Raw genomic sequence first — 72,089 nt, 5'->3', positions numbered from 1 at the left:
ACCTCACATTAACCCAGACACATATGAAGGAGAATTCTTCCAAGAGACACGTCTTTCCAAAAAGCGTTTCAAGAACCGCTATACTTCACCCCAAAACATTGAAGTAGACAGCGACAGTGAATCCGACATCACCCCAGAGGAGGAACAAGAAGAGCCGGAACAAGAAGAGGTTACTGTTGCGGATGACCTGTCATTGCTTGACCGATTACGTCAAGGTGGCCTTCCACATGTTGATGCCACTGAACCCTATGAGCCCGTCATTGATTATAGTGATGATGATGATTATGCATTTATTGATGATACTGATCGAGATTATTAGTAGTGTCAGGTATTAAATTTTTTAATGTTGTACTTGATGATGATACACTTAAGTGATACACATATTATTATTCATCTCGGTCTTTTTTTATGTTGTACTAATTTCGTTTACTGTTTGTCATGGCAGGTGTTGAAAGATGGTGGGCGCTGGTCGGGAGCGCGCCAAGGCCCCTTCTTCGTCGGCGCGTGGTCTGAGGTCTTCGATTCCAGACGCACCTCTCCGCCGAGCGTTGCTGGACAGTATGTCCACACCGCCGGGCCCTTCTTCGTCGACCGCGGTGCCCAGCAGGGGACGAGGTAGGAAGAGAGGAGGTGGGGCACGTGGTCGCGGGAGAGGAGGTAGGGTGACTGCTACGGCGCCTTCCTCGCCGCCACCCCCAGCTGTTTCACCCGAGCACGTGACTGCTAGGGTGGACTCGTCCGAGGAGGAGGCTACACGGACTCCGGTCCACGAGCCTCCAGTCCACGGGTCTTGGGCCCACGAGCCTCGGGTCGACTGGCCTTCGGCCCACGAGACCCCGGAGGAGCACACGTCCGGATGGGGTACCTGGCCGGATCAGCCCGAGGAGCCGAGCGGCCATGCTGATGATGGCGGGGAGCCGACTGATCTTGAGGAGGAGGGTGGCACCGTCTACCAGCGTGGTGCTACACGGCTCCCGTCCGTGCCGGCGACCCGCGAGCAGAGGTGGTTGATCTTCCCTGATGGGGAGAGGTACGTAAGTGCATTTAATATTTTTGTACCTTCTGCATTCACGTTTCTTCAAATAACTAATGCGTTGGCCTTGTCATGCTGCAGGGGTTGGGACCACCATCATAGTGTCCGCCGGCGCAACTCCGTCCTTGGAGTTCTTTGCCGGCAAAACTTCCCGGGGTTTGTCACGTTGCCTGGTGAGGGTCGGCTTCCAGAGCTTGGGTTGAGCTGGGAGCACTACGTGGCTGCCCCGGCCCCGCCGGATGTCATTATCGACGGTGTCGTGTGCGACACGAGGGCAGACATGGTGATCAGGACGTTCTGGGTAATTTCTCCTTTACACATTTCAAAATCTTCAACTAGCTAGTTATTAATTGTACTAATCAATATTGTCTCATTTGATTGCAGACATTCTACAGGTGTGAGGAGGGATACGAGGAGGACGCGGCAAATGTTATCCAGAACGTCTGCAAGCGCCTACTCCAGAACTTACGGCACGAGGCTCGGGTGCAGGCTGTTCGAGACTACTACGCCTTGCGTGGTATCAAGAAGACCAAGCCGGCGTGCCGCCATAAGTTCCTGAGTAAGGAGCAGTACATGAAGGTAATTCTTAAGGCCTTCTACTTAAGTTCCTTCATTTAGTAATTCTTAGCCGTAGCGCTCAAGTTTCTATTTGCTAACTTAGGCGCCTCCGAGATGGTGTGCGGATCGGATGGATTGTTGGGAGGTGTTGGTCGATGAGTGGTGCTCAAAAGAATGGCTAGCCCTCCACAACGAGGCCAAGGACAAACGTGCCCAAATGGAAGGTGTGCCACACCATCAAGGCAGCTCCAACTTATATCAGTTCGGGCGCAACTGGGTATGTGGTTTGCTTCATGATTCATGCCATTCATTCATCATGCTAGCTTGAGCCCTTTAATTACTAATTTTCATTGTTTCTCTCTTTCAGGCACGCTACAATAAGGCGGATAAGGTGCCAGAGGTGTACGACCTGTATGCCATGGCCCACACTGGCTCTTTCAAGAAAGTCAAGGCTTTCTCTCAGTCTGACCTCGATGATGCAAACAACTTCACCAACATCTCCTCCCACAACAAGCTCGTGAGATATAGAGATGAGGGGAAGGCGAGGAAAGGGGAGGACTTTAACCCGAGCCAGGGTCCCATTGATCCAGAGCTGGTGATGATATCTGGTGGCGGGAGGTCCCATGGCTCCATAGCCATTGGAGATGGACTTATCCGTTGTCCTAGCACTCTCCCGGAGATCAAGGCGCGCCAGTCAAGCTCCGCTCCTGAGATAAGGCCTCGTGAACGGCCAGTGCAACTCGCCATCAAGGTTAGTGATACATACTCAGTTATCTTTCTCCATTACATTGTGTGCGCTTCCATCAATGATTACAAATGGTCATGTGAGTGGTGTTGCAGGCTGCTATATAGACTGAGAGAGATAGAACGGAGAAACTTCTGGCGGAGGCAGCGGAGAGGCAGCGGGAGATGGAGGAGAGGACGAGAAAGATGATGGAGGAGGAGAGGGCACGGAATGACATGCAGGCAAGGGCCATGTACGAGCTCCTTGTGGTAAGTTTCTTCTGCAGATTACTTGCTAGTCTTAACATTTGAGTCTCATTACTAACTAGTATGACTCTGTTCTGAAAACCAAATGTGCGGTCTGTGTGCGAGAAGTCCGGTCAGCCCGCTCCGCCGATGCCAGTGATTGCTCCTGGGAGCACGGTGAGTTTAATGTGAATGGACATTACTTGCTAGTCTTAACATTTGAGTGTCGTAATGCTAACGAGACATTGGAAATGATCTTTGGTGCAGCTTAACTCCAGAAACGCATCGCACGATCCTTCTCCAGGTAGCGGCACTAGCCACCCCGCTCCTACACCTCCCTGATCACGGTAAGTTTCTCTAGTGTTTTGCTTAACAAATGCATAAAGACCTAGACTTAGCTTTATTTCCTCCAATATGCTTACCATAATGACCTAGAGTTAGCTTTTTTTCCTCCAAAATGACTTAATAAGCTTACTGACCTCATAAACCATCCATTTTACCTAAGTTAGCTCTAAAACGATATGTACTTAGCTAACTTATGTCAAAAATTGCATAATTAGCTCATAAACGAGCCATTTCACCTAGGTTAAATCATAAACAACCCATTTCACCTAGGTTAGCTCATAAACGACCCATTTCACCTAGGTTAGCTCATAAACGATCCATTTCACCTAGGTTAGCTCATAAACGATCCATTTCACATAACTTAGCTCATAAACGACCCATTTCACCTAGGTTAACTCATAAACGACCCATTTCACCTAGGTTAGCTCATAAACGACCCATTTCACCTAGGTTAGCTCATAAACGATCCATTTCACCTAGGTTAGCTCATAAACGATCCATTTCACCTAACTTAGCTCATAAACGATCCATTTCACCTAAGATAGCTCATAAACGATCCATTTCACCTAGGTTAGCTAATAAACGATCCATTTCACCTAAGTTAGCTCATAAACGATCCATTTCAGCTAATTTAGCTCATAAATGATCCAGTTCACCTAAGTTAGCTAATAAATGGCATATACTTCTTCTTCTAGTCTTCTTCTTCTTCTTCTATTCTTTTTCTTCTAGTCTAATTCTTCTTCTAGTCTTCTTTTTCTAACTTTCTTATTTGTCATTTTGCAGGTTTCGTTCACTTCACGGAAGCCAGCTTTCTATGATGGATTGCTTGTTTTTTCCTTTGATGCACTTCTTGTATTCTGCTCGCTTGCTATGATGAGACTAGATTGCTATGATGAAACTTTGCATATTGTAATATGTATGGATCGATGGAACTATGTGCAACCTACTATGTATGTATGGATATATATGTGCTGATATTTATTATGTTGGATATATATGTGCTGGCTCCTGTGATATATTTCCTGTGATAATTGTTGGATATAAGAAAAACAGAATAAAAATAGGCAGTGCAGGCTCTTTGCCGTCCGCGGCGGACGGCAAAGACACCTTTGCCATCGGTGGCAGACGGCAAAGGGGGGCACGTGGCGCCCACCTGTGCTTCCTGAGAGATGGGCCATTTGGCAAATTTGCCTACCGTGGCAGACGGCAAAGCTAAGCTGATGGCAAAGACTTTGCCTTTGCCGTCCGCCGTGGCAGACGGCAAAAAAAAGCGGGCGCTGACGCATTGCTGACGTCAACTGGCGGACGGCAAAGAGGCCCTCAAATTTGCCGTCCGCTGGCGGACGGCAAAGGCCGCCGTTAGCCGCCTAACGGACTAACGCTGGCGGACGTCCAGTATTTTTGCCGTCCCTCCTCTTTGCCGTCCGCCGCTGTAGGCAAAGGACTCTTTGCCGTCCGCCATAAAAAGCAGACGGCAAAGGACCTGTTTACCGTAGCCTACTTTGCCGGAGCCTTTTGCCGTCCGCGGCTGACGGCAAAGGCCTTTGCCGTCCGCCGTTCGAGCCTTTGCCGTCCGCCGTGGCAGACGGCAAAATAACTGTTTCCTGTAGTGATAAAGTGTGACAAGCTTTCCCAGATATGTGCTCAAGAAAACTACTACCTGTTTTTCTAAATACTGAACGTTTGGGTACTTTAAATTGAACTGCAAAAACGTCTTATATTAAGGAATAGAGGGTGTAGAGTTCACTCAAATTATCCCGGTAAAGCTAGTCACACCTTTGTTAAAATTAATGTTCGTTATGTTATCGGAGGAGGTCTGTATGTTTGTCTCTAATGCCTGTCGACTACATACCTGACATCATGATGTAATGTTAAGTCATTTCCTTTTGTACAGTGTCACTGAATTGTCAAGGTGGTGATGGCATTTTATTTTAGTTGAACTGCACAAAATATGCTTAAAAGAAGAGGAAAGGTCAGGAATCGATCATTCTTTCAGAAAGAACTATATATGCCTTTCTGACATCAGCCGTTGTTGCCTTATTTATTCCTTCAAACAGGTGGTTAGAAATAGTCTTGCTACCTTTTCCCATTAAGAAATTGGAATGCTTATATTTGTGAGTCTATGCTTCAACTAGTGCCACTTTTATAGTAATCACACTTTCAATATCTATGCAAACAGGGATGCTTGATTTTAGTGGAACTGCACAAAAAGTCCAACTGGTTCAACATTAGGAGCATGTTTTCTTCCAAACCTTTATATCCAATTGGTGGCACTATGAGCTATTCATTACGAAGGTACATGGTTTGCTACTATCTTGCTACTCTTTTTGTACTGTCATTAGATAGTAATACTAGTGGTTTGCATGTGAATTTATTGGTAGGGTGGACCTACAATTGAGGTGCAGGACAGGATTCAATGATTGGATGCTCAATTTCGGTTGTATCGATTTCACCTCTTCCATCACTGCGAACATGGATATCCTTGGTGTCGTGGGTCACGGCAGATGTCCTAGATAAAGGACTTAGTCGTGGAGCCATCGCTACGGGTTAGCTTAAAGGGGTTAAAGCGGACAAGGGACGCAAGAGAGTTTTATACTAGTTCGGCCCCTTACGATGAAGGTAAAAGCCTACGTCTAGTTGTGATGGAATTGATGGGGTTTCGATGACCAGGGAGCGAATACGCTTTGCCTGAGTCTCGAGGTGTTGTCTTTCGTCCCTGAACCGCCGCCGGGTCGTCCCCTTATATACATGGGTTGACGCCCGTCCGTTTACAGACTCCGAGGCCGGCTCATAATCATGTCCGGCTCGGTCTCTGCTACCTCTATCTTACAACACAAGTTTACATATCAATGCCGGTTTGTGTCTACGGGCCTTAAACCGGCTTTGGGCCCTGGGCCTTCATGAAGCGTCACCGCCTGTCTTCATAGGCTTCAGATACAGATGAACTACTTATGGGATTAACCCGGCCTCTCCTGGCCGGTTTACGCCCAGAGGTAATATCCCCAACATTAGGCCCCAGATTGACTTGAACTGGTTCATGTCAATCCTCAATACTTAAGAAATTTGCTTCTTCAACATCTTCATATAATCTTGTAAACCGTCGTGATGTCATCTTCTAGGATCACGATAAACCGCCGTGACGTCACCTGCTATTTAAAACTCTGTATAATCCACCTTCATTAATGAGCCTCCAACAATCGAGGCGACAGCTCCGCCTACAAAAAAATCGGCTCCTCGATTTTTGCGCCTGTCGTTTATCTCCCTTATAAATAGCGCCTGGGGGTCTTTCCATTTTCCCCCTCGTACCTCTTCGCATCATCGTCATCCTCGCGACGCCCGAGCCTTCGACCTCAGCCGCCGCCGTCGACCTTCGACTGCTGCACCAACCTTGGCCGCTGCATCGACCTGAACGTACCAGAGCTCCTCCGCGCGCCGCTGCTGCTTGACAGCCTCCGTAAGTCTCCCCTTCTCTTACCATAGATCTGCACTTAGGGTTTCTGTCGTTCATCAGTGTTCTTCGCCCGAACCTTCTTTATCCTTACTTATATCCATGGATTAATTCCAAGAACCACATAGATCTCGTGCGGTGGTAGTTTTAGCACCTGTTTGATATCCAACTCATCTCGTTTAAGTAGAAAATCCCATCTGAATCTTCAACAACTGCTCCGGTACCAATATTTTAGGTCTGAATATATTTTCATTTTCTGACATGCGGTAGATCCAAAATTACAATGCCAACTTGTGAAACATGTTTTCTCTTCACTTATACATCCTTAACACCAGATTGGGCGGTTTAACTTTATATACCAAATGATGACCCAGTAGATACCATTAGTCCCCTGTTGAACCGCCAATGCATTACACTGTTTCCATTGTCAGACTCCGGTTTACGAATAACCAAATCCGGTTTGTCAATATGCTTGTATCCTCATACCGTTGTATAGTTGTCCACTGTAATTCTTAAACCGGCAATAATCATGTTTCAGATTTCCCTTCTCATGGCCAAGCAAGTCTATGAATGCAATTGGGCTCCCTCTCGAGTAATCGAGGAGCAGTTAAGCAACCTTGTAAAAACGGGCGCTTTAGCTAAGAAAGATGTCATCCACTGGAGGGTCCCTGGCCCGGAAAATCCTCCTACACCCAAGGATGGAGAGGTAGTCGTATTCGCTGATCATCTCGGACGAGGTTTTAGCCCTCCCGGTTCAAAAAAGTTCCGGGATGTACTGGCCAATTTTCAGCTGCGCCCTCAAGACATCGGTCCCAATTCTGTGACTAACATCTGCCACTTCCAAGTCTTTTGTGAGGTTTATCTGCAAGAGGAACCTTCAGTCGAACTGTTTAGGGATTTCTTTCACTTAAACCGTCGCACAGAATTCTCAGATGGACCCAATACGGAATTGGGCGGAATGGCGGTTCAAAAAAGGAAGGAAGTCACCTTCCCTCATCCCAAACTCCACAGTCACCCCAAAGAGTGGAACCAGACTTGGTTTTACTGCATGGATACATCTCCATCTGATGAGAACCCCCTACCGGGTTATCGCCCTGAACGCCTTAGCAACACACACCCTTTTCCTCAAAGGTTGACAGCAAGAGAAAGGGCCAACTATGCTCCCCAATTATCAAAGCTCAGAGCCTACATGGCGAACGGTTTGACAGGAGTGGATCTTGCTTGTTGCTGGATAAGCTGGAGTATTCTGCCCTTAAGACGGCGCCCCGGTTTGATGTGTGAGTACACGGGGAGTTTGAAGGATGCTCAGCGGCATATTGACATTCAGCTCACAGATGCAGAAGTCACTGAAGCTGTAAAAAAGATATTGAATGAACCGGAGGCTGTCTGTGCCCAAACCGGACTACTCCCTTTCTGCACCTTCAACAAACCGCCAGCTGTAAGAATCATATAATCTTTTTATTTGACGTTGCTTCTGTCCAAATATTCTCTGAAAGTGTGATTATTTTCTGACAGGGTGACGATCCGTTCTGGAACAAGAAACCGTCACAAGACAAACCGGCGAAGCCGCAAGACAAACCGGTCAAGCCAGTTCGTCCAAAGACTAAGGTTATTAAAAAACCTGCCAAGAGAAGGACTATTGCATCCTCCGATCCACCAGCTGATGATGATGTGGGTAATCCAGAACCAGAGGTAGAACTTGACTCTCTTGGTTAATTTTTCGTACATCTCATTGACAATGATTATTATCAGGACGACGCTGAAGGTAGTCATGCTGAGGACGTAGAGGTAATCATTCTTTCTTCCGATTCAGATCCTCTGCCAACATCAAAAATCCGTCAAACAAACCAAAAAGTAAAATTTTCTCACCCTCTTGCTTATTTGGACTCAAACTTTCTTTTGAAGACGCAGCAGCACGAGGCGCCGTACAACCCGGCACAACGGCCAGGTAGTTACCTCCGCCGGTTTACCGAACAGTCCGGTTTGGAAACACCGATCAGAGGTCTCTTATCCCATTGATACTTCATGCCCAAAAGCAGGTTGTTTTTGCCATCCTATTAACCCATCTGATTCAAATTATCAGGGTACTTCTCACTCATCCTCTGGCGAATCATCGGCCACACAGCTTCCACCCCTTAAAACAGTTCCTGGGTGAGCTATGCACATGTCTTTATTCTTGATGTGTTATCTTTACATACTGTACTGATCCTTATGTCTATCTTTTCTCGGCGCCAAGCCAAGACCCAGCAAGAAGGCTCGGTTAAACAAACCGGCTGATGATAATGTAGCTGCTGAACCGGAAGCAACTCCAGATCCGGAAGAAACCGAAGCTGACGACATGCTTAATGATCCGCCGCCTCAAGACCATGACTTCCTTGCCGAACAAGTGCAAGTTGACACTACCAGCCATGCAGGCCGGCCAACCAGCCCTGTCCGAACTGATGACAAATCGGCCAACCCGGTTAAAGGTACTGATAAACTGCCAACTCCATCAAAGGCTGCTGATGACCAAGATGATGACGTTATGATTACTGGCACTGGCCACACCACTCCTGGCAACCCTGTCGCTTTGTCAAAGCATACCGCCAAGGAGGAGCTTTCTGCTATCGGCAAAGGCAAGTGGAATGCCGATTTATCAAGCTACGCCAATCTCAATGCTCAAGACATTCACTCTGGCTTCTTGAACCGTCTGTATACCAGCCGTGATTATGAAGCTAGTTTGGTAAACTTGATGAAGGAGCGATATGAGGTAACTACTATTTTTCTCTTTTGTCCAATTGCAGTTTATCAACTCCTAGTAGCCCCCAAGTGACGGTTTATGATTCCAATCTAAACCGGGACTTTTGTCATAACTTAACCTTGCATGTTTAGCCTCTAGGGACCGTATTACCTTTTTAAGATGAACCGGTTCCTTAAAATTTGCCATACTGCTCTTTCACCGGTATAGCCCCCAAGGGCTGGTTTAATTTTATAAAGATGAACCGGGACTGTAGAAGAATTCCAATACCAATAGTTTTTGAGCAAACACACATTAGCCCCCAAGTGCCAAGATTAATACTTGTATTGTGCTTGGGACTTATAGAAATGTCTGATAAGGAGCAAATATGCATTAGCCCCCAAGTATCAAGGGGATAACTTGTTATGTACTTGGTACTTGAACTATGTACTGTCAACTCATTATGTATCTGTCTCTTTATAGGCTGAGCTGAGCAAGAAGGAAAGCCAAACCGCTGATCTGCAAGAGAACATCAAGTCCCAACAGGCCGAAACTTCCAAAGCAAAAAATGAACTGACGAGCGCCTTAGCCGCTATGGAAAAGCTAAAAGAGAGCTTTGCCAAGGAACGGGCAGATTGGAACACCGAGAAATCCGCTTTGCGGAAAAGAGCTGAGGACGTAGAAGCAGCTCTCAAACCGGTGGTAGACGAGCTGACTGGTGTAAAGCGGCAAGTACATGCGATGATCGCTGCTGTGTTTGGTAAGCATCTTTTCGTTAATACTTTCAACATATCTTCCCATGCGTTGCCGGTTTACTAATGTTTGCAATGATGCAGGAACTCGCATTAGTCATCTGGGCTCTGATGTTCAGAAGAAGTTGAAGGCTGCCTACACGCTGATAGAACAACTGTATACCGGTGCTCAACGAATTATCTGCACCGCTTCTCACAATAAGCCGCCCCCGACTTCAATCAAGGATACCTTAGACAGGCTATCTATGCTGCCTGCCTGGGTAGAAGAGCTAAAGAGGTCTGCTGCAAGGGCTGGCGCTCTGACCGCTCTAACCCGGGCAAAGGCGTGGGTGCCTGATCTTGATCCAGTGGATGTGGCTAAAGGCTTCCCAAGCTTAAAAGAAGATGGATCAGAATTTGGCCAGGAGGATCTCCGCGCCATAAACCGGGAAGTACGTCCACTGGCTTTGTCAATTGGCTGAAGAGGTTGATCTCTCACACTATCAGGCAAGCTATGATGAAAAGAACAGACGGGTTGCAGCGCCAATTCCAGAAGCGCAAAATCTGATCCCTCCAATCCGTAAGCACACTTATGCCCCTGATATTGAACCGTCAACCCTTATAAGCGATGAAGCTGTGTTCCAAGCTTTAACTCGGATCGACTGGACAACTGTTGACTTCCAGCCACTGGGTAGAGATGAAGAAGATGAACCGGTGCAAGATGATCCACAGCCGTCGGGTCAAGCTGACAAGCAATCGTAATCCGGGGGCCGGTTTAGTCTTTCACTTGCTGCAATGCTTACTGAGAAACAATTATTCTTTTGGGCACTGAAACGACTTGTAATAGGCTAGTTAAAACACTTTGTCTGTTATGCCTTCGTGCATATTTATCTGCAACTGATGCGTGTTAATCCGCCATGCTTAAGATATGATGCTCATAATCCATAGCTATTTACTCAAGCTGTTCCTGTAGATAAGAAGCTTAAAGCGCCCTGCGGTTTACCACCGGGCGGGTCACGATACCCAAATACATATATGACCAAGGTTTATAACCAAGGTTGTAAAAGATAATCAAGTATGGAAATATATGATACCTGTGACCTTTAGACATAGTGTTGGCTAACCAACCTTGTAATGAGGGTAATAGCCCTAATCCGGAGTAAAAGTAACTCCTGTTATATGATGCCGGTTTACAATAAAACCATTCCGGGTTGTGATAAACACCAGTTTATTCCATACTTGGTGACTATGAGTCAAAACCAGACCGGGCTGATAGTCTCCGGATTATAACTTGATCATGTACTGACAACTTGTAGTTGACAGCCTAACCGGGTTGAAAAACGCCGGTTTGAAAATGTCACAAATGTTATGAAAACGAAGAGAACTCAGCAAAAGGCAAATAAAAACCGTTGTAGTCGAGGCTTTTCACGGGCTGCCAGGCCCCAAATTTGATCAAGAGGTGTAGCTATGGTTCGGGTTCGACCAAGGCCCCCAAGTGATGCGGTGGCATTACGCCGATCAAGAGGTGTAGCTATGGTTCGGGTTCGACCAAGCCCCCAAGTGATGTTGTGGGATTACGCCGATCAAGAGGTGTAGCTATGGTTCGGGTTCGACCAAGCCCCCAAGTGATGCTGTGGCGTTACGCCGATCAAGAGGTGTAGCTATGGTTCGGATACGACCAAGCCCCCAAGTGATGTTGTGGCATTACGTTGATCAAGAGGTGTAGCTATGGTTCAGATACGACCAAGCCCCCAAGTGACCTAATATTAAGCTTTGAGAAACTAAATCAAGGGGTAAACCGGACGCCGCTTTGTAAGCTCCATGTAACCACACATGATATAAGAAAACAACAGATACCCCGCTTTAGCTGATGTTCCGGTTTATTATATTGATCATAATATATACAATGTCATAATATGTACATAAGCAGAGCCTGTAGCTCAAGTATAGTAGGGCCTAAGATGAGCAATATTCCACGGCCGGTTGGTCTCCTCCTCCGATTTACGTGAGTCTTTGCGCTCTCGAACATCAATTAGGTAATACGACCCGTTGTGTAGATTCTTGCTGGCCACAAAGGGTCCTTCCCAAGGGGGGATAGCTTGTGCATATCCGTCTGATCCTGGATGAGCCGAAGCACCAAATCACCTTCTTGAAAGGTTATGGTTCTAACCCGGCGGCTATGATAACGACAGAGATCTTGCTGATAAATCGCCGAACGGGCTGCCGCCATGTCATGCTCCTCATCTAACAGGTCAAGAGCTTCCTGTCGTGCCTTCTCGTTGTCAGCTTCAACGTATGCCGCTACATGAGGTGAGTCATGACGGATGTCACTAGGAAGAACCGCTTCCACTCCATAAACCATGAAGAACGGTGTATATCATGTCGATCTGTTGGGTGTGGTATTGATGCTCCATAACACCGAAGGTAGCTCCTCAACCCAACAACCCGGCGTCCGTTGCAAAGGAACCATAAGCCGGGGTTTGATGCCTCTCAAGATCTCTTGATTGGCCCTCTCCGCTTGACCATTGGACTGAGGATGAGCCACTGATGACACGTCAAGCCGGATGTGCTCACGTTGACAAAACTCCTTCATGGCACCCTTAGACAGATTGGTACCATTGTCTGTTATAATGCTGTGTGGAAAGCCAAACCGGAAGATCACCTTTTTAATGAATTGAACCGCTGTGGCTGCATCACACTTACTAACTGGCTCTGCCTCCATCCACTTCGTGAACTTATCAACCGCCACCAAAAGGTGGGTCTTCTTGTCCTTGGACCTCTTGAAAGGCCCAACCATATCTAGCCCCCAAGTTGCAAACGGCCAGGTGATTGGAATCATCCTCAATTCTTGAGCTGGTACATGAGCGCACCTTGAGAATTTCTCACAACCATGACATCTTTTGACCAAGTCCTCGGCATCAGCATGAGCTGTCAACCAATAGAAACCGTGACGAAACGCCTTGGCCACCAAAGATTTTGAACCGGCATGGTGACCACAATCTCCCTCGTGGATCTCACGCAAAATTTCATGGCCTTCCTTAGGAGACACACAGCGTTGAAACACCCCTGTCACACTGCAATGATGTAACTCTCCATTGATAATAGTCATGGACTTGGACCGCCGGGTTATCTGCCTGGCCAAAGTTTCATCCTCTGGTAACTCGCCCCGGTTTATATATGCCATATATGGAACCGTCCAGTCCGGGATAACATGAAGAGCCGCCACCAACTGGGCCTCCGGATCAGGAACAGCCAAATCCTCTTCACCAGGGAGCTTGACGGACGGATTATACAAAACATCCAGGAAGACATTAGGTGGAACCGGTTTACGTTGGGAACCCAGGCGGCTTAAAGCGTCCGCCGCTTCATTCTTCCGCCGGTCCACATGATCCACCTGATAACCCTTAAAGTGACCTGCAACAATATCCACCTCACGATGATATGCTGCCATTAGTGGGTCCTTGGAATCCCACGTGCCGGACACTTGTTGAGCCACCAGATCCGAGTCACCAAAGCACTTAACTCGGCTTAGGTTCATCTCCTTAGCCATCCGAAGACCATGGAGTAAAGCCTCGTATTCAGCTGCATTGTTAGTGCAAGGGAACATTAAACGGAGAACATAACAAAGCTTATCACCTCGTGGGGAAGTTAATACGACTCCAGCCCCCGAGCCCTCCAATTGCATGGACCCATCAAAATGAATAGTCCAATAAGTGTGATCCGGCTTCTCCTCTCGCGCTTGTAATTCTGTCCAATCATTAATGAAATCCACAAGTGCCTGAGATTTGATCGCCGTTCGGGGTATGTATTTCAACCCGTGAGGCCCGAGCTTGATAGCCCACTTAGCAATTCGACCAGTTGCTTCCTTGTTCTGGATGATATCCCCCAAAGGAGCATAGCTGACCACCGTGATGGGATGACCTTGGAAATACTGCTTAAGCTTCCGGCTTGCCATGAAAACCCCATACACCAATTTTTGCCAATCCGGGTACCTCTGCTTGGACTCAATAAGTACCTCACTGATATAGTAAACCGGCCGCTGAACCGGATATTCCTTTCCTGCCTCCTTGCGCTCCACCACAATAGCCACACTAACGGCCCGAGCATTAGCTGCCACATATAGCAACAATGGTTCTTTGTCCACTGGAGCAGCGAGAATCGGCGGATTAACCAGCTACCGCTTTAAGTCCTCAAATGCTTCATTAGCAGCGTCACTCCAGACGAAGTTATCCGTTTTCTTCAGCATCTGATATAAAGGGATGGCCTTCTTGCCAAGGTGACTGACAAACCGGATCAATGCGGCAATCCGGCCTGCCAGGCGTTGAACATCATTGATACACTTCGGTTTAGCCAAGGAGGTGATGGCTTTGATTTTTTTTCCGGATTAGCTTCAATGCCCCTATTAGACACCAAAAAACCCAAGAGCTTGCCTGCACGTACACCAAAGATGCACTTGGCCGGATTAAGCATCATTTTATAAACCTGCGGGTTATCAAAGGTTTCCTTCAAGTCATCAATCAATGTCTCCTTTTCCTTGATTTTACCACAATATCATCCACATAGGCGTGAACATTGCGGCCGATCTGTTCATGCAGACAATTCTGCACACACCTTTGATAAGTCGCCTGGGCACTCTTGAGCCCAAAGGGCATGGATACATAGCAGAAGGCTCCAAAGGGAGTTATGAAAGTTGTCTTCTCCTGGTCCTTAACTGCCATTTTGATCTAATGATAACCAGAATATGCATCCAAAAAACTTAAACGCTCACAACCCGTCGTAGCATCAATAATTTGATCAATACGGGGAAGGGCAAAAGGATCTGCTGGACAAGCTTTGTTGAGATCTGTGTAGTCCACACACATACGCCAAGTGCCATTCTTCTTGAGAACCAGCACCGGATTAGCCAACCACTCAGGATGGAATACTTCAATGATAAATCCAGCCGCCAAGAGCCTGGCTACTTCTTCTCCAATAGCTTTGCGTCTTTCTTCATTGAACCGGCGAAGAAACTGCTTCACTGATTTATACTTGGGATAAACATTGAGAGTGTGCTCAGCGAGTTCTCTCGGTACACCTGCATGTCAGAAGGCTTCCACGCAAAGATGTCCCGATTCTCACGGATGAACTCGATGAGCACGCTTTCCTATTTCGGATCCAAGTTAGCGCTGATGCTAAACTGCTTGGACGAATCGCCAGGCACGAAGTCAATAAGCTTAGTCTCATTAGCCGATTTAAACTTCAGGGCCGGATCATGCTCTGTAGTTGGTTTCTTCAATGAAGTCATATCTGCCGGATCAACATTATCCTTGTAATACTTCAACTCTTCAGTTGCACAAACCGACTCAGCATAAGCCGCATCACCTTCTTCACACTCCAGAGCAATCTTGCGGCTTCCATGCATAGTTATAGTTCCCTTGTGACCCGGCATCTTGAGCTGTAGATAAACATAACAAGGTCGTGCCATAAATTTAGCATAAGCTGGCCGTCCAAATAGGGCATGATACGGGCTGCTGATTTTCACCACTTCAAAGGTCAAGGTTTCTGATCTTGAGTCGTGCTCATCTCCAAAAGCCACCTCTAGAGCTATTTTACCAACAGGATATGCCGACTTACCAGGCACCACACCATGGAACACCATATTGGACGGTTTAAGATTTTTATCTGTTAGCCCCATGCGACGGAAAGTTTCATAATAAAGGGTATTGATACTACTCCCTCCATCCATGAGTACCTTAGTGAACTTATAACCTCCCACCTGAGGTGCCACCACCAGAGCTAGATGACCCGGATTGTCAACCCGGGGTGGATGATCTTCTCTACTCCACATAATCGGCTGCTCGGACCAGCGTAAATAACGGGGCACCGCCGGTTCAACGGCATTCACTGCTCTTACGAAGCTTCTGATCGCGCTTGTCCAAGCTAGTGGTGAAGACATGATACTATCTGCTATTCAACTGCTTCGGGTTGCTCTGGTAACCCGACTGCTGCTGCTGCTGATTGCCCTGATGATTATAGCCACCTTGATTGCCCTGGTTACTTTGATTGTTATGTCCACCCTGACTACCGTGGAAGACTGAACTGGAATTTCCTCCACCATAACCCGGCCCATGAAATCCGGGGCCCGAACTGCCTCCTGGTCCATGATCATACCGGAAAGAATCAGAATTTTTGAACTCTTGCATGATGTAACAATCTTTCCAGAGGTGCGTGGACGGGTTCTCCTTCGTCCCATGCTTTGGACAGGGTTGGTTCAACAGATAAGACAAGCGGTCTGGATTAGGATCTGGCCTTCCATCGCGCTGGGGCGGCTTACCCTTACGCCATTGGCCCTTGTCATGCGTATTAGTGTTAGCCACAAAGTCTAAACCGTGGTCCGCTTTACGCTTGCCGCCATTTCCATGACCCGCCAGGTTGTGGTGCTGCCCCTTGGCGTTGCCGCTCTTCTTTCCCTTCCCTGTCTTATCATCGTCAGACTCGGGATCCTTGGTACTATCAGAATCGACATACTTCACCAGTGCAGCCATGAGGGTTCCCATGTCATTACAGTGACGTTTGAGCCGTCCCAACTTCAACTTCAGTGGTTCAAACCGGCAATTGTCTTCCAAGGTTAAAACTGCGGTGTTAGCGTTGATGCGGTCCGATGAATGCAAAATCTCCGACACCCGGCGCACCCAATGGGTTGTTGATTCTCCTTCCTCCTGGACACAGGACACAGGCAGCTAAGTCCACAATTGACATGGGCTGCTTGCATGTATCCTTGAAATTCTGAATAAACCGGGCTCTCAATTCGGCCCATGACCTGATAGAATTAGCCGGTAAGCTCTTTAACCAAGTGTGGGCTGTCCCTTCTAGCATCATGGTGAAGTATTCCGCACAAGCCGCATCATCCACATCCAGCATCTCCATGGCCATCTCGTAGCTTTCGACCCATGTTTCTGGGGATAAATCGGCGGTGTAATTCGGCACCTTGCACGGGCCCTTGAAATCCTTGGGCAGGCGCACATTGCGCAACGCTGGGACAAGACATGGCACTCCTAAGGAACTAGAGGTAACTCCTGGTTCCACTGATGTGGTTGGACGAACCGGAGTAAGCTGACGGGCTTCATGCTGCGCTGCTAACTCGGCCTCTCTGCGTGCCCGAGCCCGGTTCACCACGTCCTGAGCATCACCAGCGCCCCCCCCCCTCGGGGTTATTGCCACGTGGCTGATCACGGTTCCGTGCATTGCTTGACACTGCAGGTTCATCCATACGCCTTCTGTGACTCCTGCTTGGACGGGGAGTGGAATGCATCCGATCGCGACTATACGAATAAGCCTCCTGTTGAATCAAGGCTGTCTGAAGAAGCTCCTTAACCCGACGCGTCTCGACTGCCGCTGGAGAATCGCCTTCGACCGGGATGGCCGCCAGCCGTGAAGTGGCAGCGACAATGTTGTCCATCGGGTTAGAATAATGACCCGGTGGTGTGGTGACATGCGGTGCCACAATATTGTCCTGACGAGGCGGATCCACCAAACGTGGCTGAATCGGTGCTCCTTCCCCCGGTGCTTCCGTCCGGTTTACCACCGGCGGATTACTAGTCCCTGCTCCTAGGGTATTAAAGAGATTTCTAGCGTCATAAACCGGCGGTAGGCGAGATCGGTGCCTCCTCTTCAGGACTTCGTTCGACGCACTCTGATCCAGCATAATCCGGTAAGCTTGTGCATCCAAAGCGGCCCGCTCCGCGGCTATCCTGGTATCCTCAGCTGCTAAGTCGGCTTTGGCCTGGGTGATCTGATCTTTCACTTTCGCGATTTCCGCATTGTGTGCATCCTGATCCGCTGGGTTAACCTCCGCCATCAGCGTTGCCAACGCGTCAAACAAATCAGATAGAACCTGAGCTGGTGGTCGCACAGGGCCTCCTGCCCCGGCCGCCGCCGCCGCCGCTGATCCAGAAATCATCGCCGCTGCGGTCGAAGAGTGGAGCGCCGGTTGCGTACCGGCCATGAAGATCGCAACCCAGTTTGGCAGATCAAAGGGATCCGGAATACTGTCGCCATAGGAACAGCCCCCAATCCGGCCATCTTGTAACTAATATAACGACTCGGTCTCTCCGGTCGATGACTCGTCGCCGGAATAAACGACGATCTCACCACCAGATTCCGATCTATGCTCAGATTCCCATCCATGGATGACTCCCACGAAGGCATGCTTCATGACAGGCTTGACCCGGGCAGATCTCGCACGCTGAGCCGTCTCGACGAGGTCGGTGCAGATGTCCGGCTCAGGGCCCGTTTCGCCGATCTTGCCAATGAAGACGTGTATCCCACCAAAGGGGACCCGGTACCCGTACTCGATTGAGCCGGCCTCGGGGCCCCAGCCTGCATCGTCGATGTAGAGCTTGCCGCGACGACTTTTGGTCATCCGGCCCACAGCATAACCCTTGAGTCCTTCGAAGTTGCCCTCCAAGAACTTGAAACCATCGCGTGATAGCCCCACGGTGGGCGCCAACTGTCGTGGTTTTGTCACGGCAGATATCCTAGAGAAAGGACTTAGTCGTGGAGCCATCGCTACGGGTTAGCTTAAAGGGGTTAAAGCGGACAAGGGACGCAAGAGAGTTTTGTACTAGTTCAGCCCCTTACGATGAAGGTAAAAGCCTACGTCTAGTTGTGATGGAATTGATGGGGTTTCGATGACCAGGGAGCGAATACGCTTTTCCTGAGTCTCGAGGTGTTGTCTTTCGTCCCTGAACCGCCGCCGGGTCGTCCCCTTATATACATGGGTTGACGCCCGTCCGTTTACAGACTCCGAGGCCGGCTCGTAATCATGTCCGGTTCGGTCTCTGCTACCTCTATCTTACAACACAAGTTTACATATCAATGCCGGTTTGTGTCTACGGGCCTTAAACCGGCTTTGGGCCCTGGGCCTTCATGAAGCGTCACCGCCTGTCTTCATAGGCTTCAGATACAGATGAACTACTTATGGGATTAACCCAGCCTCTCCTGGCCAGTTTACGCCCAGAGGTAATATCCCCAACACTTGGTCTGATGAAGAATAGGCGCTATATTTCTGCTCTGAACCAGCAAATCAATTCAGTATGAAATTGTACAGGGCAAAACATGACTGTAGGTCCAGTGCAAAACATGACAGATGCTAAGCGGAAGAGACATGTTTAAACCGAAAATACAAGGTGGGGTATATGTTTACTAGCTGCTTGATATTTGTGCAGACAAAGATGTCTGCCCGTTGCTATTTGGCAAACACACAAAGTGACCGCAATTTTGGTTGAACTGCACAAGAGAATAGTATAGTCACTGCATGTAGTGCCATTTGAAAATAGACACAGAAAGATTGGATAGTCACTTCATGGACTGCAGAAAAGTAGTACTGTACTATTTATTGGCCAACACTAGGTGCTTCATTGCTTTGGTGTTATTATACAATGGGCATCATTTTGCCTAAGTTAAAGTTTGTATTCTGAAACTAGTCTCGTCGTGTGATCGAGAGAAGACCAAATCATATTGCAGCGGATGTTCCTCCATCATGTGTGGTTCATTCTCATGGTTCTAGCTGTTGGTGAAAGCATTTACGTTTTTAAGAGGAATTGTACACTTCACAAACAAATTTGTCTTTCAGTCTGTACTAAATGTTGGCCAAGAGAAGCATCCATGTTAGTAGGAAGAACAGATGTTTTTTCTAGATCTTTGCTTTTGGAGCTACATATTTATATATGATCTGTGAATCATTGAGATGCAGTAACATGTTGATCTTATGTATGGGAATCGTACTAGTTGGTTTTGAATTTGGGCTACTAATGTGAACATATTACAATGCCAGGCCTGTGAGTCTCGTGTGAACATTTTGAACGGATCGGCTCTTACTGCTGTGCACAGCATGATCCTTATTTCTGTGTTCTCAGTGTTTACAAGTTACTAACAGTTCCTTATTTCTGTTCGCTCAGTGTTTACAAGTTACTGATCGATCACTAGCTAGTCTACTAATGCGCTCCTGGCAGTTTTAGTTCCGACGCAAGATCCGAAGTGGTAGTTTTTTGAATAAAAATGCCTACCTCTGAAGAAACTGACAAGCTGCTCTGAAGAAAATACCATGCGAATCTGAAGAAACTGCCAGCAAAAACATTCGCAAATGCCTTATCTCCGAGCGAACGTTCATCAGCTAATGCGATCGTACACGTACACCATCCGACCTACTCGATCCTACACGTACACTATCCGACCTACTTGATCCTACACGGATAAATAGCGGATCACGCACGTACTACCTCCTTTCCGGTTTGCAGGGCTCAATTCAAAAAACGACCTACTCGATCCTACACGAATAAATAGCAGATCACGCACGTACTACCTCCTTTCCGGTTTGCAGGGCTTAATTCAAAAATCTAACCAACCAAGGTAGATGATGAGTGGTGGAATCATTTTTGACAAGGAGGGAGTACCTCATCTGGATGATTCGAGTGCACTTGTTTGACCGTCATGCCGGCGTGCGACCCAGCACGGACGGGATGCACCACTGAAGGGACAGGACGGCACGGTCATAATTTCAGTTTTTCTAGTTTTCCACGGCAAGCTGGCGCGCTAAGCCATGCCTGCTTATGCATTGAATTTCGATGACCGTCGCGTTTCCCGCCACACGCTAGTTCGCCTACCTTCCACCTATAATTACTGTTTCCTGGGCTTCTCCGGTGGCACCATCACCCAACTCGCCCTATCCTCATAAGCCCCCACCGGCCCGACGTCGCTCGCCACTTATCCTCGCTCTCGCCACGTCCGCCATGCCCCCGCCCGTCCGCGATAGGCGATACCGGAGGCGGTCACCGCCGGAACTAGTGTTCAGTTTTTCACCGGAAGGCAGACGGAGGGAGGAGGCATTCTATCGGTCTTTAGATGGCAATGCGGAGATCGAGGAGTTGTTGGAGCGTGACCGCCTGACGGAGGAGCAGGAGTTGTTGGAGTGCGACCGCTTGGCGGAGGAGCAGCATATCACCGATTTGCGCCGCTAGCGGGACATGGAGCAGCAGAGCGCCCGCAACTGGGCCGACTACGTGGAGGCCGGCGCCCGGCAAATAGCCCTGGAGGCTGTCGGGCACGCACGCGTTCGCGACGCCGATTTTTACTACCAGCTCGTCAAGTGGGTTTCCCGCTTAGAAGCCGAAGCTTCGGTGGACCACGCCGGCATGGAAAGGGCCAACGCGCGCGAGCAACACGCCCTATCGCACCTCTGGCAAGTCCGAGGCGAGGCGGAGGACGCCGGTGCCGGCGTTTAGCGTGTACCGCCGATGGCGGCCGGCATCGTCTAGTTAGCTAAGAGTAAGTTAGTACTTGTATGCTACTAGAGTATTAGTGGGAGTAGATAGTTAACTTGGCTATGATGGTTATCAACGTGGAAGTTCAGTACTCTATATGTGGATCAGACCTGTTACTTTGCTCTGAATGTTAAACTTTCCGCTTGAACGTATGGAATGGGCTATTATTTTTTTAAATGGGTTGTATTTGTCCTCCACGGGTTTAGAGGCTGACTTGTGGGCCTCCAAGTTGATGCGTACACAATCAGGAGATGATTGTACGTGGAGAGGATGACAGCAGGGACCCGCCAAGGTCATGGCAGTACGCAAGCAAGTGCCTCCTTATTTCAAGCCAATAAAAAAATGGCTCCTCCTAATGGATTTCTGACATCTGGGTCCCATGCCATTGTCAACGTAGTCAATAAACGAGAGAATTGCACAACGAGCGGCTGACACCAGGGACCCAGCAGCTCGCCCAGTTATTTTTGTTTTGGGTTAATTTGATAAATGCCACTCAAAATCTGGTGTTTCCGAGAAATGCCACTGCAATTTCCAAACTTTGAAAAATGCCATTTCATGCCATTTCCAGTGACATTTTTCGAAGTCTGGAGTGGCGTTTTTCAAAGTTTGCAAATTGCAGTGGCGTTTTCCAAAGTATGCAAAATTTGCAGTGGCATTTTTCAAAGTTTGGAAATTGCAGTGGCATTTTTATGAATCGCCATAATTGGAGTGGCATTTATCTAATTTTTTTTGAGACGGAAGCAGGGTGTCAACTGGGCTGTGCGGGGCACTCTGGCCTGTCTAGACAGCCTTCTCTTTTATGTTTACCATAGACCATCCCAGTAGTTTTTTTTTCTTTCTGAAAATGGCTAGCCCAGGTTTTTTTGTGATTTGCCAAGTAAGTCGCTTTGTCAGGCCTGTTGGGCTGCAAATCTTTCAAGATGAGGAGAGCTTCATCCTGCCGCCTCCGCCGCCGGGCCCCCCACCGCCTGGCGCGGTCAGGCTCTGGAGTGAGGTGGTGAGGGCGCCGTCCCAGGACATGCGGGTTGTGGCCGGACCGGAGTTCTCGGTGCCGTTCGGCCCGCTGGAGTCTGCGCTGCCCGGGGTGGCCGTCGTGCAAGATGCGCTGGTGGAAGTTTGCTTCTTGGAGGCGGGTGACGACACATGGCGGATGGAGGCCGAGCTTGCCCGGGCGGTGCTTGTCACGGTCACCGGCAACAGGCCCTCGGTGGATTTGGCCTCTGCGGCGGAGGCGCTGCACGCGACGTTCGACATTGGTCCGGCGGATATGTCTATCTGTGCCTTCTTCCCCGATGATTTCCTTGTCCTGTGCAGTAATGGGGAGGTCCGGGATCGGATGGTGCGCGCAGGCCGCGCTAACTCGTCCTGGTTTGAGCTCAACCTCCGGCCGTGGAATAGGCAAGCGCAGGCGACGGCGGCTCCGCTGCCCTACCTGGTTCCTATCTTGTTGAGGGGAGTGCCTGTGCATGCGTGGAACCAGAGGACGGCGAGTGTGATTCTGCGTGGTCTCGGCTATGTTGTGGGGGTGGATGATTCCACGGCTCGCTGGCTCGACATTCCGGATTTCCGGCTCTGGCTGCGCACGGATCAGCCGCATTAGATCCCTCGTCGCCGGTTGCTGTACATCGATGAGCCCCGGCGAAACCTCTGGGCCGAAGAGGAGGGCCGGTGTTCTTCTGTTGGCTGGTGTGCCAGCACGCTCTGGTATCCGATCGATATCCGGGTTCTGGAGGAGCCGCGGATGGTGGATGGGGAGGATGGTGGTGGTCGGCGCCTCCTCCTCTGCCGCCACCGCTGTCGCCACCTTCTGGGAGTGACGATCTGGTGCGAGGGCCGCCGAGGAGGGAGGCACGCAACCCTGCGGTGCCCGGGGCTTCGGCCAGTACGGTGGAGTCGTCGACGGCGGCGCCGCCGGCGGCGACGCGCGGCGTCCAGGCCGGTGCGTTTTCGGCTGGTAGTGGCTCGGTCAGCGACAGCTGCATGGCCATCGTCACTGGATCGCTTTGCGCTGATCTTGTGGGTCCGCAGGCTGGCGGTTCTGGTGGCCAGCCAATGGTGGAGGCCGACATGTTGGTGCAGGTGGGGTCTGGTCAAAAGGAAGGATCGGCAGTCCGTGGTGCTGCGTTGGTGCGGGGGACTGAGCTGCAGGCTTCCGTTGTCTCGCCTGCCTCGGTCCAACTGTCCAGGTGGGCGCGGGCAGACAGAGATGCGCGCGAGCCCGAGGTGGATAGGCTCTCGGATCTGGAGCCGGTTGGCGCTTTGCATGGGGAGGGATCCGTCCAAATTGGATCGTACCATATCTCCTTGCGGGGCCCAGTGCTTGATGGGGACACCTCCTCATGCAGGGACAAATGGGATGGACTGGACTCGTTGTTCGAGGAGGATTTGGCGAGTGGCTGCTTGCGGACGCTGCATGGACAGGTGGAGGTTGGTGATACGTTCTATGTGAGCCTATCAGAGGAGGGCTGCGCCCATGCACCATGCACCCCTTCCCCAACGTCGCTACATACGGTGCGGCTGGAGAGTCCAGGGGATGTGGTTGAGGAGACCAGGCATCTCAGCCATGTACAAGACGTGGTCACACCACAGAGGGCCGATGGGGAGGGCCACTTGCTACAGGACATTGAAGCCATGCGGGCGCAGATGTGCCGGTCCATAACACCACTTTTGCCGCGTCCGCCAAGTCGTGCATGTGGGTTGCAAGCCCGGAACCCAAGGAAGAAGCAGAGGGTGGAAGTCACTCCAAGGAGGAGTGCGCGATTGGCAAAGATGGGGGCCTCCAAGCAGCAACAAGTCCTCATTAGAAGATTATGTTTGGCGCATGAAGGGGAGGTAATCTCGGAGGAGGCACTAAAGATGTACGTGGACCTGTTTTCTCGCCCACTCTCGGATGCTCACATTGCGGCGATACTTGCTTTGTTTGGGTGGGAGTCGCCGGCAATGCCGCTGGCGAGTGCGGTGGTGCACTAGCTGCTTGGCTGGTGGTCATGGTTGGATCTGATCATGAATGCACAACCATTGAGGATGATCATGTGGAATGTACGTGGGCTAAATGCTCCAGCCCGCAGGAATGCAGTTTTTCAGGTGGTTAACTCGGCAGGACCGGCTATTGTGTGCCTCCAAGAAACAAAACTGCCAGATGTACCCGTGAACATTGTGCAACAGTGCCTTGGCGCTAAATATGAAAACTTTTTCTACTTGCCGGCAGTGGGTACACGAGGTGGGATTCTGGTGGCTTGGGATGCCACAGTTACGCGATTATCGAATCCGCACTACACGGATCATACGTTAACAGCGCTTGTCATGTGCCCGGAGGACGAGCGGCCATGGTGGCTCACATGTGTCTATGGGCCACAAGACGAGGTGGACAAAGTGGTTTTCTTGCAAGACCTTGTTGACATTCGGGACCTACACGTGGGGCTCTGGTTGGTAGCGGGAGACTTCAATCTAATTGCCAGGGAGGAGGACAAAAGTAATGCATTGATCAACCGTAGGATGATGGGCAGGTTTAGGGCAAAGTTGAACTTGCTTGAGCTGAAGGAGCTCTATCTAAATGGGAGATGCTATACGTGGTCTAACGAGAGGCAGATGGCTACTTTGGAGAAGATCGACCATGTGTTCATGACAAACGAGTGGGATGAGGCGTACCCGATGTGTTTCCTCTCAGCTTTGGGCACTGCGGTCTCCGATCATTGCCCGTTAATGTTGGATATGAATGTCTCCATCTGCACAAAGAAGAGGTTCAAGTTTGAGTCCTTCTAGACTCGTGCGGAGGTTTTTTTTTATGTGGTCAAGATGGCTTGGACTATGACTCCGGCGACCTCTAACGACTACCTCACTTTACAAAGCAAGCTAAGGGCTACGGCACGGAGTCTACAAAAGTGGAGTGATCGTTGGATTGGCAACGTGAAGCTTCAAATTGCCATTTCCATAGAGGTCATTAAGCAGCTGGATATTGCTATGGAGGCAAGGACTCTATCGGATGCAGAGAGGGATTTGCGCAAGTGTTTAAAGAGAAAGCTTTTGGGTTTGAGCTCGTTGGAGCGAACAATTGCTAGGCAGAGGTCTAGAATGTTGCAACTTCGGGAGGGTGACGGGAACACGAGGTTGTTCCATCAACAAGCAAGTCATAGGCAAAGAAAGAATGTCTTGAGGATGGTCAAGTACAACGATAAACTATACTCCGGCCAGCATGAGGTGGCTTCGGCGGTGGATGCCTATTTTGGGGCGGCATTCGGGAGTGCATGCCCCCGTGGGTTTGCGCTCAACCTGGAAGAGCTGGGCCTTCCACGCCTAAACCTAGCGCATCTTGAGCGGCCGTTTACGGAGGAGGAGGTGGAAGGAGTGATCAAGTCGATGCCTCGGGATAAAGCGCCGGGCCCTGATGGTTTTACGGGCAGATTCTATGCTACTTGCTAGAGTATAATCAAGGAGGATTTCATGAGAGCGATGGGCTGCTTCTATAATGGTGACATGAGGGGTTTGGCGGCCATCAACAAGTCCTTGGTCTCTCTTTTACCCAAGAAAGATGGTGCACTGGAGGTATGTGACTTCAGGCCCATCAACCTTGTGCATGGGGCAGTGAAGATTTTCGAGAAGGTGCTTGCGTGTAGACTCGTGGAAGATCTACCTAAACTGGTTGGGAATCATCAAAGTGCTTTCGTCAAGGGCAGATCTTTGCATGATAATTTCATGCTTGTGCAAAGCACGGCAAGACGGCTTCATGCTCTGAAGAACTCGGCGATTTTGCTTAAGCTAGACATTTCGAAAGCTTTCGACTCGGTGCTATGGCCCTTCTTGGTTGAGGTGTTGCAGCATATGGGATTCGGGTCAAGGTGGAGGTCTTGGATTTGTGGAATCCTTTCAACCTCTACCACGAAAGTAATGGTCAATGGTGCACCGGGGGACACGATCTACAACTGCAAAGGGCTACGGCAAGGGGATCCTATCTCCCCAATGCTTTTCATCCTAACTATGGAGCCGATGCAAAGGATGATGCAGCTAGCAGTGACCCGAGGGGTGATGGAACCTTTGGCGCGTGTGGGCATGGAGAAGCGACTATCAATCTTTGCGGATGACGTTGTTCTATTTGTCAAACCAAATAAAGTGGATCTTGCGGCTTGCAAGTGTATCTTGGAGCTTTTTGGTGAAGCGTCGGGACTGAGGATCAACATGCAAAAATCGGCAACTATTCCTATTAGATGCTCGGAGGACCAGATTACCATGGCATGTGCCGACCTCCAGTGCCCCTTGGGATCCTTCCCGATTAAGTATTTGGGGCTGCCACTCATTAAGGAGGCCATCGATGATGCAGTTGAAGTAGTTGGTGGATCAAATGGCTAATAAGCTACCAAAGTGGAAGGCATCTCTTATGCCAAAGAGCGGCAGACTAACCTTGGTCCAATCGGTGCTATGTGCCATGCCGATTCACGCAATGATGGCGTTGGATCTACCGATGAAAACAATTGCTGCAATGAAGAAGATTTGCAGAGGTTTCTTGTGGTGTAGACGCGCGGAGGCCAACGGTGGCAATTGTGCGGTGGCTTGGGACGCGGTGTGCACACCGAAGTGGGCAGGTGGCCTTGGTTTGCCAAACTTACGATGGATGAACATAGCAATGCAAGTGAGATGGCCGTGGCTCGCGAGGAGTGATGAGACGAGGCCATGGAGAGAGTTCAAGATCAAGGTCCCGGAGGAGTCAATGGGGCTTTGTATGGCGGCCATGAGGAGTGTGGCTAACTCTGGGCTAACGACACGTTTTTGGGAGGACCGCTGGCTTGACGGCAGCAGGATTCAGGAGGTTGCACCGCTCCTCTACAGCTTGGTTCCAAAGCGCATCAGAGACTCCCGGTTAGTTGCACCAGCGGTGGAGAATGGGAGTTGGGCATTGGACGTTGGCCCGGACATTGGACCTGCTGTGTTGCACGAGTTCTTTTTGGTATGGCAACTAGTCTCAGCTTGGGAGCCCATGGTGGATGTGCCTGACAGGGTGGTTTGGTCGTGGGAGGCCACCGGACAGTTCTCCGTGAAATCTGCCTATGCGGCTGGCTTTTGGGGTCGAGAAAGAAGCACGACGACGGATCTAACTTGGAAATCACGTGCACCCTCATGGTGCAGGTTCTTCACGTGGTTGGCCCTCAGGGACCGATGTTGGACGCCGGACCGACTAGTGAGGCGAGGGTTGCCACACCAAGACGCGTGCCCGTTTTGTGACCAGGAGGACGAAACCATTAACCACATTCTACTCACTTGCGTCTTTGCTAGGACTGCTTGGGCGAGGATCTGCGAGGCCTTGGGCAAACCGGATTGGACTCCCACTCAATAGGACAAGTTGGCGGAATGGGCTGTGGACAAGCAAGGATTAGAAGGCATGAGCACCAAGGATCTTCGTACTATTATTGTGCTAGTCTGGTGGGAGTTGTGGAAGCATAGGAATGGTATTATCTTTGATGGGGCGCGCCCTTGCTTGGAGTATCTACTAGGGAGAGTGAGGCAAGAGGGCCAACTGTGGGCATCGGCCGGGCTAATGAAAGGGAATGTAACTCCCTTCTTTAGTAGGGTGGAGAGGTGGGAGACTAGTGAGGAGTAATTTGTACCAATAAACCGTGTAATGTGGTGGAGGCTTTCTTTGCCTTTCTTCTTTAATATATGATATGCACACTCGTGCATATTCGAGAAAAAAATGGCCTATCAGTAATGAGAATTGGGCTGTACATTATTAAAACACATCAAACCGGCAATTAGTTTCAAATTTCTTTTTTTCATTTCGAGATTTTAAATTGCATTAATTTTTATGCGTGGACAATTTGTTGGATTTTATATTGATATACATTTATTTTTAAAATCAGTTTGAATGTGACTTGAAATTTCGGGATTAAAAACAGTTCGGACTGCACCGAAATATGCAAAATTTCGTATAATTTTTTAACCGTGGCCACAATATGGGCTGTAATGCTAACAAAAAGAATATGGGAAAAACCTTAAGAATTAGCAAATGGGTTGTAAATTATTAGAAATAATGGCAAATGGGATGTATGCTATTTTCCACAGATTTGAGGCTTTCCTAAAAAAAAGGTTGACGCACAAGCAGTGACTGTTGGATGTCCATCCAACAGCCGTCGTGCTTCTTCGATCTTTGCTCTTCCTGCTCAAGCCGCTCAAACAAGCACCGGCGGGACTGCCTCCTCCCTCCTCCCCGCGTCCGGCTGTGCTGCCGCGCAGGCCTCACCGCCCCACCGTACTCCCATCGCTGGCCTAGCCATCCCTCTACTCACCCACACATGCTGTTATTCTCCGGCGACGGCAGACGAACCAGTAAACCCTCGTACAGTCGTACTCCCCTTCGCGTGGGAAACAACTGTCGAGTCTTCCCTGCCTCCGTGTCGTTCCCTTCCTATGCCTCGCCGTCGTCCACCGCCCTGGTGCTCTCGGCGCGGCGTGTTCAACGACCGACATGCATCTGAAGTGGACTATACATGGAGAGGCTGACAGCTGGGTCCACGGCCGCACACAAGGAAATGCCTCCTTATTACGTGCAAAATAATGATTCCTCCACCTGACATCTGGGACCCACCGAAAGGGCCTCTGTATTTCACGAAAAAAACGTTACCGCCGCTGACAGCTCGGACCCACCAGCTATATCTTCGCACGCAAGGAAGTGCGTCCTTATTACGCACAAAAAATTAATACTCCACCTGCTAGCTGGGACCCAGTATAGTGGCTGGCTGACTTGTGGGCCTACTAAGTTGACGGGGACGGAGGGCTTTGTCAACTTAGTCAATATGCATGATTCTAGCTCCAGTGACCGTACGATGTCCATCCAGCGGCCGTATGTAGTGCTTCTTCAACCTCTGGTCTTCTTGCTCCAGCCGCCCAAACCAGCGCAGGTCGTGCCTCGTGCTCCTGCCTCCTGTGGCCGGCTGCGATGCGGCGGAGGCCTCACCGCCCCCTACTACTCCCACCGCTGGCCAGGCCATCCCTCTACTCACCCACACCCCCTGTTATTCTGCGGCGACGGCAGCCTCACACTGCAGCGAATCAGTGAACCCTCATACTCCTCTACACGTGGGCATCCACTGCCGCGTCTTCCCAGGCTCCGTGTCGTCCCCTTCCTAGGCCTCGCCGTCGTCCACCGCCCTGGTGCTCTCTGCGGCGGCGTGGTCAGCGTGGTCAAGGAACGACTTCCATCGGAAGAGTACTGTACGTGGAGAGGCTGACAGCTGGGTCCACGGCAGCCGCAAGAAAGTGCCTCCTTATTACGCGGAAAATAAGTATTCCTCCACCTGATAGCAGGGACCCACCGGACGGGCCACCGTATTTGGCAAAAAAACGTTTCCCCCTGACTGCTGGGACCCACCGGATGGGCCACCGTATTTCGTGAAAAAAATGTTCCCCCCGCTGTCAGCTCGGACCCACCGGAAGTGCCACCTTATTACGCACAAAAAATGAATACTCCCCCTGCTAGTTGGGACCCACCTTGGTGGGTGGCTGACTTGTGGGCCTACTAAGTTGACAAGGATGGAGTGCTTTGTCAACTTAGTCAATATGAACGATTCTAGCTCCAGTGACCGTACGATGTCCATCCAACGGCCATAGTGCTTCTTCAACCTCTGGTCTTCTTGCTCCAGCCGCCCAAAGCAGCGCCGGTTGTGCCGCATGCTCCTGCCTCCCGTGGCCGGCTGTGCTGCCGCGGAGGCCTCACCGCCCCCTACTATTCCCACCGTTGGCTAGGCCCTGCGGCAACGGCAGCCTCACACCGCAGCCGAACCAGTGAACCCTCGTACTCCTCTCCATGCGGGCTTCCACTGTCGCATCTTCCCCGGCTCCGCGTCATCCCCTTCCTAGGCCTCGCCGTCGTCCACCGCCCTGGTGCTCTTGGCGCGGCGTGGTCAACGTGGTCAAGGAATGACTTTCATCGGCAGAGTACTGTATGTGGAGAGGCTGACAGCTGGGTCCACGGCCGCAGCAAGGAAGTGCCTCCTTATTACGCGCAAAATAATTATTCCTCCACCTGACAGCGGGGACCCACCGGATGGGCCACCGTATTTCCAAAAAAAAAATGTTTTCCCCTGACTGCTTGGACCCACCAGCTACATCTTCGCACGCAAGGAAGTGCGTCCGGGTAAAAAAAACGATTCGCCCCCCTGACTGCTGGGACCCACCAGCTACATCTTCGCACGCAAGGAAGTGCCTGACAGTCGGGACCCACCTGGTCGAAGCATACTTAGCGTTGTCATTTTGGTCGCGAACGTGTACGTGCATACTGGTCGATGTAGAGGCGCGCACGTGTCGTAGTAGAGGCACGCACGTAGCATGTACACGTACGTACAGCGGCCAGGGTGCAAGAAAGTAAATACGGCCACGTACGTACATACGGGCGGGGTCTCGAACGCCTACTCGCGCGTACATATGGCCAGGGCTCGTGTACATGGCTGGGTCGGAACGGAGAAACAACGTCGTCGTCGTGTTCATGGAGAGCCAACCGGCTGGGTCGGAACGGAATGCGTCGTCGTGTTCATCGGGAGGGCTTGGACGGAACAGCCGATGGAAACGAGGTCTGGCGTACCGTAGAACGAAGGAAACGGCCTTGTGTTCGACCGGCCACGTTTGAAACGGGATCCTGTTCATCGGGAGGGGTCTGGTGTACCGCAGAATGGAGGAAACAGACCTCCTACGGTCAAAATAGGGGTCCTGTTGATCGGGAGGGGTGTGGCGTACCGCAAAACGGAGGAAATGGACTTGTGTTGGAGCGCTACGGTCGAAACGGGGGTCCTGCTCATCGGGAGGGGTGTGGTGTACTGCAAAACGGGACTCCATGGGATACTGTTCATCTCCACCGTCCACCCCCTCCAGCCTCCACGGGATACTGTTCATCCACCGTCGACCTCCTCCAGCCTCCACCTGCGACTGTTCATCCACGGGCTCCTGTTCATCCAGCCTCCACCGCGCGCTACTCCACCGGCTACTGTTCAACCAGCCCTCTCCACGGGCTCCTGTTCAACCACCCCTCCACGGGCTCCTGTTCATCCAGCCCTCCACCGTCTACTGTTCATCCTGCCCTCCACGGGGTGGTCCTGTTCATCCTACCCTCCACGGGGTCCTGTTCATCCAGCCCCAACCGGCTCGATCGATCGTGGTCCTTTTCATCCAGAGGCAACACCACGGGGTCCTGTTCATCCACCCCCACCGGGAACTGTTCATCCAACCCCCCCCAACAACGCTCACTGTTCATCCAGAGGCAGCATCGATTGGCTTCAGTTAGCAGCAGTAGCGAAGGAATCGCTCGATCGGGTTCAGTTAACAACCATCGATCGATCGCTCGGGTTCAGTAACGCGTAGCCTGCAGTGCAATCGCTCGGGTTCAGTTAGAGCCTAACGCCTCGCTTGGGTTCAGTTAGAGCCCAACGCCTCGCACCCACGCGCGTGCGTGTACGAGAGAAACGCGCATCGCTCGGCCCCGACCACCCACCGTAACCGGGAACACCCCGATATTTTCCTCGCCCTCGCTTCTACCATGGTTTTTTCCGTCATGGACGGCCCAAAGAATGTCATGCAGCTGCGTCTCCGGCCCGCCCAGGACGAAAAGCCCATTTTTTGTCATGATTTTTTGTCATAGAAGTAGGACCCCACCACATCTATGATGATACCGTGTTTTGTCACAATTATTGTCATAGAAGTGTCATAAGTATGACAGAAAAATTCGTTCGTCCCAAAATGTCACGGATGTGTCTTTTTTTGGTAGTGTTAGCATAAGGATTCATTTTAAGCATATCAGTCAAACGCATACGCAAAAAGATAGGTCTAATCATTTCAGCAAAGCGCTCAAATCCTCATCATCCTTTTTCTTGGATGGTTTGGGAGGAAAAGGCATGGGTTTTTGAACCCATGGTTCTCTTTCTTTACCGTGCTTCCTAGCAACAAAGTCTTTCTTATCATAACGTTGATTGTTTGATTGTGGGTTATCAAGATCAACAGCAGGTTCAATTTCTACATCATTATTATTACTAGGTTGAGTATCAACATGAACATCATCATTAACATTATCACTAGGTTCATGTTCATTACCAGATTGTGTTTCAGCATCAGAAATAGAAATATCATTGGGATTCTCAGGTGTATCAACAACAGGTTCACTAGAAGCATGCAAAGTCCTATCATTTTTCTTTTTCTTCCTTTTAGAAGGACTAGGTGCATCCACAATAGTTCTTTGAGAATCCTGCTCAATTCTCTTAGGGTGGCTCTCAGGATACAGAGGTTCCTGAGTCACTTTACCCCCTCTAGTTGCAACTCTAACAGCAAAGTCATTATTCTTATTATTTAATTCATTGAGCAAATCATTTTGAGCTTTAAGTACTTGTTCTACTTAAGTCGTAACCATAGAAGCATGTTTACTAATGAGTTTAAGTTCACCTTTAACTCTAGACATATAATCACTCAAGTGTTCAAGCGTATCAGCATTGTGTTTTAATTGTCTACCAACATAAGCATTGAAGTGTTCTTGTTTGACAATAAAATTATCAAACTCATCTAAGCATTGGCTAGCAGACTTATAACGAGGAATATCACCTTCATCAAATCTATAGAGAGAATTTACCTTTACTACCTGTGTCGGGTTATCAAGACCATGTTTTTCTTCAATGGGTGGTGAATTAAGACCATGTATTTCCTCAACAGGCGGCAAATTCTTAACATCTTCAGCTTTAATACCTTTTTCTTTTATAGATTTCTTTGCCTCTTGCATATCTTCAGGACTGAGAAATAGAACACCCCTTTTCTTCGGAGTTGGCTTAGGAGTTGGTTCAGGAAGTGTCCAATTGTTTTCATTTGTCAACATATTATTCAATAGAATTTCCGCTTGATCAGCTGTTCTTTCCCTGAAAACACAACCAACACAACTATCCAGGTGGTCTCTGGAAGCATCGGTTAGTCCATTATAAAAGATATCAAGTATTTCATTTTTCTTAAGAGGATGATCAGGCAAAGCATTAAGTAATTGGAGAAGCCTCCCCCAAGCTTGTGGGAGACTCTCTTCTTCAATTTGCACAAAATTATATATTTCCCTTAAAGCAGCTTGTTTCTTATGAGCGGGAAAATATTTAGCAGAGAAGTAATAAATCATATCCTGGGGACTACGCACACAACCAGGATCAAGAGAATTAAACCATATCTCAGCATCTCCCTTTAATGAGAACGGAAATATTTTAAGGATATAATAGTAGCGAGTTTTCTCATCATTAGTGAACAGGGTGGCTATATCATTTAATTTAGTAAGATGTGCCACAACAGTTTCAGATTCATAGCCATAAAAAGGATCAGATTCAACCAAAGTAATTATATCAGGATCAATAGAGAATTCATAATCCTTATCCGTAACAAAGATAGGTGAAGTAGCATAAGCAGGATCATATTTCATTCTAGCATTCAGGGATTTTTGTTTCAGCTTAGCTAATAATTTCTTAAGATCACTTCTATCATTACAAGCAAGAAAGTCCCTAGCAGTTTCTTCATCCATAACATAGCCCTCAGGCACAACAGGCAGTTCATATCTAGGAGGAGAATCTTCATCATCACTTTCATCAATATTATCAGTTTCAATAATTTCATTCTCTCTAGCCCTAGCAAGTTGTTCATCAAGAAATTCACCTAGTGGCACAGTATTATCAAGCATAGAAGTAGTTTCATCATAAGTATCATGCATAGCAGAAGTGGCATCATCAATAACATGCGACATATCAGAATTAATAGCAGAAGCAGGTTTAGGTGTCGCAAGTTTACTCAAAACGGAAGGAGAATCAAGTGCAGAGCTAGATGGCAGTTCCTTACCTCCCCTCGTAGTTGAGGGATAAATTTTAGTTTTCTCGTCTTTCAAGTTCCTCATAGTGACCAGCAGATGTAAATCCCAAGTGACTCAAAGAATAGAGCTATGCTCCCCGGCAACGGCGCCAGAAAATAGTCTTGATAACCCACAAGTATAGGGGATCGCAACAGTTTTCGAGGGTAGAGTATTCAACCCAAATTTATTGATTCGACACAAGGGGAGCCAAAGAATATTCTCAAGTATTAGCAGTTGAGTTGTCAATTCAACCACACCTGGATAACTTAATATCTGCAGCAAAGTATTTAGTAGCAAAGTAGTATGATAGTAATGGTAACAGTGGCAAAGGTAACAGTAGCAGTATTGTAGTGATTGTAACAGTAGCAACGGTAAAGTAACTAAGCGAAGAACAATATGTGAAAAGCTCGTAGGCATTGGATCAGTGATGGAGAATTATGCTGGATGCGATTATTCATGCAACAGTTATAACATAGGGTGACACAGAACTAGCTCCAATTCATCAATGTAATGTAGGCATGTATTCCGAATATAGTCATACGTGCTTATGGAAAAGAACTTGCATGACATCTTTTGTCCTACCCTCCCGTGGAAGCAGGGTCCTAATGGAAACTAAGGGATATTAAGGCCTCCTTTTAATAGAGTATCGGACCAAAGCATTAACACATAGTGAATACATGAACTCCTCAAACTACGGTCATCACCGGGAGTGGTCCCGATTATTGTCACTTCAGGGTTGCCGGATCATAACACATAGTAGGTGACTATAGACTTGCAAGATAGGATCAAGAACTCACATATATTCATGAAAACATAATAGGTTCAGATCTGAAATAATGGCACTTGGGCCCTAGTGACAAGCATTAAGCATAGCAAAGTCATAGCAACATCAATCTCAGAACATAGTGGATACTAGGGATCAAACCCTAACAAAACTAACTCGATTACATGATAAATCTCATCCAACCCATCACCGTACAGCAAGCCTACGATCGAATTACTCACGCACGGCGGTGAGCATCATGAAATTGGTGATGGAGGATGGTTGATGATGACGACGGCGACGGATTCCCCTCTCCGGAGCCCCGAACGGACTCCAGATCAGCCCTCCCGAGAGAGTTTAGGGCTTGGCGGCGGCTCCGTATCGTAAAACACGATGAATCCTTCTCTCTGATTTTTTTCTCCCCGAACACGAATATATGGAGTTGGAGTTGAGGTCGGTGGAGCACCAGGGGGGCCACGAGGCAGGGGCGCGCCCAGGGGGCAGGCGCGCCTCCCACCCTTGTGGACAGGGTGTGGGCCCCCTGGCCTTAATTCTTTCACCAGTACTTTTTATTATTTCCAAAAATAATCTCCGTGAAGTTTCAGGTCATTCCGAGAACTTTTGTTTCTGCACAAAAATAACACCAAGACAATTCTGCTGAAAACAGCGTCAGTCCGGGTTAGTTCCATTCAAATCATGCAAGTTAGAGTCCAAAACAAGGGCAAACGTGTTTGGAAAAGTAGATACGTTGGAGACGTATCAATGCCCATATTGGCTCCTACATATTCTATGAAGATCTTTATCGGTCGAACCGCATAACAACATACGTTGTTCCTTTTGTCATCGGTATGTTACTTGCCCGAGATTCGATCGTCGGTATCTCAATACCTAGTTCAATCTCATTACCGGCAAGTCTCTTTACTCGTTCCGTAATGCATCATTCCGCAACTAACTCATTAGTCACATTGCTTGCAAGGCTTATAGTGATGTGCATTACCGAGAGGGCCCAGAGATACCTCTCCGACAATCGGAGTGACAAATCCTAATCTCGATCTATGCCAACTAAACGAGTACCATCGGAGACACCCGTAGAGCACCTTTATAATCACCTAGTTACGTTTGTGACATTTGGTAGCACACAAAGTGTTCCTCCGGTATTCGGGAGTTGCATAATCTCATAGTCATAGGAACATGTATAAGTCATGAAGAAAGCAATAGCAACATACTAAACGATCAAATGCTAAGCTAACGGAATGGGTCAAGTCAATCACATCATTTTTTAATGATGTGATTCCGCTAATCAAATGACAACTCATGTCTATGGTTAGGAAACATAACCATCTTTGATTCAACGAGCTAGTCAAGTAGAGGCATACTAGTGACACCCTGTTTGTCTATGTATTTACACATGTACTAAGTTTCCGGTTAATACAATTCTAGCATGAATAATAAACATTTATCATGATATAAGGAAATATAAATAACAACTTTATTATTGCCTCTAGGGCATATTTCCTTCACAATATGCTAAGCTAACGGATGGGTCTTGTCCATCACATCATTCTCCTAATGATGTGATCCATTATCAAATGACAACACATGTCCATGGTGAGGAAAACCTTAACCATGTTTTATCAACGAGCTACTCTAGTAGAGGCTTTACTAGGGACACGGTATTTCGTTTATGTATCCACACATGTATTTAAGTTTCCGATCAATACAATTATAGCATGAATAAACCTTTATCATGAATAAGAAAATATTAAATAACAACGTTATTAATGCCTCTAGGGCATATTTCCTTTATAGCAGCGAGCAGCGACCACGTTGACTGAGAGAAAAGAAAAGAAGGAACCACGGACATGACACACGTTGCATGGACGAGCTGGTGGATGCTCATGTGCGATCCGTCGGTTGAAGCTGACGTTTTCCTAAAACAAAAGACTGGAAGAAAATCATGATAAAAACTAAACCTGGAAGAACATAGATAAAAATCCCAAAATAAAAAAATAAAATAAGACACCAAAAACAAAAATAAAATAAATAAAAGGGAAACACTGAACTCAACCGACTGATTTTCTATCTAGTGTATGCTGTGTCTCACGCATGACACATGCCCATGTTGGCGCACCCACTGCTTTTCCCATTAGACCTTATATCTACAAGCGAACCGCTCGTCCACCTATTTCTCCTGTGATCTCGCCCTTCTCGCTTCCTTCTCTAGCGACTCGCTCGGCACAAAGAAGAGTGTCTCCAGGGATGGCGGCATACCCGCTGCTACGAGACATGGCTACGTGGCGATTCACTGTTAGTTGCTGCAACGGGGCGGAAGCTCGATGCTTGAAGCCCCTTCACATTGCCGCAATGATGGATGTTCGTCTTTTACGACATCGAAACGCCGGTGCAACTGCAATGATCTATGCAACGGAGATGACGCACCACGACGGTGGCGCAATGGTGTTGTGCTTCTACAACGTCAGTGAGGCTTCCACAACATTGACAATGCTGCAACTCGGAGGGGCTGCCGACCGCCTCCGCTGCACCCCATCGCAACACACAGGTTGTTGCAAGCCGGAAGGGCAGCACCAACCACCGCTATTGCATACCCCTCACCGCAACATCCGCCATGTTGCAATCATCGGTGTCGATGGAAGGCCGGGGCCGACCACTGTGACGTTGTGTTGCTGCTGCTATTGCAATGACGATGAGATGATGCTTCTTGTAACGAAAACGACAAACTATGCTGTGTGAGGACGACGACGACGATGCCCCGCAACAATGGTGGTGTTGCAATGTTTTCACAACAAGGATGGTGTTGCAAACTTGAACATGCTTCAAAAGGCTGATCCAATGTCCCGAATGACGCGTAGCATTGTCAAACAAATAGCGGCAGCGCAGTGAACACCCAACTGGGCTCGTCTACGGGCGTTCAAATAGGATTTACCCTGCGGGAGGTTGAAGGTAGTTTTTTTTTTGAACACCCAACTGGGCTCGCCTACGGGCGTTCAAATAGGATTTACCCTGCGGGAGGTTGAAGATAGTTTTTTTTTTTTAAACAAGGAGGTTGAAGATAGTTGAAGGTTGTGAAGCATGTTGGGCCTAAGAAATTTGTTAGTGCCAGACCCAGCAATTGATGGGCCGAAATGGCACCGCCCTATCGCCGGTGAAATCGCTTCGCGCGGGAATTCCAATTTCCTGTCCCTCCATCCCCGCAGCCCGCCCAACCAGGTCCGCCCCACTCCCCTCCTCCCCCAAATCCGGTTTCCCAATCCCGCCGCCGCCCGCCGCCCCCGGCCTCCCGCCCGGAACCCCCAAATCCGCGCAGCCATGGCTCCGCGGAAGCGCGCGGCCGCGGCTGCGGCCTCGAAGAAGCCGCCACCCTCGCAGCCGTCGCAGCCGCCCGCCAAGTTCGGCATCCTCCACTTCTTTGAGCGCCACCAGTCCCAGGCCGCCTCCCAGAACCCCAAGCGCCAGAAGCCCGTGGCGAACCCCGACCCCATGCCGCCCCCGCCCCCGCCCCCGCCCCCGCCGCCCGAGGAGGAGCTGTCCGAGGTCTCGCCGGAGGTCACCAAGACCCTCGCGCCGAAGCGGGTCAAGTTCTCCCCCGGGATGGTGAGTCGTCGTCTTCTTGTGATTATTCCGATCTGATCTGCTTTAGTCGTGGCCTGAGCCGGGCCTGACCACGGGTTGCTTGCGCGGTTCAGTTGATAAAGCAGAGCCAGGACGATGGCGGCGGGGAGGTCGTCACCTGGAAGATCTCGCCGGTGAACGATCGCCTGCGCACCAGGCAGTTGCCAGGGATGGCGCTTCATCCGTGCTCAAACACCGAGGTACATCAACCCTGAAGTTTCTTTATTTATGTGCGAGTTCATACATGCTCACGTACATAGGCTGTGCTGGAACGGGTGCTAGTGCCACCTCTGGCTGTATATTGCTGAAATCCATTGTCTTTGCGGTTTCCTAACCTGTGGTTGTGGCGTGTTGATTCCAATCGTAGAAACATTCCTCGCTCGAGGCTATGAAGAAGTGGCATTCGTCTCCGTTGGGCTTGTCGAGGTGTACTGCTTCAGCACGCAATCTGAGTGTGTGTGGTATAGGCCCAGGTGGCGGTGATGGTATGGAAGACCAGAGCCCATTCCGGACGCCACCATCACTGCCCTATAGCTTCACCGAGGTATACACGCATATTTGCTGGATTTTTGTCTTGGTTGTCAGCCAAATGTAACTGTCAGTTGTGTAATCTTTTCATGTATCAAGCAGCCGTTGAATGCTGGTATCACTTGTGATGGAGGACCTGACCAGTTGGAAGCAGGGCAGCACAAAAAGGTGAGCTAAATGACTACACTATGTTCTTTTGATACAGCATCCATTTTGTAATCTTGCTACCTGTCAGAGTTAAGAAGTCATCACATAATTGAACTGTGAAATTATGTCAAAATGTTCTCTTGCTAGGCGCTATTGGATCTTCTAGATCAAGTTGAAGATGCCATTACGGAAGAAGAATTGCCAGTTGATGCTGGGAACAAAGGAGGTCAAGTCACAGTTGGTGATAGCACTGACAGCAGATGTTCTCCTATTGCTAACAGCAGTCTAAATGTTGAATCCAACAAGCCCCGTGAAGCCCCATCTTTCGATAGTTTCCTTGTGTTGGAGGTTTGCCCTTTTGCTTCCACCTGTTGTTCTCTGATCAATGCCGATGAGCTGTCCTAGTGACAAAAGGTTTTCTGTTTTACCTTATTTTTTAGGTGTCAGAAAAACACAAAGGTGATAGTTCATGCGATCGCTATCCTGCTAAGGTGTGTCCCGCTACTTGTGTGGATGGTTTTTATGTCCAATGATCTTTCTGTGTTCTGCAAAGTTGCTTTTCTCTGGCAGGTTCTGCGTCTCCTGAATGAGCATTGTGGGAAAGAGTATTCAGTGCATCTGTGTGACGAGTGGTGAGTATACAATAGTACTGTAGGAAGTGGATATCTTGAACCTAGTAGTTGGAAACTAGATTATCAGTTTATCGCCCTATGTCTTGGGGGTAACTGGTATTAAACAACCCCTTGGCTTCTTCAACATAGGATAGATGCACCTGCAAGATCATCCACTTAAGCTTAGTTCTTTATTATATGCAGTACATACACCTAAGCAATCTTTTTATATTCCCATCTTCATACTACTGTAGGTTCCATAGTACTGTCGTCCCAGGCGACACAGTAAGTGTAATTGGAGAATTCAGTGACCAAGGAAAATGCACTGTTGATCATGATAGCAATCTTGTTATTGTCCATCCAGAATTACTCATCTCTGGAACACGGGTGAGTACTACTTGCTATGTTCTGGTACCATGATTTTGTAGTTTGTAGAGCAACTTTCTATCACATCCTATTAGAAATTCTCAAAATTTATTTGTAGATATGTGTTTCTTATTTTCCTACAGAATTTTTGATAACTGGTTGATTGTAGGTTGCTTCAAGTTTCCATTGTCCAAGGAGATCGGTTCTCGACGAAAGATTAAAAAGCAATGAATATTCCACAAGCGCTTTGATGGGTACTCTGCTTCATCAAGTATTTCAGGTTTCTTGATACAAGAATACTTGCCGACTTCGGATACTGTTCCACAATTTCTTTTGGTCAGCTAATATTGTAAGCTTGTAACAATTTAGATGCCTGAAGTTTTGTTTTTTGTGCTTTAGGCTGGGCTACTTGAGGATGTTCCTTCAAGGCAGTTTTTGGAACAACATGCAAAAGAAGTTCTTTTGAACAACCTCGAGAGTCTGTACGCATGTGGAGGTACTATCCTGCGCAAAATTTTCTACTTTATTAGAAAACACGCTCAACATCATATTGCTTGGAGTGTTCATGTGGTTAGATTACATCATTATTGAGTCATACTGGGTGCTGATTAGTGATGCTTCCTGATACTTTTTGTTAGAACACCGAGGCTAAATTAGCTGCTATATAAACGTGACTAGTTCTATATAAATGTGACTTTATTAATTCTAATCATTACTGTTTGTCTTCTCTAGTGGATTAGAAGGCATTAAGTCCTAAATGTCCTGCAAGCCCAGTGGCACTCTTTTATCAAATACTAGCATACGTAAAGTTGATATTTAGATGAGTTGTATCTGGGCCAAGTCATGTTTGATCTGAGTGTTGTTGTTCGATAAGTTGTATCTGGGCCAAGTCTAAAGTCGTATTTGTGCTCTGCATCTATGTTACTAATTTTTTAAATTTTCTTACGCAGCCAGTGAAAGGAGCACACATTCAATTCTTATTGAAGCAATCCCTAAGATGTTGAATTGGTACAAATCCTTCATGAAGGTAGATACACATGCATACTAACTTTCACATTATTTACTCTTGGTGTCCTTTATGTGGCCACAAGAATTTCTGAACTTTATAGCGATTCCATATCTGAGTTTAGTTGAAATTAAACCTGCTTTTATAATCCATTCGTTCAGAAGTTTCAAAAAAGAAATAATTTCTATCTCAAGTCCTTTGTTAGTATATGTGCCAATTCAATTATAATTTTCAGTGCAGATTTAGTAATTCTTTATCTATCCTGGTAGAGTTTCTTAACGTTAATTGCATAATTTAGCAGGAATCATCTGTACTTCCTTTTCTCTTTGGATAGTTTCGTAATTGCCTGAAGAAGATTTGATCATATACTGCTGTTTGCCAATGATATGCTGCACTTTCAGGGTTCAAAAAGCACCAACGTGGATTTTGGACATACTGAAGGACGGAAGACTGTTGAAGTGACTGAGGTAGGCAACTTTTATGTAGGGTATATAGCAAGTTCATTTCATGGTGGTGCATTCCTGTATTCTGTATGGTGCCTAATCATGAAACTAAAAGTTCCATATTCTTCATGCTTCTTCTTAAAGAATTAATAGCTTTATTGAAATGAAATTCTCATGCGCCTTAGATGATGGATATTGAGGAGATGGCATGGGCCCCAAGGTATGGTTTAAAAGGGATTATTGATGCTTCTGTCATATCAAGGGTAAATTCATGCGGCGGTGGTTCATACGACAAAGTAATGCCACTGGAGTTCAAAACTGGTAAAAGCACTAGTGGCCAGGTAACCATATATTCCTGGATAGCGGATACCAACTGAAGATGCTCATTATATATTTCTCGGCATGATGTGGTGTTTGTCACTAGAATTCTGTAAATGACTGACATTGTAATTAATTAGTAAATGAGTTACTTCTTGCAATAAGCTATACTGGTCAGGGGTCTGGTACTCAGTGATACCGGTTTAGATCTCAGTGATACCGGTTTAGATTGTGAACTTTGATTTACCTAAATTTGTCTTCTGGAAAAGTAAGAGTGAGTTTGATTTCACATGGTTTTTGCAAATCATATTTTTATATCTTTACTCATATAAAGATGTCAATATAGGGCCGTGGTGTATTCACCTCTTCCCACCCTCCTGACGTGTACAGTTAGATCTGTAGCAAACTGGTGAGGTGGTGGTCATATTTGCCACTCCCTCTGATCGATATTAATTGTCGCTGATTTAGTACAAATTATACTAAATCAGCGACAATAGCAACTGCCACTTATATGTGAGTGCTCCATAAGGCCAACTTCTGGCGTCTTCGGGTAGTCTAATTGTTTTATTTGCAGAACCCCGTTGGATATTCTAATTTATTTTATCTGTAGGAACGCACAACTATTTAGCAAGTGTTCGTAGGAATTAATACTCGACGAGATTATTGTGTTCTGTATGTTTTCTAGCCTATTCACAACCTGGTTGCCCAATTGCTTGTTGCACACATGCTGACATGCATAGCTTCTCTGTCATCATAGTACATGTCAAGTTTGCCAACATCACTGGTATTTGTCATTATTTGTGTGTAAATATCTGCCAAGTACATAGTTGTATTCAGTCTTGTAACAACCAGTTATATAATCATGTCAAATGAACCAATAAATATTTGCCTTGTGAGAAAAACTAATCAACCAATAGTCTCAGGATTAGCCTTGTGTCTACTTTTGCAAAGTTGATGTTCTTTAATTTCCACAATCACTCTGTATCAGATCTTGGCACGTTGCAACATTTTTTCGGTACTGTGTTTTGAATATGATAGATAGTCTTGGTGTTGGCTTTACCATTATTATACATTCCTTAAGCATAAGATTTTGTTACATTTGCTTTCCCATACGCCGGCGTACCAATATATCCGTGAACAGCAATATAACCATCCTTCCTAAATAAAATAGATGCAGCACTTACTTCTGTGTTGCCCCTCACGAGAGTTTATCTACTTGCAGTCAGCTATGGAACACTCTGCACAGGTGATATTATACACGCTATTGATGTCAGAGAGGTATAATCCATCTATCCTGTGATCCTTGTTTGTTCAGCACTTCAGCAGTCCATAACCATTACTCAATACACACCATGTCTTCCCATGCATTTTCAGATACTTGAATACGGATATTGATATGGGTCTTCTGTATTATCTCCACACAGACCAGACATTGGTAAATCTTGTACTTAAGATACTCAAAATACATTTTGTACCATTCTTACCCATTTTCATTAATTTATCAAGGGTATCAAAGTTAAGAGGTCTGATTTAATTGGGCTAATGATGCGACGGAACGAGCTTGCCTCTGAGATTCTGAAGGCATCATTTTCACAGAGTTTTCCTGCAATGCTACAGGTAGAACTAGAAACATGTGCATAGTGATCCATTAGTGAGAAGTCAACTAAATTCCTGTTCTTTTCCAGAGTCCATCCTCATGTACTGGATGCCGACACCTGACTTCATGCACCATATATCACAAGGTTTGCTTGACAATTATTTCTCTTACATGGTCTTAGCATTTGTCCTTGCTGAGGAAAAAATGGAACTACTTTATTTATTTGGAAATGTACATGTGACAACTAATCTTTATAGGAGTACTTCCATTTCGATGCAACAGGTACATGGAGGAAATACAGCAACTAGTGGGCTTGGTGATCTATTTGATAACCTGGTGAATCACTTATCAGTTGCCCATCATAACTTTCTTAAACACTGGGATAGATTGATTGATCTTGAAGCTAGAACTTCTCAGGTAATCTTTAGTTTCTCAAATGTGCTCCAAAACTTGTTTCTCCCCCTTAACCCAATTTATGCAAAATTCAGGTCAAGAAAAAGGAAATTTTACTTCCTCTTCATTACAATTCTGGGAGCAAGAGTTCTGCACCATCCTTTTACGTCCTTGATATGAAAAATGAACACTCAGTAGATTCATCTGGAAAAAGCAAAAGATACATATATAATTTTGTGCGTGAGAAGATGCAGCCTGAAGCAGCTGGTCATTCAGAACCACAAGCTGAGAGCCTAGATTTCAACCTCAAAAGTGGTGATTGTGTGGTAAGCCTTGTACACTTTCTGTATTCAATAATATTGGTCACTTCAAGTTTAACATGCTCATGGTAACCTGTGTAGACAGCGCTATACATACCATCATCTCAAATAATTTTTGCACCATATTGTATGTTGACAAGGATTAAATACAGGTATATGTTCGTAGAACAAGTTCAGCCAAAGAGCTGTAGTCAATAGCAAATACGAATATACGATACATGTTGGAAACTTATGTAGCTACTAGCTAGTGCAATCATATTAATTAGGTAACTGAAAACATAAGGTGCCGGATTGGTGGTGTGTCAGGTTCAACTCTCGTCTAATTTCATATACTTGAGCACAGCTAGAGAGGTCATTTCTTGTTTGAAGTTGAACTGCAAAAACATCTTACATTAGTGTACAAAGGTAGTATCAGATTGATGTATGGACATTGTCACCTTGTTGATCGGTTTAATTTGTCCACACACTAAAGCTATATCGTCTTCTGCTACTTTGCATTAGGTGCTTAGCACTCAATCTGGGAGGATAGCAGTTGCAAATGGATCTATAAGGGACATTAGCCGTTCCCATATAACGGTATTACCTGACCATCACAGACCTTATCTGTCCATTGTTTTTGGTTATATCGATTATAAATTTATAAGTATTTCAAACGGAATGTGTTGTAGGTCTCTTTGTCACGTCGTCTGAGACTCCCAGGTAGTAGCTCCTTGCTAGAGCAAGGAGACCTCCAACGCGAACTTTGGCGGATAGACAAGGATGAGTTTAGCTCTTCATTTGCAACTATGCGGTTGGCTCTTTGTTTTTATTTGTTGTTCATGTTTATCACTTTGGATGGGTACTTAAAAAGTTCTCTTTTCTTATCTAACTGGAGTCTGTATTTAAACTATTGCCAGATTCAACCTTGTCCAACTGTTTTCTCAGAAGCCGCAAAACACTAAACTACGGAAGTTGGTAGTTGATCTTGAGGTCTGTTTGGCACTAGCACTTTTATGCTATAGCATGTTTCCCATATTGTCGTTGTTGTCTGGAATTTCCTAACTCGGATGTTAATAGGCTCCCAGGTTTGATAGTGGAGGATTGTTCAGCCAAGACCCGGCATTATCATATATACAATCACTAACGAGTTTGAACAATGACCAACAGAGATCACTGCATAAAGTAAATATTTGCTCTTTTAGTTCATGTTTCCTTTTCTGGATATTCAAGTTTTCAATAGAAAACTAATGCAGATTTTGTTTTCAGATTCTAGCAGCAAAAGATTATGCTCTTATTCTAGGAATGCCTGGAACAGGCAAAACATATACAATGGTGCATGCTGTGAAGTCCTTATTGATGAGAGGAGAATCTATTTTGCTAACTTCATATACTAATTCAGCTATTGATAATTTGCTTATGAAGTTGAAGGCCGAGGTTTGTGTTCTGAAGCTTCACTAATGTAGCACCATTCGATAGTAAAACCCTCATTTGTTCCAGCGAACAAACTTTTACATGCTGCCTCGCGTATTCTAGTTTAATGAAGCAAAACATGTACATGCTTTATTCTGATTAATGTCTTTCTGCAGGGTGTAGATTTTATTCGAATCGGGAGGCATGAAGCTGTACATCCTGATGTCAGAGCCAACTGCTTATCAAGTCAGAACATATCATTTGTCAATGCACATGCATTTTAATTTTTTGAAGAAAACATGCTCTGATTTGTGTTTGTGTGCATGTGGAACAGCAACAGAGGTACAATCAGTAGATGCCATCAAAACAAGAATGGAGCAAGTGCAAGTTGTTGGAGTTACTTGTTTGGGAGTATACCATCCCTTACTAGCACATAAGAAGTTCGACACATGTATCATGGATGAAGCTGGACAAATCACATTACCGGTAGGCCCCAATTCAGGAATGCTTGGTAATTTAGTCTCCAAGGAAATCCAATAGAAGGAAAAACCACAAAACGATGCTCATCTAACTTCGTAACTGTATATAGTAGTCGGTCAAGCTGATAAACCATTATATTCTTGTAAAAATGATTACTGAAGAGGTTTTCATCCTTCTCACACATCTTACTCGCTAGGTTTCACTGGGACCTCTGATGCTTGCAACGAAGTTTGTGCTAGTAGGAGATCATTATCAACTTCCTCCACTTATTCAGGTTACTAATCCTTTAGTGTTCCTTTTTACATAATGCTTTTTTATGCCACTCCTTTCATTAACTTTAGCAATTTTATACATACAGAGCTTTGAAGCCCGAGAGAGTGGGATGGGCATTAGCTTATTTTGGAGGTTGTCAGAAGCACATCCTCAAGCAATTTCAGCACTACGGTGCCAGGTTAGTCGGTTTGAACTCCTGCTTTTTTCACTATTATTTCTTATTGCCAATGCCACATATTTTTCTTTTTAGTTAAAGATCTCCTTTGTTCCAGTAAACTCATGTTTGGAAACTACATTCCTGCAGTACCGAATGTCATCTGGTATTATGGAGCTCTCGAATTCATTGATTTATGGCAATAGGTTATGCTGTGGTTCGTTAGAAATCGCAAATGCGAAACTCAAGTTTTCTGGCAAACAACAGGTTCACTTCAAGTTCAAGGAGGTAACACTGCCTTTTGCTTGAAATTTTCAATTCTCAATATAGAAACATCTTGTTATTGAAAGCTTGGATTCGTTTACCCTGGTTTGTCATACTGCCATGTATCATCTTTCTGCAACCTCCTTTTAATCAGTGTGCCCTATTCTTTTAATTGCAGATTTTGAATCCCAATAGGGCTGTTATCTTTGCGAATACAGGTTTTTTCATTAAATTCAACTAGTTACATCGTTGTGATACTCTGCCTTCAATGCTAACTATGTGACCAATTCACACAGATCAAGTACCGGCACTTGAGGCCAAGGAACATAGAACCGTGAACAATCCTACAGAAGCATACATTGTTTCATGGGTATGTCCTGGTCTACGGCGAAGGCCATGGGCCATATTTCATGCCTTTCTCTTATGTTTTAGCAAGTAATCACTGACCTCTATAGCTACCACTTGAGATGTTGCACATTTGCCATGTATTTGCTTTCAGTTGAGTGCTTGTGTACGCATGGGCACAGCATGTGTTGTGTCATGTTGAATATTTAGTTATACCCAATATCTCGGTCTCGCTTTAATTTATTCTTGTCTTGTCTATGGGCCGCACTGAGAATGAATATGTATGCTTGTATTTATCTAGTTAAGTACATTTTAAGCTAGGTGAATGTCCAGATGCAACTGCTCTAGTCCACAAACTTGAACTTTATGCCTAGTGTTGCAAATGGCCCAATAGTCTAGTTCAACCTATGAAGAACAACCAATGCATTGGGTGAAATCTAACTGTTTTCATGTAACTGTTGGACATATGATACACTTTGAGCAAGTTATCTTTGCTGCATATCCAGACTGCTGATACAAAGTCATTTGTATTCTCGCATTTTTTTTAAGTGAAAACTTATCTTTTCTGTAGATAACGAAACAATTGCTAAAGAGAGGTGTAGCTCAAGATGAGATTGGTATAATAACCCCATATAATGCCCAAGTGAATCTCATTCGGCAGCAGGTTGATCCTTTGGTTGAGGTTCATACAATTGACAAATACCAGGTAAAATATAGTGTTTTGCATGCGCAAGTCATTGACTCCTGTATTCCTTCAGCCTTGATGATCTTTCAATAATCAATTTCGTTATGGTGGCTGTGTTATGACTCGTATCTTTCTTTAGTTATTTCTTATGTATACCAGTTTGAAGTAATCAGTTGCATGCTTACTCTTTGATTTAGTGCTCATGCTCAGTTTCTCACTGGGACAATAGAGCATTACCGTCATCCTGGAAAATTTTACAATGTTTGCGTTTTTAATGCTCTTTACTAACAAAAAACTAGAGAACTTGAGAGCAACCATTTTTTTTGCTGATTCATTAGTTTTGGTTGGGACTTTTCTGACAAATCATCGATACTGTGGTCTTTTAGTGCTGAACAAATCTACTTTTTACAGGGGAGGGATAAAGATTGTATTATCGTATCATTTGTACGATCCAGTGGGAACTCAAGGGCTAGTGGTTCTTCTTTGCTTGGCGATTGGCACAGGATCAATGTCGTCTTGACACGTGCGAAGGTCAGTGGCAGTGAATGTACTCTACTTTCCCATTGGGATCATCATTCTCTTGTACTTAAGTGATTGTCATCATCAACATTATTACCTGGACTATAATGATCCTGGATTACCATTCGAAGAAACATAATGATCTTGAATAGGCTTTTGTAGAAGTGACACGCCACACAACACAAAACAAACATGTAGACACCCTGTTTTAACCTATTTAGATGGTTGCTTCTTGCAAAAAAGAGAATGTAACTGTCACCCTGCCGTGGTAAACCCAGATATCATATTTATACAATTCTGTGTCCGCTTATTGTATTTTTGAACTTGTTCTGGTGAACATAATGCAGAAGAAGCTCATCATGGTTGGGTCTGCTGGAACTCTTTCGACGATCCCATTGCTGAGGCTTCTGGTAGAGAAAGTAGCTGAGGGTGGCGGTCAATTAGACCTGACAAATAAGGATGTACAGTCTATTCCAGAACTCCGGAATTCCCAATTGAATGTGCAATAGTAGGTTGTGCGGTACATAAACTTTTGAGTTTTGAGGCCAAAGCCGTATATATGCTGTATATATTTGCTTACGCGTGTAGAAGCCAGACCATGTCACTCTGGTTCCCGTGTAGAAGGTGGTAGCAGCAGTAGCTTTTTGTGCATGTAACTGATAAAATGCGTTAAGAGCAGGATGTAAATTTTTGGCAGCAACCTGTTCATTGTGCTTTTTGTGCATGTAACTGATGAAATACGTCCAAATTTTTCTACTCTTCTGAAATGGTTATTCAATATCATTGGGTCTGAGCTGCCGAGCTTGGTGGATTCTGTCTACTTATGTTTTAGAGTGAACTTTTTTGCTGTTTCGCTGTCACCTGCTGAGAGCAAAAGCTGGGTGAGTCAATCGGCGCAATAACTAACATCGATAATCTTGTGACTGTCATCGAATGACAGTAGCTGTTACTAGGATAGCCTAGTAACCTAGTAACTACACAAGGATTTTTTTTGAACTTGTGCACACTTTATTCAAATCAAATAATTGTTACTACCCAAAGTTAGTACAAAGTTGGGTCATCTATTTTGGAATGAAGGGAGTACATCACTAACAAGTTCAACTAGAATAATCTGCAGAGGATCACCCTCCCAAGAAATTACAGAATTAGAATCATAGGAACTCTAGCAAGCTTGTGTCACCTTGTTCCCTTTCCTTGGATAGTTCGAGTACAAGACTGAACCAATACTTCGAGCTAAATGAAAACACTCATTCACAGTAGCAGCAGGATATCAACTGCCCCCTTGCATGCCTGGATAATCTCAAGACAATCAGATTCAAAGACCACATTTGAGCATCCCCACTGGTCTGCTAGCTCCATACCATTCTTCAATGCCAAAGCTTCCGCTGCAGCGGCATCAAGCTCAAGCACATGCGTAAAGAGAGTTGTTGACCCAGTAAGAGCTCACCCCAGTGGTTTCGAAGAACCGCCGATGTGGCTCCGCTTCCATCTTCCATGAAGCATGCATCCACGTTCACTTTATAAAGATTTTGAGCAGGTTTAGACCATTTAACATCAGGTACACTGATCACACTCCTAGAGCCAGCAAAATTGGCCGTTATCACATGTATGGCGAGTGCTGTTTTGGAAGGAATAGCCACATCTTCGCCCTTCACAGTTTCCCTTCTTTGCCACTAGATGTACCAAGCTCGAACCAAGATAGACTCTTGGAAGCCGAGATATTGCAGTGTGGTTGAATTACACCTTTGATCTCTGAGGATATTCTCAAGCACGACATTACCAGATCGGTCTGAAACAAGGGCTTGGGCAATCGTTTCCTGAAGATCCAAAGCTTTCCACACTTCTTTAGCTCGGACAGATGTAAACATGAGGTGTCGCAAGTCTTCAGCTCCCCTCTTACAAACAGGACATTGTTCAGATACCTGTATATGATGATTCACAAGGATTGACATACCCGGTATCATCCCATGTAAAGCCTTCCAAACAAAGATCTTTATTTTACTAGTATTATAATGATAATTTGGTAATTGACAGTTTGACACACTAAAACCAATAGTAAATATGCCTAGTTTTCTCATCAAAACATACCAAAGTGAGGACTAAAGTCATCTCGAAAGCAGACCCTCGAATCGACCGCAAACGTCTGGATCAAGCTATTTGAACACAATTTGCAGTCCAACGCCGTCGCACATTGATCCGCAGACCAGTTTCCATGTTCGTTTTCTCACAAACCAGAAGCAAACCAAGGTGCTTTGCGGGAGTCCGAATCTCCGCCATGTAGGACTCACCCCCGACCATCCCGAAACAACACCCGGATCCCGTGTCTCCATCGCTTCCCCCTTTCTCTGCACCCACTTCCTCCATGTCCCCCGTCGCCGCTGCACCACCCCGGCCACCCGCCAAGCCCTTGCAGGACCTTTGCTGCTCCACCTGGTCGCCATGCTGCTTTGCCTACATTGCCATTCCACACCTCTCGTCCGTCCACCGCGCAGGTACCATCCGCCCTTGCGGATGCCGTCTGTGGGGTCACCACACCCGGCGAGTGTTTGGTGAAATGCCCAACCTAATTTATTTTAACAAATTTTCTCCCTTCTATGAAGCAATGGATTTGGACATGGAGAACATCTAGGAGCACTACATTGAGTCGTTCAATGAGGAGGATTATGCAGATGAAACAACGATGATGCAGGCGATCCTTGCAGGCGCGAAGCGTGCATAAGAGCATGTCCTTATTTCAAGGGGCCAATTAAGTGAAGGAAATATGCCCTAGAGGCAATAATAAAGTTATTATTTATTTCCTTATATCATGATAAATATTTATTATTCATGCTAGAATTGTATTAACCGGAAACATAATACATGTGTGAATACATAGACAAACATAGTGTCACTAGTATGCCTCTACTTGACTAGCTCGTTGATCAAAGATGGTTATGTTTCCTAGCCATAGACATGAGTTGTCATTGGATTAACGGGATCACATCATTAGGAGAATGATGTGATTGACTTGACCCATTCCGTTAGCTTAGCACACGATCGTTTAGTATTCTGCTATTGCTTTCTTCATGACTTATACATGTTCCTATGACTATGAGATTATGCAACTCCCGTTTACCAGAGGAATACTTTGTGTGCTACCAAACGTCACAACGTAACTGGGTGATTATAAAGGTGCTCTACAGGTGTCTCCGAAGGTACTTGTTGGGTTGGCGTATTTCGAGATTAGGATTTGTCACTCCGATTGTCGGAGAGGTATCTCTAGGCCCACTCGGTAATGCACATCACTATAAGCCTTGCAAGCATTGCAACTAATGAGTTAGTTGCGGGATGATGTATTACGGAACGAGTAAAGAGAATTGCCGATAACGAGATTGAACTAGGTATTGAGATACCGACGATCGAATCTCGGACAAGTAACATACCGATGACAAAGGGAACAACGTATGTTGTTATGCGGTCTGACCGATAAAGATCTTCGTAGAATATGTGGGAGCCAATATGAGCATCCAGGTTCCGCTATTGGTTATTGACCGGAGACGTGTCTCGGTCATGTCTACATAGTTCTCGAACCCGTAGGGTCCGCACGCTTAAAGTTCGATGACGGTTATATTATGAGTTTATGTGATTTGATGTACCGATGGTAGTTCGGAGTCCCGGATGAGATTGGGGACATGACGAGGACTCTTGAAATGGTCGAGACGTAAAGATCGATATATTGGACGACTATATTCGGACATCGGAAAGGTTCCGAGTGATTCGGTTATTTTTCAGAGTACCGGAGAGTTACGAGAATTCGCCGGGGAGTATATGGGCCTTATTGGGCTTTAGGGGAAAGAAAGAGGAGAGGCTGCGCCCCCCCCAAGGCCTAGTCCGAATTGGACTAGGGGGAGGGGCTGCGCCCCTTCCTTCCTTCTCTTCTCTCTTCCCTTTCCTTGACTCCTACTCCTACTACTTGGAAGGGGGGAATCCTACTCCTGGTGGGAGTAGGACTCCTCCTAGGGCGCGCCATAGAGAGGGCCGGCCCTCCCCCTCCTCCACTCCTTTATATACGGGGAGGGGGGCACCCCTTGGAGACACAACAATTGATCTCTTAATCTCTTAGCCGTGTGCGGTGCCCCCCTCCACCATAATCCACCTCGATAATATCGTAGCGGTGCTTAGGCGAAGCCCTGCGTCGGTAGAACATCATCATCGTCACCACGCCGTCGTGCTGACGGAACTCTCCCTCAAAGCTCGGCTGGATCGGAGTTCGAGGGATGTCATCGAGCTGAACGTGTGCTGAACTCGGAGGTGCCGTGCGTTCGGTATTTGATCGGTCGGATCGTGAAGACGTACGACTACATCAACCGCGTTGTGCTAACGCTTCCGCTTTTGGTCTACGAGGGTACGTGGACAACACTCTCCCCTCTCGTTGCTATGCATCACCATGATCCTGTGTGTGCGTAGGATTTTTTTTTTGAAATTATTACGTTCCCCAACAGTGGCATCCGAGCCTGGTTTTATGCGTAGATGTTATATGCACGAGTAGAACACAAGTGAGTTGTGGGCGATATAAGTCATACTGCTTACCAGCATTTCATACTTTGGTTCGGCGGTATTGTTGGATGAAGCGGCCCGGACCGACATTACGCGTACGCTTACGCGAGACTGGTTTTACCGCCGTGCTATGCACGCAGGTGACTAGCGGGTGTCAGTTTCTCCAACTTTAGTTGAACCGAGTGTGGCTACGCCCGGTCCTTGCGAAGGTTAAAACATCACCAACTTGACAAACTATCGTTGTGGTTTTGATGCGTAGGTAAGAACGGTTATTGCTCAGCTCGTAGCAGCCACGTAAAACTTGCAACAACAAAGTAGAGGACGTCTAACTTGTTTTTGCAGGGCATGTTGTGATGTGATATGGTCAAGACGTGATGAGATATAAGTTGTTGTATGAGATGATCATGTTTTGTTGAAGTTATCGGCAGCTAGCAAAAGCCTTATGGTTGTCTCTTTATTGCATAAGATGCAAACGCCAAATAATTGCTTTACTTTATCGCTATGCGATAGCAATAGTTACAAGAGCAATAGTTGGCGAGACGACCATGTGACGACACATTGATATAGATCAAGATGATGGAGATCATGGTGTCATGCCGGTGACGATGGAGATCATGACGATGCTTTGGAGATGGAGATCAAAGGCACAAGATGATGATGGCCATATCATGTCACATATTATGATTGCATGTGATGTTTATCTTTTATACATCTTATTTTGCTTAGTTCGGCGGTCTCTCACTAAATTCAAGGTATAAGTGTTCTCCCTGAGTATGCACCGTTGCGAAAGTTCTTCGTGCTGAGACACCACGTGATGATCGGGTGTGATAGGCTCTACGTTCAAATACAACGGGTGCAAAATAGTTGCACACGCGGAATACTCAGGTTAAACTTGACGAGCCTAGCATATAACAGATATGGCCTCGGAACACTGAGACCGAAAGGTCGAGCATGAATCATATAGTAGATATGATCAACATAGTGATGTTCACCATTGAAACTACTCCATCTCACGTGATGATCGGACATGGTTTAGTTGAAATGGATCACGTGATCACTTAGAGGATTAGAGGGATGTCTATCTAAGTGGGAGTTCTTTAAGTAATATGATTAATTGAACTTTAATTTACCATGAACTTAGTCCTGGTAGTATTAGCATATCTGTGTTGTAGATCAATAGCTCGTGTTTAGCTCCCCTATTTTATTTTTGATATGTTCCTAGAGAAAACTATGTTGAAAGATGTTAGTAGCAATGATGCGGACTTGGTCCGTGATCTGAGGATTATCCTCATTGCTGCATAGAAGTATTATGTCCTCGATGCACCGCTAGGTGACGGACCTATTGCAGGAGCAGATGCAGACGCTATGAACGTTTGGCTAAGCTCAATATGATGACTACTTGATAGTTTAGTGCACCATGCTTAACGGCTTAGAATCGGGACTTCAAAGACGTTTTGAACGTCATGGACCATATGAGATGTTCTAGGAGTTGAAGTTAATATTTCAAGCAAATACCCGAGTTGAGAGATATGAAGTCTCCAACAAGTTCTATAGCTAAACGATGGAGGAGAATAGCTCAAGCAGTGAGCATGTGCTCAGATTGTCTGGGTACTACAATCGCTTGAATCAAGAGGGAGTTAATCTTCCAGATAAAATAGTGATTGACAGAATTCTCTAGTCACCATCACCAAGTTAGTAGAACTTTGTGATGAACTATAGTATGCAAGGGATGACGAAAGTAATTCCCGAGCTCTTCGCAATGCTGAAATCGACGAAGGTAGAAATCAAGAAAGAGCATCAAGTGTTGATGGTTGACAAGATCACTAGTTTCAAGGAAAAGGGCAAAGGGAAGAAGGGGAACTTCAAGAAGAACGGCAAGCAAAGTTGCTGCTCAAGTGAAGAAGCCCAAGTCTGGACCTAAGCCTGAGACTAAGTGCTTCTACTGCAAAGAGACTGGTCACTGGAAGCGGAACTGCCCCAAGTATTTGGCGGATAAGAAGGATGGCAAAGTGAACAAAGGTATATTTGATATACAGATTATTGATGTGTATTTTACTAGTGTTCGTAGCAACCCCTCGGTATTTGATACTGGTTCAGTTGCTAAAGAGTAGTAACTCGAAACGGGAGTTGCAGAATGAACAGAGACTAGTTAAGGGTGAAGTGACATTGTGTGTTGGAAGTGGTTCCAAGATTGATATGATCATCATCGCACGCTCCCTACACTTTCGGGATTAGTGTTGAACCTAAATAAGTGTTATTTGGTGTTTGCGTTGAGCATGAATATGATTTGATCATGTTTATTGCAATACGGTTATTCATTTAAGTTAGAGAATAATTGTTGTTCTATTTACATGAATAAAACCTTCTATGGTCATACACTCAATGAAAATGGTTTGTTGGATCTCGATCGTAGTAATACACATATTCATAATATTGAAGCCAAAAGATGCAAAGTTAATAATGATAGTGCAACTCATTTGTGGCACTGTCGTTTAGGTCATATTGGTGTAAAGCGCATGAAGAAACTCCATGCTGATGGGATTTTGGAATCACTTGATTATGAATCACTTGATGCTTGCGAACCATGCCTTATGGGCAAGATGACTAAAGACTCCGTTCTCCGGAACAATGGAGCGAGCAACTGACTTATTGGAAATAATACATACTGATGTATGCGATCTGATGATTGTTGAGGCTCGCAACGGGTATCATTATTTTCTGACCTTCACAAATGATTTGACCAGATATGGGCATATCTACTTGATGAAACATAAGTCTGAAACATTTAAAAAGTTCATATAATTTCAGAGTGAAGTGAAAAATCATCGTAACAAGAAAATAAAGTTTCTACGATCTGATCATGGAGGAGAATATTTGAGTTACGAGTTTGGTCTTCATTTGAAACAATGCGGAATAGTTTCGCAACTCACGCCACCTGGAACACCACAGCGTAATGGTGTGTCCGAACATCGTAACCGTACTTTATTAGATATGGTGCAATCTATGATGTCTCATACCGATTTACCACTATCGTTTTGGGGTTATGCATTAGAGACTCCTTCATTCACGTTAAATAGGGCACCATCTAAATCCGTTGAGACATCACCTTATGAACTTTGGTTTGGCAAGAAACCAAAAGTTGTCGTTTCTTAAAATTTGGGGTTGTGATGCTTATGTGAAAAAATTTCATCCTGATAAGGTCAAACCCAAATCGGAGAAATGTGTCTTCATAGGATACCCAAAGGAGATAGTTGGGTACACCTTCTATCACAGATCTGAAGGCAAGATATTCGTTGCTTATAATGGATCCTTTCTAGAGAAGGAGTTTCTCTCGAAAGAAGTGAGTGGGAGGAAAGTAGAACTTGATGAGGTAACTGTACCTACTCCCTTATTGGAAAGTAGTTCATCACAGAAATCTGTTCCTGTGACTACTACACCAATTAGTGAGGAAGCTAATGATGATGATCATGTAACTTCAGATCAAGTTACTACCGAACCTCGTAGGTAAACCAGAGTGAGATCCGCACCAGAGTGGTACGGTAATCCTGTTCTGGAGGTCATGTTACTTGACCATGACGAACCTACGAACTATGAGGAAGCGATGATGAGCCCAGATTCCGCAAAATGGTTTGAGGCCATGAAATCTGAGATGGGATGCATATATGAGAACAAAGTATGGACTTTGGTTGACTTGCCCGATGATCGGCAAGCTATAGAAAATAAATGGATCTTCAAGAGGAAGACGGACGCTGATAGTAGTGTTACTATCTACAAAGCTAGAATTGTCGCAAAAGATTTTTGACAAGTTCAAGATGTTGACTACGATGAGAGTTTCTCACTCGTATCTATGCTTAAGTCTGTCTGAATCATGTTAGCAATTGCCGAATTTTATGAAATCTGGCAAATGGATAACAAAAACTGCAATCCTTAAATAGATTTATTAAAGAAGAGTTGTATATGATGCAACCAGAAGGTTTTGTCAATCCTAAAGGTGCTAACAAAATATGCAAGCTCCAGCGATCCATCTATGGACTGGTGTAAGCATCTCGGACTTGGAATATACGCTTTGATAAGTTGATCAAAGCATATATTTTTATACAGACTTGCGGTGAAGCCTGTATTTACAAGAAAGTGAGTGGGAGCACTACAACATTTCTGATAAGTATATGTGAATGACATATTGTTGATCGGAAATAATGTAGAGTTATTCTGCAAAGCATAAAGGAGTGTTTGAAAGGAGTTTTTCAAAGAAAGACCTCGGTGAAGCTGCTTACATATTGAGCTTCAAGATCTATAGAGATAGATCAAGACGCTTGATAAGTTTTTTCAATGAGTACATACCTTGACAAGATTTTGAAGTAGTTCAAAATGGAACAGTCAAAGAAAGAGTTCTTGCCTGTGTTACAAGGTGTGAAACTGAGTAAGACTCAAAGCCAGACCACGACAGAAGATAGAAAGAGAATGAAAGTATGCCATGTTGTGTACCAGATCTATTGTATACCCTACACTGATTTTGGCAAGGGAGTACAATACTGATCTAGGAGTAGATCACTGGACAACGGTCAAAATTATCCTTAGTGGAATAAGGATATGTTTCTCGATTATGGAGGTGACAAAAAGGGTTCGTCGTAAAGGGTTACGTCGATGCAAATTTTGACACTGATCCAGATGACTCTAAGTCTCAATCTGGATACATATTGAAAGTGGGAGCAATTAGCTAGAGTAGCTCCGTGCGGAGCATTGTAGACATAGAAATTTGCAAAATACTTACGGATCTGAATGTGACAGACCCGTTGACTAAAATTATCTCACAAGCAAAACATGATCACACCTTAGTACTCTTTGGGTGTTAATCACATAGCGATGTGAACTAGATTATTGACTCTAGTAAATCCTTTGGGTGTTGGTCACATGACGATATGAACTATGGGTGTTAATCACATGGTGATGTGAACTATTGATGTTAAATCACATGGCGATGTGATCTAGATTATTGACTCTAGTGCAAGTGGGAGACTGAAGGAAATATGCCCTAGAGGCAATAATAAAGTTATTATTTATTTCCTTATATCATGATAAATGTTTATTATTCATGCTAGAATTGTATTAACCGGAAACATAATACATGTGTGAATACATAGACAAACATAGTGTCACTAGTATGCCTCTACTTGACTAGCTCGTTGATCAAAGATGGTTATGTTTCCTAGCCATAGACATGAGTTGTCATTTGATTAACGGGATCACATCATTAGGAGAATGATGTGATTGACTTGACCCATTCCGTTAGCTTAGCACACGATCGTTTAGCATTATGCTATTGCTTTCTTCATGACTTATACATGTTCCTATGACTATGAGATTATGCAACTCCCGTTTACCAAAGGAACACTTTGTGTGCTACCAAACATCACAACGTAACCGGATGATTATAAAGGTGCTCTACAGGTGTCTCCGAAGGTACTTGTTGGGTTGGCGTATTTCGAGATTAGGATTTGTCACTCCGATTGTCGGAGAGGTATCTCTAGGCCCACTCGGCAATGCACATTACTATAAGCCTTGCAAGCATTGCAACTAATGAGTTAGTTGCGGGATGATGTATTACGGAACGAGTAAAGAGACTTGCCGATAACGAGATTGAACTAGGTATTGAGATACCGACGATCGAATCTCAGACAAGTAACATACCGATGACAAAGGGAACAACATATGTTGTTATGCGGTCTGACCGATAAAGATCTTCGTAGAATATGTGGGAGCCAATATGAGCATCCAGGTTCCGCTATTGGTTATTGACCGGAGACGTGTCTCGGTCATGTCTACATAGTTCTCGAACCCGTAGGGTCCGCACGCTTAAAGTTTGATGACGGTTATATTATGAGTTTATGTGATTATATGTACCGAAGGTATTTCGGAGTCCCAGATGAGATTTGGGACATGACGAGGACTCTCGAAATGGTTGAGACGTAAAGATCGATATATTGGACGACTATATTCGGACATCGGAAAGGTTCCGAGTGATTCGGGTATTTTTCGGAGTACCGGAGAGTTACGAGAATTTGCCGGGGAGTATATGGGCCTTATTGGGCTTTAGGGGAAAGAGAGAGGAGAGGCTGCGCGCCCCCCCAAGGCCTAGTCCGAATTGGACTAGGGGGAGGGGCTGCGCCCCCTCCTTCCTTCTCTTCTCTCTCCCCTTTCCTTGACTCCTACTCCTACTACTTGGAAGGGGGGAATCCTACTCCCGGTGGGAGTAGGACTCCTCCTAGGGCGCGCCATAGAGAGGGCCGGCCCTCCCCCTCCTCCACTCCTTTATATACGGGGAGGGGGGCACCCCTTGGAGACACAACAATTGATCTCTTGATCTCTTAGCCGTGTGCGGTGCCCCCTCCACCATAATCCACCTCGATAATATCGTAGCGGTGCTTAGGCGAAGCCCTGCGTCGGTAGAACATCATCATCGTCACCACGCCATCGTGCTGACGGAACTCTTCCTCAAAGCTCGGCTGGATCGGAGTTCGAGGGACGTTATCGAGCTGAACGTGTGCTGAACTTGGAGGTGCCGTCCGTTCGGTACTTGATCGGTCGGATCGTGAAGACGTACGACTACATCAACCGAGTTGTGCTAACGCTTCCGCTTTCGGTCTACGAGGGTACGTGGACAACACTCTCCCCTCTCGTTGCTATGCATCACCATGATCCTGTGTGTGCGTAGGATCTTTTTTGAAATTACTACGTTCCCCAACATTAAGGGTCATCGAGTGCTGAATTGGAACATGCCATGGGGGAATTTGACGCTGATGGATGACTGCTTTTCCCCCGATGCCCTATTCGCGGACAATTTTTCCTGGCGCTTTCGGATGCGGAAAAGTGTGTTCAGTCGCCTCTACAATGGAGTCTAGTCCTACGATGATTACTTCATCTTGAAGAAGGATGCCGTGAAAAAAAATTAGATTCTCTGGGTAACATAAGTGCACCGCTGCAATGCGGATGCTTGCATATGGAATGACCGCAGATTCCTGGGTTGAGCACCTCTGGTATTGTGAGCACATGCGGAGACGCCATGGTCAGATTTGCTACTGTGATGGTCGAGGTGTTTCGACCTCAGTACTTGAGAGAACCAACTTCGCGTATACCAAAAGTCTCATGTCACTCTCGGAAGTAAGAGTATGGCCAGGTATACTCGGATCTCTTGATTGCATGCACTGGAGATGGAAGAACTGCCCCAAAACTCCACAACGACAATATCAGAGCCATGTTAAGAAGTCCACCATCATTTTTGAATCAGTTGCATCATAGGACCATTGGATTTGGCACACTTTATTTGGCATGACCACGTCTCGCCATGACATCAATATGCTGCAGCGGTCTCCATTATTTGCTAGGTTGACTGGACAAGCTCCTCCTTGCAACTATACTATCAATGTGCATGAGTACAACATGGGATATTATCTGGTTGACGGTATATATATATATATATATCCTCTGTGGGCGACCTTCGTCGAAACCATCTCTAAGGAAATTGGTCAGAAAAGAGATCACTTTATCCAAAGACAAGAAGGAGCTAGAAAGGTTGTGGAGAGGGTATTTGGAGCGCTTCAAGCCTATTTTGCAGTTGTTCGAGGACCTACAAAAATATGGGAGCCAGAGACCTTGTGGAAAGTGATGTCATGTTGTGTGATCATGCACAACATGACCATGGAGGATGAGGGTGAAGATTCTGCCGGAGGTGTGAAATTTGAAAACATGGATGATCCTATCCAACTTCCGCATCAGAATCCGGCCACGTTTGAGGAGTTTGTCCAAATGCATTAACAAATTTGGTATCAAGCAACTCATGGGCAGCTAAAGGAAGATCTGATTGAATATATGTGTGCGGTTAAAGGGGATAACTAGAACATATGTGTGAGCTGAATTCAAGTTTGATTATTTTATTTTAAAATTTTAGTTAGATTGTAATATTTAAATATCAACTACTCTCGCATTTCAATATTTTCACTCATCGTAGATTTTTTCCATATGTTATTATTTTAAGTGTTGCGAAAATTAGAAATCTGAAACGGACGTTTAGGGAACATGGTTGGATGACCGCTCTATATCCATGGCCTGCGACAAATATTGTGTTCATTTTGAGGGACATTTTCAAGGGTCACGTCCTCGACTCAGACACAAGTATACAACACCCGCAACGTGTGGGCAGTTCCGGATACGAGTTTGAATCCGCATTTGGTCCAGGTCCATACCTTCCACTTTTATTATAAATATATGAGATCATGTCCTTCCCTTTGCAACACGAGAACAATCGCGCCATCATGACGACGCCATCTCGCTGGTTGGCCTGACGCTGGGGGACCACAAGAGGTCCACACAGTTAGAGAGTCTTCTCCGTGAGGCCGACTTGCAGGAGACCTCGCCGAGCATGTTGGTGCCGCGCTTCTTCAAGATCTTCGCGCAGTGGAAGTGGCCCAACCCGGTGCTGTTGCGAGACATCAAGCACGACGACGGCGGCTCCAATGCATGGGAGAATTGGTTTTCTTCTATTGGAGTTGCTATTATTCTTAATTCTGAATCCAAATTTGATCCCCACCGCTCCTTCCCATCCCACTATTTTCATCCCTTAACGATCGATCACAAGATTAACTATTATGTTACAATTTAAGTTTTATACTAATTTTTTTACTTTTATTCATTATATATTTTTTCTCACCAAATTTAGTTAGTTCTCTTCGGTGATACAATCTTTGATCTGCAAGATTAACAAGTATGTTTCCTATTGTACAAAATAGTAGTAAACAAGTAATTGTTATAATATTAAATCTCAAAAATAAATGTTATACAATTCAAACAACATGAGGGTCACACTGTGTCTTCTTTAAGGAATAATTTGTCAGGGATGATTCGGTAAACTTAATGAATTAGGCTAAGTCTAAACAAAACATACCTATATGACAAAATCACATTTAACAAGAAATCCGTCACTTAATATGTTAGAATGTGTTTATATATTGATAGCCGGTTCGACAATGCATAAGCCTAACAAATATCTGAATAGAAGATTGTCGAATGTGATTGTCTAATGTAGATGTAAGTAATAGGAAATTAGAAAGTGCATGATGTGTATAAAACGGTGATTGATCCGAAAATCCTCCTATCATCATCTTGCATCTCCATCACGACCCCGCGGTTTCCGGAAAAAGGGTGTTCGAATCGAACTACGAACGAATGGGTACCGCGTTAGATGGCAAATTGTGCCCGGACCGCTCGGTCCGAGTAGATACGGGCGGTTAGGGGTCATCGTTGGAGATACCCTAGCTGCCATAGGGAACTTTATTTTTTGAGAGTAACTAGACTTTATTTTGTTTGCTCATATAATAGTCATATTGTTTACAAGAAGATGCGAAGTAAAATCGGGGATTACAACATCCCCAAAACCAGGTGATTTCTTGCTAATAGATTGTTTTACTAACTCATCAGCTATTTTTTTTCAAAAGAGAAGAGAGTTTTACATCGGTCACGCCGGCTGTGAGGAGAGATAGTCACGCCACAAACCGGCGTGATCCATCAGTGTTACCGTCTTGAGACGGTGCGCCCATACTCATTATCTATTGGCTTATTGGCTTCTCTGAAACAATGTTTGAAATAGATCTTTGCAAAATCAATGTAAAGTTGCTTGCACTCAGCAACAACTGCAGCCTCAAAAAAAAAAACTTCAGCCTCTGGTAGTCAGGTCCGAGATAATCATCCATGAGCTGAAGCGACTCAACCGCAAGGGGGCAGTCCGATTCAACCTCTGCCCTGCTAACGTGTGGCCCAGTTTTTGAATCTGAATTCTATATCGACTAGACTATCACTATTAGGAAAAGGGCTATAGATGATATGGCCACTAATGGCGCACCAGACATGTGGTACGTCACTACTATATACTAATGGCGCATCATGTGTCGGTGCGCCATTAGTGTCCAAATACTAATGGCGCACCACATCCACGGTGCGCCATTAGTAACAATTTCTTTTTTCATTTTTTTTTTCAAAACTAGTAATGGCGCACCAGTGGATAGTGCGCCATTACTAGTAACTAGTAATGGCGCACTACATCCACGGTGCGCCACTAGTAATTTTTTTCATTTTTTTTCAATTTTTTTTTCAAAACTAGTAATGGCGCACCGTGTGTGTGGTGCGCCAACTAGTAATGGCACACCACTCCCACGGTGCGCCATTACTAACTTGGTCCAAAAATTCCACCGAATGCACCCCGCGTGGACCGCCTTTTCAGTTTTAAAAAAATAAAAGAAAATGATGGAAATGTCAAAAAATAAAAGAAAATAAGTTTCCCATGTGATATGTGGTCTAGTTGTTGGGAAAATTTACAAATATGAATTTTGACTTTATTTGCAAAATCTCTCTGAAATTTGTAAAATGGGCATAACTTTTGCATACGAACTCGGATTAAAAAGTTTTTATATGAAAAATCATCTACTCGAAAAGTTACATCCGAATTTAACTTGGGGAACCCGTTAAACATACTAACAGAAAAAAGTTACGGGGCTTTCAAGATCTAGAGGCAAAAAAATTCAAACTTACTAGTGGCGCACCGTTTGCTAGGTGCGCCACTAGTAACAGAAAAAAAAAATTGGTGTTGAATTTTTTTTCAAAAAATGATACGTAATATGACCGGAAAGTTTGAAATATTTTTTCAAAATTTCATCATATTCATGAATATGAACAAAGTCCTAGACATCAACAAGGTTTATTAGGATTGATATGGTAGATATATCAACAAGTGCCTGTTAAGTGAGGTGGTGCTGGGGTTGTAGAACTGCGAAGTTAAGCGTGCTTGGGCTGGAGTAGTGTGAGGATGGGTGACCTTCCGGAAAGTTTGACCACAGAGTGCGATTTAACTTGAGATTAAGCATATTGACAGCCATAGTGACTCTAGATTAAGAAAAAAATGAAAAAAAATTAAAAAAAATCCTAAACTAATGGCGCACTTCTATGTGGACTAATGGCGCATCACACTAGTAGGCCTTTTAGTAGTGTATGAGGTGCTGCGCGATCTCCAGGCCATCGTCGACCGGTGGGTTTCCGATGGCATAGCTGAGCAGGCCACCGCCCTTCTAATTCCGTTCGGTTCGTACCGTCTCGGCATCCACGGCCGCGGCTCCGACATCGACGTCCTCGTCGTCGGCTCCTACATCGACCGCGACCACGACTTCTTCGCCGTGCTGGCGGAGATGGAGGCGGTGACGGAGCTGCAACCCGTACCTCGCGCGCACGTGCCCGTCATCAAGATGCGATTCCGTGGCGTGCAGGTGGACCTCCTCTACGCCGGCGTGTGCCTCCCGGTGGTGCCCAGGGACCTCGACCTGCGCGACCGTTCCGTTTTTCCGCGGCATGGACCTGGCCTCCGCGCGCAGCCTCAACGGCGTGCGCGTCGCCGACGAGCTCCTGCGTCTCGTCCCGGACGCCGGCGCCTTCCGCACGACGCTGCGATGCATCAAGCACTGGGCCAAGGCGCGGGGCGTCTACTCCAACGTCATGGGGTTCCTGGGCGGAGTGGGCTGGGCGATCCCGGTGGCGCGCGTGTGCCAGCTCTACCCCAACGCCGCGCCGAGCATGCTGGTGCCGCGCTTCTTCAAGATCTTCTCGCAGTGGAAGTGGCCCAACCCGATTCTGCTGCGGGACATCGAGCACGACGACGGCGGCGAGCTCGCGCTCCGGCTGCCCGTCTGGGACCCGCGGCGGAACCCGCGCGACAAGAGCCACATCATGCCCGTCATCACGCCGGCCTACCCATGCATGAACTCGTGCTACAACGTCTCGCATGCCACCCTGCGGACCATCACGGAGCAGCTCCAGATCGGCAACGACATCTGCCAGGAGATCCTCAAGGCCGGCGGCGCCGGCGCGTGGGACGCGCTGTTCCAGCCGTTCCAGTTCTTCAAGGCGTACAAGAGCTACCTGCAGGTGGACGTGAAGGTCGCCGGAAGGGAGGCCGACCTCCGGGAGTGGAAGGGGTGGGTGCAGTCGCGGCTGAGGCAGCTGGTGAACAGGGTCGAGATGGCCACGGCCGGCATGCTGCTCTGCCATCCCAACCCGAAAGCCTACGCCGCCAAGCCCCATGATCTCCGCTGCACGTCAACCTTCTTCGTGGGCTTGTCCAAGCCACAGCAGCAGCAGCAGCAGCAGCCCCAGGTGCAGTTCGAGCTACGCGCGATGACGGACGGGTTCAAGCAGGAGGTGTACACGTACGAGTTCTGGAGGCCCGGGATGGAGCTGGAGGTCTCGCACACCCGGAGGAAGGACCTGCCGTCCTATGTGCTTGATCAGATCCTCTCAGTTGGGCATCTCAAGAGGAGGCGCGCCGCCGAGAGCAACTCTTCTCCTCCGCTGTCGTCTGCTCCCGGCGACGTCAAGAAGGTGGTGGCGGCGGCAGGCGGAACCGGATCGGCGCCTGAGAGGAAGAGGCAATGCTGTCCCAGCAATATCCTCCCCAGCGCTTCAGTACTGGGCGTTGTGTGAGAGCAGAAACAGATGAACATTCAGATTAGTAATCACAGGAACTAGCTAAGCTTCAGTAATCACAGGAGCAGATGAACATCCTTACCGGCATGATCAGGCCAAGGCAAGCCGAAGTCTTCAAGCGAACTCTTTCAGGCAGATGGCATGATCGAACGGGAGACAGAGAGAAGGGCAAACTCTGCAACCGGCGTGTACAGATTCAGAAATGAGTTGCATAGCTTTGTCAGAGGAACAATTGTGTATGATATTGATAGCTGATGATGAGATGCATATTTACAGGTTAGATTGTGTAGTGTATCAACTATGTACTCAAAACTGTTGGAAGCACCACAGAATAAAAACATTGTGTTGTCGATGTTTGTCCTTACTGCAAGTCTTCCATATGATGTTAAGGCAGAGCTCCTGCCATGGTTTCACTCTTATGTAAATTTTTATTTTATCATAATTATGTTATTATTATTGAATAGAAGTTACACATAAAGTCTATCTGCGCATTGTGATATGTCGACATACCATGTTCGGTAGGTTTTGGTACCTGAGTAGGAGTTCTATCCTACATATGTATTCTTCCTCATCGACTAAACTGACATCCGCTCCTTTGGTACCAAATCTTCAAGTTTCAAAGATCAACCTATTACCCCCGCAAAAAAAGAAGATCAACCTATTAGAAACGTGAACATAGCAACCTATCAACAGACTGAATGAAACATAAAAGAAAACAAGAACTTCACAGCTGAGATCCGCACTAGCCTCGTCCACTAGTCCCTCCTTGTTCTTCTTGTGTCTGCAACTAGTCTTAGAACCACAAATGACCCACAATCTTAGGGCTTCTTTGATTCAAAGGATTCTCAAAGGAATTTTGGAGGATTCCAATCCTTAGGAATTTTTCCTATCTTGGTTGTTTGATTCGTAGGATTGTAAACCATAGGAATTTTTCCATAGGATTCATTTGCACTAGATTTCATAGGAAACTTTCCATCCACTCAAACCTCTTTGAAAGAATCCTACGTTTTTCTATGGACAATCAAACACTCGTACAATCCTGTAGGATTCAAGACGACTTTCCACTCTAATCCCATGTTTTTCCTATTCCCGCATTTTGGAAATCCTACGAATCAAAGAGGCCCTTAGTGCAAAACGAAAGAAAACACAAAAAAGATGCCACATCCGGCGAGACAAAACATGCTACGATGCCTATACACCTAGCCTATTATTAGCTCGCCATCCAAATCGGCTGAAGATAGCCTGTGCTACCGTCTCCCACCGGTTGCACCCAATAACCCAAAGCTCCCTGGAGTCTGCATGAGTGAGTAATGACCACATACGGATCCAAGCTGTAGCTCTGTAGATAACCTATAAAAAATTAGTGAAGTTTGTCCCATTAAAAATCAAATCTTTTCTAGTATTCCATATTGCCCAAAATAGTTCACATACCCATATCCGAATATGTTTCGCTATATGTATGTCCACTTCATTAAGCCACGTCTCAAATAACGTGTTGATGCTCATTAGAGGATGAACATTAAAAACTATATGTATTGAGCGCCATAATAATTTTGCAAGTGGACATTCGAGAAAGAGGTGTTTAATCGTTTCATTGTGATCACAAAAACAACATCTGGAATTACCAATCAAACTTCTTTTTAGCAAGTTATCTTTGGTCAAAATGACTCCTTTGCGAACGAACCACATGAAAATTTTAATTCGGAGCGGAACTTTAATCTTCCATATGTGCAATGACCTAGACAGTGGCCCGGAATCAATTAGGTCCAGATACATAGATTCCACTGAAAAGGTTCCGTTCGCAACTAACTTCCAGTGAATCGTATCCTCATGGTCCGATAGTTGAACATCCATCAACCTGCGGACTAGGTGCAACCACTCGTTCCAACGTTCCCCCACTAGGGATCTCCTAAATTGGATATTAAGTGGTACTGAATTCAATATTGTGGCGACATAAGCTTCCGTTCGTTGCACAATATTGTAAAGGGAAGGCTATTGCAGAGCCAGGGGCATCTCCCCTAGCCATGTATCCTCCCAGAATCTAGTAGTAGTGCCTTTACCTACTACGAACTTCGCCCGTTGAAAAAAGGTGACCTTTGTCCTCATTAACCCCTTCCAAAAAGGCGAGTCTGTAGGCCTAGCTGTAACCTGGGGCAAAGTCTTAGTGCGTAAGTACTTATTCCGCAACATTTGTACCTACATACCCTCGGTCTCAACCGATAGCCTGTAGAGCCATTTGCTAAGCAAGCACCTGTTCTTTACCTCTAAATTCTCAATCCCTAACCCACCTTGGTCCTTCGGTCTGCAAATAATATCCCATCGAGCCAATCGGTATTTCTTCTTAGCCTCGTCACTTTGCCAAAAGAAGCGGGATCGATAGAAGTCTAATCTTTTCTGTACCCCCACCGGTACTTCAAAAAAGACAAAAGGAACATCGGCAAGCTCGTCAGAATCGAGTTTATCAAAACCAGCTGACCTCCGTAAGACATTAGCTTGCCCTTCCAGCAGCTTAGTCTTTTTTTAATACATTTCCATTCCTTTTGGGTGTATCTAGATGAGACTTAACTAAATCACATTTAAAATGGTGTTATCCCTGTTTCTTCCAATCCCCATGCTTTTTTCCCATTTGTCACATGTTGATTTTGTGTTGTCGATGTGTTGTTGTTGTTGTTGTTGTCTGAGTTATCGATCGAGTGTTCTGCCAAATTTGGTAGGGTCTTTTGATCATAAATTTGCTCTAGGGTTGTATCTAGGCTGGGCTTTTTCTTCCCACAAGTGACGAAATGAATCCAAGAGAAGAATCTAGGATCTTTAAACCAATTTCAAAATCTAGATTTTCTGCTTCTTTAAAAATGTTCATTGTGTAGTTAAACAATGTACTATGTGCATTTTACAAATGTTCAACATTTATTCGGATAAATGTTAATAGTATATTTAAAAGTGTTCAACGTGTATCTAAAAATGTTTGGTTTGTATACAAAAATGTTCAACATGTATGTTGAAAAAGATAAAAAAAACAAGAAACAACAAAAAGGAAAACTCGGAAGAAAAATCGATGAAAATCAATACAGAAAAATACATAATAGAAAAAAATTGCGTAGAACCTTACAAAACCAAAATCGGGTGAAAGGTTTCGCGAACTGGTCCTAAAAATCTTCACAAAACCGTTCGGTACCAGTTATTAGGTCAACCCACTTTCAACGATCTCTGTGGGTGAGAGCGTGAATTCCGTCTCGCGGTAATCGATGTATAGCATCGGTGGTTGTTGTCATCTAAGTTACTCGAGCATCCCACCAAATTGGGATGGGTCTATTGGTCTGCAATTTTCCCCAGGACTTTATCTAGGCTGAGCTTTTTCTTATTTTGCTTGTTAGGTTGTAACGTATACACAAGTGATGAAAAGAACCCAGGACAACAATCTGGGCTTTTTAAACCAGTCCTAATGTCTAGAGTTTTTTTCCACGTGCGATAGGAGAGAATATGACAGAAAAAATTGAATCTTGGTTTCCAGTCATATTGTACCCCTTGTAGTTCCGTGGTATGCATGTCGAGTAGTGGAACAACATGTCTCATTGGCTATCCATGTGCCAGAACCATGAGTTGGTTGCAAGATCTTATGTGTTTGAGCTCTAGCCTACCCAAACTTGTTTGGGACTAAAGGCTTTGTTGTTGTTTTCTTATTATTGAGTATATCTCAGTATGATGTAAGGAAACACGGAGTCAAAATCATTTGTGTTTTTTTCACAACAAATCATTTGCGTTAGTTTCCCTATTTTTGAGTATTTCAGTATGATGTAAGGAAACACGGAGTCAAAATCAGATTTACGTTAGTTTCTATTATTGAGTATCTCAGTATGATGCTAGGAAACATTGATCAAAATCATTTACGTTGGTTTCCGTTGCGAAGGACTGTTTCCCAGCTTTTCATATAATTTTGGGCTTACATCCCAGTTTTTTATTCTTATAAGCTCTACTTTGATTGGGTGTAAATTTTGTGTGTTCTTCAGTATTTAGGTCACCTAAATGACGCCGAGAAGCACACACAAATTACACTCAGTCAAAGCAGGCTTTAGGGATACAACGATTAGCTTGTCTCACAATCTATGTGCATTGCATGGTGTGAACTGTGAAGTAAATATTGCAATCAAGGACATATATTATGTTGCATGAGCTTTAGCTGAGATGTTGTTTGTGAGCCAGGCGTCTATGTTGTTTTATTCATAATCTGCCCTTTCTTCATCAAAATGAGAAAAAAGGGCAGCTTTTCATATTGCAAACATGAAATATGATTTAAAGTCCGAGTTTTAATAAAATTACTTTCCTCCAAAACTGTCTGAAGAGATAATCCACAAAATTTAAATATGATATAGAAGTATTCCACATTTCCAACAATGGTGAATAAATTAATAGAAAAACAGGAAAAATGGAATGGTCATGCAATACTTTTTGTCTTGGTTCATCGAGGATCCAGTTTGGCTTATTCTGAATTTTTTCTTCCGGCTTCCCAATCACATGGGAAATTTTATTTCGCAATCTAAAGCTATCTATACGCATGTCAATTTTATCATTTAGCTTTCTTGCATTTTAGGTCAACTTTGGAACAGGTTAAATGCTAATTGGAGATAGTACATTACTATTGTTTATTACAATTATTTAAACAAACAATTCAGAGGCGACAACCAGTCTCAGAAGACAGCAGCCCTACCACAAATCCCACGCTTAGCATCCAAACGATGTACACTAAAGCACAAATACTAGAGAGAGCAATGCTACACAGACGACAGCTTTCTGCACGATGGACAAAAGCATCCGTTGGATCGTATTGCCTTACAAATCTGCACTGTTTAAGAAAGGCATCGTCCAAAAATCGTGCATGCACAATCGTGAGTAGTTTCGTATTAGAGAAATACAATGGCCCATAATTACAAGTTTATTTACACTAGTAATGATGACCAGGCACTATAAATTTAGATACTCCCTTCGTTCACTTTTATAAGTCGTTTTAGACAACTGAAAATAAGCTACTTTGCACCCTGTCTGAAATGTCTTCAAGGCCTTATAAAAATGAACAAAGGGAGTAGGTCATTCGAAAAAGCATGCGACATAGCTCCACCGACGAAATATAACTAAAGCATCATACGACAAGTCTGTTTTCTATCAACAAACTGATTGAGGTAAAGCAGGGCTCACTGCTCAGTAGTAGGAGCAGTAACGCTTTACAAAGCTCTCTTGGTGATGGCCAAAACGGAATCCTCCTCGGAAGGGATGTAGCACATCGGCGTCAAGATAGCACATTTCACATACCCTCTCCACCCTGCTATCTTCGCATGTACATTTCCTCGTCAGACCAGCATGTGGGACATGGAATCGACGGTAGCATGTCTTGCAAACACAGTCCGCTGAAAACGCAGGACAAGCAACAAAGAGACAATGTAAGAGGGCGATTGCACAGTGCAACTTGATCTGTATATACATCTAGAGAGAGACATACATTCACCATTACGACGGGTACCCCTTCCAAGAGGTATACCAAGAAAAACGTAGGCTTCAGTAGTTCATCTGGAAATAACGTTACAGAAAATACCATTAATTATCCCTGTCCTAAAATATGTGCATCGTGCCTCTAAGCATGATATAATGCCCAATTCTGTGTGCAAAGAGTACACATAAGGTTAGGCAAAGATGCATAAACAGGAAAGGGAACATCTAAATTACTGGAAACAATTGAAGAGAGACGACACACAGTAACAAAAGTTTGATCATTCCCTCAGCTGCTCAACTAATGAAATAAGCAACGCAATAAGTACTCCCTCCGTCCCGAATTACTTGTTGCAGAAATGGATAGAAATGGATGTATATGATACATCTCCAACGTATCTACTTTTTCTCACACTTTTCCTTTTGTTTTGGACTCTAATTTGCATGATTTGAATGAAACTAACCCCGGACTGACGTTGTTTTCAGCAGAACTACCATGGTGTTGTTTTTGTGCAGAAATAAAAATTCTCGGAATGGAACGAAACTTTGCGAGCATTTTTTTATATCAATAATAAGAATTTCTGGAGCCAAGACCTGCCGGAGAGGGGCACCTGGGTGGGCACAACCCACCAGGGCGCGCCCCCCTCTCCTGGCGCGCCCAGGTGGGTTGTGCCCACCTGGTGGCCCCACATACCCTGATTCCGACGCTATAAAATCACATATTTCCAGAAAAAAATCAGGAAGAAAGAATTATCGCGTTTCACGAGACGGAGCTGGCGCCAAGCCCCGTTCTTCCTCGGGAGGGCAGATCTGGAGTCCGTTTGGGGCTCCGGAGAGGGGGTCTTCGTTCTTCGTCATCACCAACCAATCTCCATCGCCAATTCCATGATGCTCCCCACTGGGAGTGAGTAATTCCTTCTTAGGCTCGCTAGTCGGTGAGGAGTTGGATGAGATTCATCATGTAATCAAGTTAGTTTTGTTAGGGCCTGATCCCTAGTATCCACTATGTTCTTAGATTGATGTTGCTATGACTTTGCTATTCTTAATGCTTGTCACTTTGGGCCCGGGTGCCATGATTTTAGATCTGAACCGTTTACGAATTCATCATTATATCCATGTTTTAGATCCGATCTTGCAAGTTATAGTCACCTACTACAGTTATGATCGACAACCCCGGAGTGACAACAACCGGACCCACTCTCGGTGATGATTGTAGTTTGAGGAGTTCATGTATTCACTATGTGTTAATGCTTTGTTCCGGTTCTTTATTAAAAGGAGGCCTTAATATCCCTTAGTTTCCAATATGGACCCCGCTACCACAGGAGGGTAGGACAAAAGATGTCATGCAAGTTCTTTTAATAAAGCACGTATGACTATTTACGGAATACATGCC

General features: G+C 45.8%; 1 protein-coding gene and 1 pseudogene across 1 annotated transcript; both read left to right on the top strand.

The window, feature by feature from the left end:
- The first annotated feature begins 37,947 nt into the window (after nt 1-37,947).
- On the top strand, nt 37,948-48,946 carry LOC109734099 (DNA replication ATP-dependent helicase/nuclease JHS1). The gene is made up of 34 exons (XM_020293324.4): nt 37,948-38,307; nt 38,400-38,525; nt 38,693-38,869; nt 38,956-39,021; nt 39,148-39,348; nt 39,441-39,491; nt 39,571-39,632; nt 39,866-39,998; nt 40,147-40,257; nt 40,377-40,473; nt 40,928-41,004; nt 41,385-41,450; nt 41,612-41,767; nt 42,967-43,022; nt 43,119-43,179; nt 43,251-43,361; nt 43,430-43,486; nt 43,624-43,758; nt 43,830-44,060; nt 44,556-44,630; nt 44,723-44,844; nt 44,951-45,023; nt 45,111-45,215; nt 45,300-45,467; nt 45,620-45,689; nt 45,778-45,929; nt 46,120-46,197; nt 46,282-46,374; nt 46,501-46,638; nt 46,793-46,832; nt 46,911-46,984; nt 47,531-47,665; nt 48,056-48,175; nt 48,511-48,946. The coding sequence occupies exons 1-34, from the start codon at nt 38,023-38,025 to the stop codon at nt 48,670-48,672; spliced, it is 3,864 nt and encodes a 1,287-aa protein (XP_020148913.1). The 5' UTR covers nt 37,948-38,022; the 3' UTR covers nt 48,673-48,946.
- Nucleotides 48,947-50,525: 1,579 nt separating this feature from the next.
- On the top strand, nt 50,526-65,215 carry LOC109734097 (nuclear poly(A) polymerase 2-like; annotated as a pseudogene).
- Nucleotides 65,216-72,089: the final 6,874 nt, after the last annotated feature.

This window comes from Aegilops tauschii, chromosome 2, assembly GCF_002575655.3.
Source record: "Aegilops tauschii subsp. strangulata cultivar AL8/78 chromosome 2, Aet v6.0, whole genome shotgun sequence".
Taxonomy (NCBI): domain Eukaryota; kingdom Viridiplantae; phylum Streptophyta; class Magnoliopsida; order Poales; family Poaceae; genus Aegilops; species Aegilops tauschii.
This window is presented reverse-complemented; position numbering and strand designations above follow the sequence as displayed.

Coding starts and splice junctions, on each gene's coding strand:
- LOC109734099 (XM_020293324.4), top strand. CDS start 38,023: ATGGCTCCGCGGAAGCGCGCGGCCGCGGCTGCGGCCTCGAAGAAGCCG. Junction 39,492..39,570: donor GCGATCGCTATCCTGCTAAG/GTGTGTCCCGCT, acceptor TTTCTCTGGCAG/GTTCTGCGTCTCCTGAATGA. Junction 46,375..46,500: donor TTTCAGCACTACGGTGCCAG/GTTAGTCGGTTT, acceptor ACATTCCTGCAG/TACCGAATGTCATCTGGTAT.